Genomic DNA, 72,089 nt, shown 5'->3' with positions numbered 1-72,089 from the left:
TAAACCTCTCCACCTCTCTACTTCTCTCTCCTCCTTTAAGACGCTCCTTAAAACCTACCTCTTTGACCAAACTTTTGGTCACCTAGCCTAATATCTCCTTATGTGACTCGGTGTCAAATTTAGTTTGATAACACTCTTGTGACATGCCTTGGAATGTTTTACTACATTAAAGGTGCTGTATAAATGCAAGTTGTTGTTGTTGTTTTAAAGATTTGGCAATTATTATATTATTATGACATGATTGAAACTTTGGATGCATTTTCATATTAATACTTATAGGGTCCAATGCTTGAAATTCTTCTTATGTCTTATCTTTTCACCTCTCCCACTGTGACGGCCTATCCATTTCCTTTTTTTTTCACATTTACCCCATGCACCAAGCCCCCAGCAAACTCCTGTCAGAGAAATTCACTCTTTCGGCATTTTAGATTGTTTAAAGTGAGTACTTTAATTTCCACCTGCGTTCATTTATCCAAGTTATTTTCAGTTCATAAGGTTACCTATACATCTACATTCATCTCTCCCACTCAAAGGGTGGTGAGTGTCTGGAACGAGCTGCCAGAGGCAGTAGTAGAGGCGGGTACAATTTTGTCTTTTAAAAAGCATTTGGACAGTTACATGGGGAAGATGGGTATCGAGGGATATGGGCCAAGTGCAGGCAATTGGGACTAGCTTAGTGGTATAAACTGGGCGACATGGACATGTTGGGCCGAAGGGCCTGTTTCCATGTTGTAACTTCTATGATTCTATGATTCTATATCTGTCTCAGCTCCATCACCCACTATCTACAACATTTTACTAAGTTGTATTCTCTTTGACTACCAGTGCATCATAGAATCATTTATTTCACTGTGAATGACCAGGCAGAATTTCAGACTAATTGTTGCCAAATGTAAATATTTGGTTTGTACGACAACTAACACGTTTAAACATGTGTGGAATTGGAAAGTTCCCACGAGTAACATAAAAATCCCGAGCACATTTTCTATGGTTACCATCTTAAACCCCTCTCCCCTGCCTCCTCAACCCTCACCTCCAACAAGTGCGAGGAGCTCTTGTCGCTAAGATGGAGACCATCCGTTCAACTGCCTCTGGCTTCCCTCCCTTTCCCTAGCTCACCAAGCCTAATTTCCCCTACGGTTCCTCCCTGTCCCAGTCCTGAACTTGCATCTTTCTCTAGTTTCTCTCCTATCTCCCCTTATGCCCTCTCCAAGATTTACATGACCATGAGACCCACCTCATGCTCCTTTAACCTTATTCCCACCAAACTGCTGACCACCCAACTTCCCTTCCTGGCCCCCATGTTAGGTGATATTGTTAACGGTTCCCTCTCCTCAGGTACTGTCCCCTCCCCTTCAAATTTTCCGTCATCACTTCCTTCCTCAAAAAACCCACCCTTGACCCCTCCATCCTGCAAATTACCGCCCCATCTCCAACCCCCCTTTCCTCTCCAAAATCCTTGAATGCTTAGTCACCTCTCAAATCAGTGCCTATCTTTCCCACAACTCCATGTTTGAATCCCTTCAATCAGGTTTCCACCCCTGCCACAATACTGAAACAGCCCTTATTCAAGTCACAAATGATATCCTATGTGACTGTGACCGTGTTTAACTATCCCTCCTCATCCTTCTCGACCTGTCTGCAGCCTTTGACACAGTTGACTACACCATCCTCCACCAAAAACTCTCCTCCGTCGTCCAGCGGGATGGGACTGCACTCACCCGGTTCCATTCTTATCTATCCAGTCGGAGCTAGAGAATCATCTGCAATGGCTTCTCTTCCTGCTCCCGCACCGTTACCTCTGGATCTATCCTTGGCCCACTCCTATTTCTTATCTACATGCTGCCCCTCGGCATCATCATCTGAAAACACAACGTCAGGTTCCACATATAGGCTGACGACACCCAGCTCCACCTCACCACCACCTCCCTCACCCCCTCCACTGTCTCTGATTTGTCACATTGCTTGTCTAGTAATAGATGAGCAAAAATTTCCTCCAACCAAATATTGGGAAGACTGAAGCAAGTGTCTTCACTTCCCGCCACAAACTCCATTCCCTAGCCACCCCTCTCCCTGGCCGCTGTCTGAGGCTGATCCAGACCGTTTGCAACCTCGGCATTCTATTTGACCCTGAGATGAGCTTTCGACCACATATCCGCTCCATCACCAAGACCACCTACTTCCACCTCCGTAACATCGTCCGTCTCCGCCCCTGCCTCAGCTCATCTGCTGCTGAAAACCTGATCCATACCTTTGTAACCTCTAGACTTAACTATTCCAATGCTCTCCTGGCCGGCCTCCCATCTTCCACCCTCCATAAACGTGAGATCATCCAAAACTCTACTGCCCATTTCCTAATTCACACCAAGTCCCGTTCTCCCATCACCCCTGTGCTCGCTGACCTACATTGGCTCCCAGTCCAGCAATGCCTCAATTTCAAATGCCTACTAAAGAACAAAATAAGGGGTGCACCCAAAATAAAAACAGAACATTCTGGAAATTAAGCAGCAGATCAAGCAACACCAATAAAGAGAAGAGTCAAGTTAACATTTCAAGTTTACAGATGAAAGGTTTACATCTAAAATATCTTTTCTCTTTACAGATACTGACTGACCAATCTGGTGTGTATTTCGAGCATTTTCTGTTTTTATTTCAGTTGGTTCACTTTGTAAATATTCTTATATTCTTATACAAAGACATAGGCCAATTGTTGTATATTTATCCAGTTCAATTGTTGTATATTAGTTCAATTACTGTAGTCGCTTTGATCTTATAATGGAAATTCTATATACTGGGACATCAAAGGAACTTTCAGGATCTAGTCAGTAACAGTGTTATAACCCAAATAGTGATATTATGAAAATATTATATCAAGTGTATACTGTATATCAATATTTCTAGAACCAAACTGAGTTAGTTAAAGTTTTTTTTTAATCTCTCTCATTCACAATTTTTTACATTAGCATTCTGGAACAAACAAATGGGATGAGTGTATCCCAGTTCCTGACAATATGTCAAATGCAGTCTTTGCTTTTCAACATGGCCATCAAAGATCAAATGACTATCAAGTTAAAAAAAAGCATTGTAGCTTGTCCTCAAACAGCAATTAATGGTACATAGACTCTCACTCTTTGAAATCAGGTCAGTTCTTCCTTGAATGTGGCTATGAGACTAGCATTAGGATAAAAAAAATGAATAAAAACCTTAATCATAAAGTAAAGAATTGCAGCCCCTAAAATTGATTTCATTGTAGATTCTGAGTTTTCATATTCTTTAATTTTAACAATGTGCAGAAACACTGACTATTGCTTGAGAATTGTATTTTGTAGTTTAAAGCTATTTTTGTCTGCAAGCTAGAAGAATAATAGTTTGAATCCTCTGAGGTAATTGCAGACTTATTTGTCACCCAGCATGTGGGAACCCAATCCTTGTAGGAGAAAATAAGATGAATTGAGCCAAAATAAACATAGGAAAGTGTGGTTGACATTGATGGTAAAACTACTCAGTATCACAGCTAAAAAATATGTTGGAGCCATTACTTGGAATGAGAAGACTCACTGGCATTCTGTCATTAGTAATTTTTCATCCTCAATATGAATTCATTAATTCACACATTAAAGAAAAAATTAAACAAATGTTAAAGAAAATGTTGTTTTACTAAACTCAGAATTATACAGCACAGAAGGAGGCCATTCAGCCCATCGTACCTATGCCGGTTCTTTGAAAGAGCTCTACAATTAGTCCCACTCGCCTGCTCTTTTCCCATAGCCCTGCACATTTTTCCTTTTCAAGTATATATCCAATTCCCTTTTGAAAGTTACTATTGAATCTGCACCCTTTCAGTGCATTCCAGATCATAACAACTTGCTGAGCAAAAAAAAATTCTCCTCATCTCCCCTCTGGTTCTTTGGCCAATTATCTTAAACCTGTGTCCTTTGATTACGAACCCACCTGGCAGTGAAAACAGTTTCTTCTTATTTACTCTATCAAAACCCTTCATAATCTTGAACACCTCTATTAAATCTCCCCCTAACCTTCTCTGCTCTAAGGAAAACAATCCCAGCTTCTCTAATCTCTCCACATAACTGAAGTCCCCCATCCCTGTCAGTGGTGGTTTAGTCAAACATTCTGGAGGAATTTTAACTCCCGGGGGGGAAGCCGGCAGAATGTGCGGGCCATCTCCCCAGGGGCTGATGTGCATCTCAGCCGCCAAAGAAAATTGTGGTTGGGATCAGAGCTCTTGGATCTTAACTTCCATTCCGCCCGGTTTCCAACCAGAGGGAGTTTAAATTCCTTCTTTTTTCTTTAAGTTTACACACAGAGGAAAATATACTCCCAAGTCCTTACAGGCTAGAAAGTACTGTCAATGACATTTGTGGATTAGTGCCTAAATACTGCTATAACATTTGTGTTGCTGCTATCTTAACATAGTCATTAGCCTATTAATGTTTTCATTAAAAAAAACTGAGAAATTTCATATGAACACATTAAGTATTCGTCTGTTAATATTGACAGCAGTGATTTCTAGCCTTACAACTCAAATAGTCTAAAAGTAGAAAATCAATAGCAAATCAAGAAGGGAAACAAAGTAAGGAGGAGCCACATTTGTCACTACATAAACTGAGAATCATCAGATTTAATGGAGCGCAAATAGCACATGTAACTATAACACAATACACGGTAAACATGTAGACCACAATACTTTCCAGTCAGTGAAATACAGCAAACTGAAAGACAGTACAAATAGCTATCAGTCTGGAGAGAGGTACACCAATAATGTGAAAGATATTGGACTGCAAATGGATAACGGGGACATTCAATCACAAATTTTCAATTCCTCTCAATCTGCGCTCTGTGTATGCTTTTTCTAAAATACCCATTAGGAGACATTAGGTTGCCCCAGTGTCATCAACCCAACTAAAGGAAATCTAACAAGAGTGCCCCCTTTTTAAGAGGGGCAAAACTAATAAACACCCAAATTATACAAAAGACAAAGGAAACTCATCAAATTAAATAATAATATTATTTCCAGTGTCGACTATGCACTCCAGTCCCTGCGCTCTGTCTATGCAGGTTATTAATTACTCTCATTCCACAACTTAGCAAAGAAAGCAGAGATGGAGAATAAATATGATTTACCATGGACTTTTATAAGCGATGTAATGGTTACCTGCCAGTCAATTTGTATTGCTCGTATACATCAGTATTGTGAGATGCACTAGCACTGTCATGAACAGTTTGATGCTTTGATTCTGATTAGTGAAATTTAAGCAACATAAAGCAAGTCTAAATAAACACACCAGGATGTGAAAGTATGAGATATCCACTTAATCACACACATCTACTGCACTGCCCTATGTATTAAATTGCCATAAAATGGAGATCTTCAATTGATAATACTGAACACATGTCATAGGATAACAACTTAGTAAAAATCCAATTAAACTAATGGAACACAAATTCAAAAGCAAGGTGTAGACAATACTGCCAATAAGTTATTACATAGAATGTACAGCACTGAAACAGGCCATTCGACCCAACAGGTCCATGCCAATGTTTACGTTCACACAAGCCTCTTCCCACCCTTCTTCATCTAACCCCATCAACATATCTTTCTATCCCTTTCTCCCTCGTTTGCTTATCTAGCTTCCCTTTAAATGCATTTATGCTAGTCGCCTCAACTACTCCTTGTGCTAGTGAGTTCCACATTCTAACCACTCTCTGGGTAAAGAAGTTTCTCCTGAATTCCCTGTTGGATTTATTAGTGACTGTCTTATATTTATGACCCCTAGTTTTGGTCTCCCCCACAAGTGGAAACATCTTCTCTATGTCTACCCTATCAAACCCTTTCATAATCTTAAAGACCTCTATCAGGTCACCCCTCAGTTTTCTCTTTTCTAGAGAAAAGAGCCCCAGTCTGTTCAATCTTTCCCGATAGGTATAACCTCTCAGTTCTGGTATCATCCTAGTAAATCTTTTTTGCACCTTCTCAAGTGCCTTTATATCCTTTTTATAATATGGAGGTCAGAGCTGTTCACAATACTCCAAGTGTGGTTTACCTAAGGTTCTATACAAGTTTAACATAACTTCTCTGATTTTCAATTCTATCCCTCTAGAAATGAACCCCAGTGCTTGGTTTGCTTTTTTTAATGGCCTAATTAACCTGCGTCACTACTTTTTAGTGATTTGTGTATCTGTACCCCCCAGATCCCTCTGCTCCTCTACCCTATTTAGAATCTTATTTTCCAAGGAGTATGTGGCCTTTTTATTCTTCCCACCAAAATGTACCACCTCACACTTATCTATATTGAAATTCAATTGCCAATTACATGCCCATTCTGCAAGTTTATTAATGTCTTCTTGTATTTTGTCGCAGTCCTCCTCAGTATTGACTATACTCCCAATTTGGTGTCGTCTGCACATTTTGAAATTGTACTTCTGATTCCCGAGTCCAAATCGTTTGTGTAAATGGTGAGCAACAGTGATCCCAGCACCGATCCTTGTGGAATACCACTTCCCACCTTTTGCCAGTCTAAGTAACTACTTTTAACTCCTACTCTCTGTTTTGTAGCCAGCATGCTATCCATTCAGCTACTTGTCCCGACTCCACATGCTCTGACCTTAGTCATGAGTCTACTATGCGGTACCTTATCGATGGCCTTTTGAAAATCCAAATATATTACATCTACTACATTACCTTTGTCTACCCTTTCTGTTACTTCTTCAAAGAGAATTCAATAAGGTAGCTTAACCTTTCCTTTTGAAACTGTTTTGAATTATTCTTGTCTGTAGAGCTCCTGGATAATGATTCAAAGATTTTCTTTCCTGAAAAGAGAAGGAAGATGTACTTAGAAGAGTGAATTAGAACAGTGTGAAGAGATGGAAGTATCCGATAAGTAATGTGCACAATTGTGATTTACAATTGCATGTAATGTAAATGTTTTGATGGCCATAAAGGCATTGTTAACTACATTTTCAAAAGGCTAGTGGGCTTTTGTGCCTATTCCTGGCTATGTTGGCTGCTGTAGCTGACTGCAAAATTGGAGGCAAGTTATTTTTTGGAACTGGGAGTGAATTCTGCCCTGGGTCTTCTACACAAATTTTCCCCTGACATCATGGGTATGCTGCTCGGTCGGCCATTGAGGCTGGAGGACCAAGAGGTGGAAGAGTAGCAAGTAACAGTGGAGAGACTTACAGCTCCAGGGAGAAGAGTGCATAGGAGGGGAGGTCACAGGAGCCCTTAGTCTACACGAGCTTACAGGACAAGGACATCGTACCTCCTGTTAAGTGAGAAGCAGCCATGACCGGCGTCTCTGCTTCACCAGGAAGGCTGTTACAGAGGTATGTCACTAGCTGCAACAGCATCTGGAGCCCAGCACCAGGTCACACACTTCATTGCCTGTGGTCCTGAAGGTTACTGTGGCCCTGAATTTCTACATGGTAAGATCATTCCCAGTTGCAGCAAGTAACATAAGCAACTTTAGTCTATTTGTGGTGCATGCCTGCATCAAGCAGGTCACAGATGTGCTCTTCGCCAAAGCAAACAAGTTCATCAACTTCGCTTTGGAGGCAGCAAAGCAGGAAGAGCTCTGGGCTTCGCAAGGTTTGCAGTCTCCCCCCTGGTGCAGGGCAGAATTGATTGCATCCCACGTAGCTTTGTGTGCTACCCATAAAGAACTGGAGTATACATGAACAGGAAGGGCTTCCACTCACTGAATATGCAGCTGATGTGCAATGACAGGCAGTGCATCATGCAGGTCTGTGCCCAGTTTCCTGACCGTTGTCATGATGCCTTTATATTGCACCAGTCCTCAACCCCTCCACGTTCCACCCAGAATATTAGGTAACAGGCTGGCTGCTTCCCCTGAACATATGGCTCATGACACCTGTCAAGGACCCACAGACCCAGAGGAGTGATACAATCAGAGCCACGCCTCTACCAGAGCTCTGAGTGAGCACAATTTTTTTTCAGAAAGCATTTTGATTTGTAGGAAATAGCTAAAAAAACATTACCTGGTGATAGGACAGTTTTTCATAACAGATCAATGCTGGCATCGACATTGAAATTCCCATTATAGGTAAGCGTTGACATGTTAGAATTGGAAATCCCATTGGAAATATCTACATAGTACATTGCAGACTACAATAGTGCAATAGTGCCCATGCCATATGCAAGATTTTTAATTATATATGTATATATAACATATATATATGCGTGTGTGTATGTGTATTCAGCTTCTAATGTGCAGAGGTGTGCTCCTATAAGATCATAAAGTGTAATTGCTTTCTGAGGCTATTTTCAGGTCTTTGGGGAAGTCTCTCTTACATTAGAAATGTTTGGCTCTCTTTGTCTTTTTTTAATACTCCTTTTACTATGACTCAGAAATTTGTATGTGCGACATGCACGTAGGGGATGAGTTTCCAGGGGGGTTCGCCCGCTTGTTTGTCGTAACTTCGGAACCTTCGGAAAAACGACGTTATGATAGACAGGCGAGAGAAACCCACACAGAAATTCACCTCCCGGGGCGGGGTTAGGACTGTGCAATTGCATGGGGCCCGGAGCCAGTCAGGGGCATCGAGCAAATTCAGTACGGGTTTAAGGATTGAGGTAAATCAATCTCGACTTTGTCGAGGGCCCCCAAACCGAGCCTTCACACGGGGCCCCCTGCAGGGCAGACGCAGCCCCTGCTCCCACGATGCGGGCATTCTGGCCTTTCCTCTGAAAATATTGAGAATCCATAAATTGGGTTCTGTCAAGGTAAAATAATTAAATACAAGCAGTTATTATTCAAAGCTGGGTTAAAGGTTAAAGGTTAAAACATCGGAAACTATTGCCTAGTGTGTCATGATTTTCAGTCACAGATCAAAACAACCTCTCAGAAGGTTGGTTCAACACAGCAAATGCACACATGCGCTGTGTGTGTACTTTATTTCATAGCTCCTTCGCAATTGAACTGTAAGGACTGTAAATTGAACTGGCAAGAGCCAGCAGTAAATAGCTTGAAAGTGACAGCATGTATAAACAGATCTGAAATAATTACCAGTAGGCATAGTTCCAACTTCCTCTCTTCTGATTGTTTTTGTCATTTTCTTGTTAGAATTTCTGACTCATAAGTTTATTCATTTTATTTGGCCCCCAGTATGACTGAGAAATGTTAGTAACACAGATAGGATATTTGCTCTGGTCCACCCTTGAAAAAAATATGATGTGGAGATGCCGGTGATGGACTGGGGTTGACAAATGTAAAGAATCTTACAACACCAGGTTATAGTCCAACAATTTTATTTGAAAATCACACGCTTTCGGAGGCTTTCTCCTTCATCAGGTGAATGTCACATTCACCTGATGAAGGAGAAAGCCTCCGAAAGCTTGTGATTGTCAAATAAAATTGTTGGACTATAACCTGGTGTTGTAAGATTCTTTACATTTGAAAAAAGTAGTAAGAGGAAATTTTGGGCACCTGAAATAAAAGCAGAAAATGCTGGAAATATACACCAGATTGGTCAGTCAGTATCTGTAAAGAGAAAATATATTTTAGATGTAAACCTTTCATCAGAACCTGAAATGTGAACTCGACTCTTTTTATTGGTATTGCTTGATCTGCCGTTTATTTCCAGAATGTTCTGTCTTTATTTTGGATCCACCCTTATTATGTTCTTCAGTAGGCATTTGTGTTTGAAAAATAATGGCACTACATTACTAAAATAAATCAAGAAAGATGGGGCAAATTAGACTAATCATTAGTAGCACCAGTTTTTGTCATTTGCTAAAGAAGTAATATAATGTAAAATTGCATAAGTTGCTATTACTTTTCTTTCTTGCAGCTCACTTTGAGCATGTTGACTCATAACTACAAGGATTGCTAATAAATTATATTGGGCACAATGGGCTGAATTTTGCTGTAAAAATAATGGTGATGCTAACAGCGCCCACCGTTATTTATGTGCAAATCAAACAGTAACTTCTGGCGACCGCACATGTGCAGTTACACGCGGAAATCGGGAAGTTGCTGTTCAAGATGCGATGTTCCTCCAAAAGCTGCACGAAAACAGCATCTTACTGGCTGACTCACCATTCAAATAATGATCCTGCACTAACGTCACAGATACAGACTAAACTCGCCAAAAGAAGTTAAGGCTTGTCCATTCCAGTGTAAGTACCCTTTAAACAGTGTGGTAAGCCTTAATTACAACCAAACAACCTCTCTGGCACTGAAAATTAACTATTACAAATGTGGAGTCTCATTCCTTCAGATTTTAATTATTGTTGGACATTTAAAACAAAAGTAAAAAACATTTTTTTTCTATCTCTTTTATCTCTTTCTCGTAATTCAATCTTTCTTACTCTCTCTTTATTTCTCTATCTGTACCTGATTTGACATTGAATTCACTATTCTAATTTACACTTCCTGGTTAAGACTCTGCGCTGTTATTAATGATTTTTCAATCTTATTGATTAAGGAGATACAGAGCTGCTTGCCCTGTCCACACAGGTCCCAGATGCCCTGTAGAGGGTGCCACATCCTTTGACTGTTCCATTGACAGGAGCTTGCCATACAAAAGCTTCTAGAAAGTCTATGGGCAAGTGCAAGTCCAACGAACGGCTCACAGCAAAATCCGGCCCATTATATTTTGTAGATGTTCTGGCCTTCCCTCTGAAAATATTGAGAATCTATAAATTGGGTTCGATCAAAGAAAATAATTAAATACAAGCAGTTATTATTCAAAGCTGGGTTAAAGGTTAAAAAATACAACAATTCCTAATAAATGTTGTCTGCGTTTAATCAGACTTTGATAGGAATTACATAAATCTTTTTTTTAAATTTGCAAATAGTAAGTGTCCATCATATGATTCTTCTCATGTTACTTGTCATCTCGAAATATCATCAGATTAGTAATAGAAAAAGTAACGTATCACATTTTAAAAAACAATAGAAAACATAAAGGCTACTCTCATTGAATTTTATTTCATAATGTAGGAGGATTTATTCACTTCTTTATATCTGAATATGGAAAAGGCAAATTTAGTGTTGGGTTGCATTACCAGAGACAGCGGGCTGATTTTAACTCCCACCACCTGGTGTAAATGGGGCAGTAGTGGCCTGAAAATGGTGTCGGGTCATTTAACGCCCCATTTAAATGGCACGGATCGCTCATGGGCTTCCATGAGAAGTCCTGCACACCCAAACATTGGGAATGGACACTTATTAAATCACCATTCACCATCCCCTGGAAACTATGCCACAGCATAGGACCACTGCTTTTCTTGATATTTATTAATGACTTGGACTTGGGTGTATAGGGCACAATTTCAAAATTTGCAGATGACACAAAACTTGGAAGGGTAGTGAACAGTGAGGAGGACAGTGATAGACTTCAAGAGGATACAGACAGGCTGGTGGAATGGGCGGACACGCAACAGATGAAATTTTATGCAGAAAAGGCGAAGTGATACATTTCGGTAGGAAGAACGAGGAAAGGCAATATAAACTAAAGGGTACAATTCTAAAAGGGGTACAGAAACAGAGAGATCTGGGGGTATATGTGCCCAAACCATTGAAGGTGACAGGGCAGGCTGAGAAAGCGGTTAAAAAAGCATACGGGATCGTGGGCTTTATAAATAGAGGCATAGAGTACAAAAGTATGGAAGTCATGATGAACCTTTATAAAACACTGGTTTGACCACAACTGGAGTATTGTGTCCAGTTCTGGGCACTGCACTTTAGGAAAGATGTGAAGGCCTTAGAGAGGGTGCAGAAGAGATTTACTAGAATGATTCCAGGGATGAGCGACTTTAGTTACGTGGATAGACTGGAGAACGTGGGGTTGTTCTCCTTGGAACAGAGAAGCTTGAGAGGAGATTTGAGAGAGGTATTCAAAATCATGAAGGGTCTAGACAGAATAGATAGAGAGAAACTGTTCTCATTAGCAAAAGAGTCAAGAGTCAGAGGACATAGATTTAAGGTGATTGGCAAAAGAACCAAAGGTGACATGAGGAAAAACTTTTTTGCACAGCAAGTGGTTAGGATCTGGAATGCACTGCCCAAGGGGATGGTGGAGGCAGATTCAATCATGGCCTTCAAAAGGGAACTGGATAAGTACTTGAAAAGAAAATATTTGCAGGGCTACAGGGAAAGGACGGGGGAGTGGGACTAGCTGGATTGCTCTTGCATAGAACCGGCAGGGCTCAATGGGCCGAATGGCCTCCTTCCGTGCTGTAACCTTTCTATGATTCTATGAAAGCGACCACTGGAGGCTACTCACAAAATGGCCCAGGATATCCTACATTATTTTATTGGTGGGGCCAGGAAGAGCTGGAGTGCTTCCCCATGGCTCACAAAACACTTCGGGCCGCTGCTGGCCTGCACCTCCCCTCCCCTCCCTGGCTTCGATTATCAGCAGGCTCAGTGTGGGAGCCGGCCCATTTTCTGACCTTCTGCAAAATCAGGAATCATTTTATTGCACAAAGGGTAGTAGAAAGATGGAATTCTCTCCTCCAAAAGGCTGCAGATGCTGGGTCAATTGGAGCTTTCAAGACTGAGGTAGATAGATTTTTGTACGGTAAGGGCATCAAGTGATATGGAGCAAAGACAGGTAAATGGGGTTGAGGTGCACTTCAGCCATGATGTAATTGAATTCTGGAGCAGGCTCAAGGGTCTGAATAACCTACTCCTGGTCCTAATGTTCCTATGTTCCAAAACCGGTGAGCTGCATCAGAGCACCAGTATGGTGCTTGCAGCTCGCCGGTGGAATGTAAATGAGGTCCGAGCCTCAAAATGTCTCGGGTCTCTCGCCAGCAAGAATGGGCAGGTGCGCTCTGCCCACCCCATGCCCGTTCTCCACCTGTAGTTAAAATTAGCCCTACAAGGTTAGAGTTTCCAATGTTGGTACACTTTAGACTGGAACGGTTGTTGGCAGTTTTTTTGACAGACTCAAATGGAAGTGTACAGTTTGCATCCAAATTTCCAAGGTTGGCTCATTTGCATAGCTTCAGATTGGAATGAATCTGCAGGCAAGTGGCAGAGCAGTCCAGCACCTGCTCCTGTATTTAACTGCTTCCTGGGGTGGGGATGGTTCTGCTAAGCTGGCTGTTGATCACCTTGGCATGCCTTCTTTCAAGTACTACCACTGAAAGCAAGATACATTGGGCTTCATTTTAGCACCTGCTATCTGGTGTGTTCCTGGCGGGGTGGGCTCCGAAAATCGGGGAATCCCGGAGTGGGACCGGAGCCCGGCTCCAACCCGCCCACTTCCGGGTTCCCCACAGATGTGCTGACGTGCGCGCGCAGCCCCCGCATGTGGGACTCCCGCAGGCAATTAAAGCCGGCGGGGTTCCACTTAACAGTATTTACCTTGGTATTTCAGGTCATTAACTGACCTGATTAAGTGAATATGTGAGGAGGGGTGGGATTTTATTGACAACTGTGACTGTTTCCCATACTGGGGGAAACACTCCCTGTTGAAATGGACCTGTTGCAGCTGTCAGCCTGTGGCAGCTGCAAAGGTCCATTTGACAGGTGGGGGGGGGGGGGAGACCCTCACTCATTGCAGGAGGCCACTCTGTCACTTGGGACAAAGTTTGGCTTCCACCACCCTCCTCCTGACAAGAAAATTCACAAACTTGCACACTTACCCCGGGTCCGGAGATGTACCTACCATGCGGACCCCCTCAGATGTACATCTTCCGGATGGGGGCCGCTGTAGCTGCAGTCATGACCTCCTCGGAGGGCGAACAGCATCACCAGCCTCACCAGCCTCGCTGTCCACGCCGTCCACCTCTGGCACGTGGAGCTCCACAACAGAGTGCTGTGACACATCCACCTGCACAGCAGGAGGGAGGGCAACCACAGAGAGAGATGCATCGCAGAAGGCACTACCCTCGCCACAGGGTCCACAGACCGAGGCTCAGCTTCCTGGACCTCTCTGAGCAGCAGTGCACATGGAGGCTCAGAGTCACTCGACATGTAGTCGTGGATATCTGCAGCCTCCTTCATGCCGAGCTGCTCCCGGCTGGCCCGAGCACCATCTTCTTACCTGTCGCTCTCAAAGTCACCACTGCCCTCCACAACTTCTCCTCCACATCCTTCCAGGGTGCCACCGGGGATATCGCCGACGTCTCTCAGTCGGCTGCACAAAAGAGCCCTGCAAATACACCTACACCCACTCTGCAGTGACACAATGGGTGGCATCAGTTGTGGGTCTTCATAGTGATCCTCAGGAAAGGGCATTATTGCACAAACCAGACAAAATTCGCAAAGATGTGGCAGTAGTGGTGCCAATATAATATGTGATGTGAGTTGGTCAGAAATTAAATGTAAGTAAAAACCATGACAAACCCTCAAACACCCTTGTGCATCCCCTTCATGCTCACGACACGTTTGCCTTACGCTGCCTACTGCACATATGTGATGCATGCCCTGTGGCTGCAGCACAGGTAGTGGCAGGTTGAGTGAGGCTGACTGTGAAAGAGATGCACGAGAGGGTGAGTATGAGATAGAGCCATGAGATTGTATGAGGATTGGGTTGAGTGGTAGTGGCGGGATGAGTACTGGCGAAGTGAGTAAGTGCAGGTAAGATGAGGATGAGGTTTGAGTGGGTATGAGGGGTGATGTGACAGAGTAGTGTTGGCAGTGCAGACGGAGATGTGGGGTGGGGGCGGTGATGCGGCAGATGGAGTGTAGGGGAATGAGTAAGTGTACTCACTTTGGCTGACCTACTGAGGTCATTGGAGCGCCTCCTGCACTGTATGCAGGTGGGCGATATGTTGGTGATGCTGGTGACCTCCTCTGCCACCTCGAGCCAGGCCTTCCTGTCAGTGGAGGACTGCCCCTTTAAATAGAGCTCCTCCAGCTGACAGAGCTTACTGCGCATGCGCAGCCCGCCCGACGTGCAGATCAGCAGTGGGGAACCCGGAAGACCAGGTAAGTGGATCCAATTAGGCTGCGATTGCGGGGGAGGCAGACTAATTTCACCGGGCGCGTTACCCACGCGCCCAATAGCCCCCCCCCCCCGCCGCGAACCCGCAGCCCTGCTAACATCGAGCCCATTGTGGTTGGGGTCCTTCTGAAGAAACATCCAACATTACAATTATTCAGGCATCCATTTACCTTTGTGGTTCCAATAGGTCTTTTGTTCAAGCTTCCTTTGAGAAGAGAAACATGCCTTATTGTCTGATAAATGGGTTTGAAGCACTTCTGTCTGCAGGTATGAGGGTACCGGCAGGTGGACAAAGTGCACCTCTCATGCAGCCTAACCTGTCTGGCACCCCTCTGTAGGTCCTCCTTTTCTTCCCATCACTTCAGCTGGAGGGAATCCTACAGGGAAACCCATTGGTTAAGGTAATGGTTCCAAGAAAAAAAAATTGAACAATTGGTACGAAGGCTCATAAGAACCTGCAAGCCAGCAGAAAGACAAAAACAGCCAAATAAATAACTAAATATTGAAGATTAAAGGCAAAATTTACTGAAACTATTGGATTACCTAAGAGCAATGAATACACAAAAATTGGGTGGGATGGAGCACTCGACAGAGCCCCCTGATTTTCAATCTATTAATTTAAATGAATGAAAATCGGTCGGGCTCCCTTAAGATGAACACTCCACCCCACCTAATTTTCCTGCATTCATTATGCTCAGGGAATCTAATAGCCTCAAATGTAAGACCAGGAAAATCTACCGCTATATTTATTATTTGGCCCTATTATTTGGCTTATTTTGACCCTTTAAATGAACAACTGATTCCCTAGCAACCCTAGACACCAATCTCACATGGGCTTCCTGCATGTGACGACTTGCACACCCAAACATTGGGAATTGAAACTTATTAAATCACCGTTAACCATCGCCCTGAAACTATGCCATAGCACAAAGTGGGTGGAGTTTTGGCAGACAGAAGTCTTGCCTATTTTCTACTACTAGTCGCTGCCAGCATTGGAAAATCTGGGTTATGGATATACACCTTATGGGGTTATTGTTGGTGCCAAAGTACCAAAGCCCAGCATCTCTATCCTAGTGCTGCCGAGCTCCAGGACCATCAGAGCTACCAAAGTCCAGGAGCTCCCAAGAACTGCTAAGTTCTCTCTCTCTCTCTCCTTTCCTCAGTGCTCTTCAACACAAAGCACCTACCTCCAACCTGGTCCATCTTGCTTACTATCTTGCTATCTACTCTGGGTTGTAACAAAAGTAAAAGATAGGTGTAATTTAACCAGACTGTGCTCCCTGTACGTCGGAATATAGGAACAGGAGTAGGCCATTCACCCTCAAGCCTATAGGGAACCTCGCTTTCTGGGAACTCATATCAAAAATTTGGGCACAGAATAATGGACAAGATCATAGAATTGCATGCTAAAACATCAGTCAATACTAAGAATATCATAATAAAAATAGAATTGATTTATTCAATCGTTGCAAATTAGTGGCCCTGATAATATTTGTGTGCTACTTGGCATAACATGCTTGTGATAAAATAATATATCCTCTGACTCACTGTGACCTAATGTTCTAAATGAGTGGGAACTGTAAAAAAATCAATGCCAAGATTTTATGCTGAGTTATCTATAAAGAGAATTGAGATATTAAGATAGCTATTTGCTTAATACGGAACATTTCAAATTAATACGGACAATAATGTACAGAAAGATGAAGAATCACGGTTCAATTTTTTTAATTTAACAATTTAGACAACTATTTCTCCACATTATTCTTAGTGATTTCAATATCCCTGGGTCAGATACCACAGGAAAGGTTATAGACAATACTAAACTATCATGATACTTCCTTGCTCCCCAACAAAAGGAGATCTCATTACAGCACCTCCTAATGATGTTTCTATTCCTGTAATCTTCTGTACTTTTGGACCAGACGATGGAATTGATCGCAATTGGATACTTGAAACATAGGATTGTACAGGATTGAAAGAATCATTGCAGCCTATCTGGCCAGGTGATAGTTCTGTACTGTGAGTTCATGCTTTCTGCAAATTAGACAGCTGAAACATCCTTCTCCTTTATATATTTAATCCCATTGGTACTGTAGCTGTTGTACTATGGTAAAACAGGGAGCAGGGTACAGGGAGGTAGCCCTGGCACAGGTTTGATGGGCCAAATGGAATCCTGATTTGTTGAAATTTCTGATTCTACACAAAATTCAGTCGAAGTTCCCAATATCAGAGCATTTACATCATGTTATTTTACCGAGATTTTTAAGTAGGTAATTATCTCTGGAAGATTTAGCGGGGTAGATTTTAACTAGGCATGGACCAGGTGGAACGCCCACCCGTTCCTGCCAACAGAATGCCCGGTCCATTTCAAGGGTCGGACTTCACTCCCATGCTGCTGGTGAGTTGCATGCCCCAAACGGGCATCCTGCTGCAGTTCATCGGCTTTGGGCTGGCGCAATTTCAGACCGCTCGGAGGCTGAGACAGTTTGAAGGCAGGCAGGTCAGTGGGTGGGTAAACCGATCGGGGAGAGAGGAAGGCTGGGGCGGCAATGGCCCACAGTATTCTTGTGGAGCCTGGAAAAGCACTCCTACACCTCCTGGCCCCACAAAAATAATTCTGCAATTACCTTTTGGGGCCTTTACTGCTTCACCAGTATGACTGGATGGAGTGTGCATGAATCACGGTCTGCCCAGTTGACCCTTGAAATTGCATCAGGATCCTATGTACATCATAGGATCTCGATTTACGTGTAGTAATGAGGTTCCTGCCTGATTCAGGCAGGAGCCTCGGCTGCCCAGCAGAAAGCCCCTGGAAATGTGGCAGTGGGCAGGAACCCAGCCAAAATGGAGTAGTAAGTGCAGCACAGCTATTTTAGGGCTGAGTTAAAATCGGCCCTTGTATAACTTTTTATTGAAATTACCAACATACGAATTAAGAGCAGGAGTAGGCCATTCGGCCCCTCGAGCCTGCTCTGCCATTTGATAAGATCATGGCTGATCTGATTGTGATCTCAACCCTACTTTCCCGTTTACCTACTATAACCTTTGACTCCCTTGTTAATCAGGAATCTGTCTAACTCAGCCTTAAAAATATTCAATGACCCTGCCTCCACCGCTCTCCGGGGAAGGGAGTTCCACAGACTTACGACCCTCTGAGAGAAAAAAATTCTCCTCATCTCCATCTTAAATGGGAGACCCCTTATTTTTAAACTGTGGCCCCTAATTCTAGTCTCTCCCACAAGGGGAAACGTCCCCTCAGCATCTACCCCTTCTAGTCCCCTCTGGATCTTATATGTTTCAATAAGATCACATTGCTTTGAGAAATGTTGTGTTCATAATGTCGACTATTATTTTACTGTAGGACCTGAGTAAAATGATTGTTGTATGAACACAAACTGGGATTTTGTCAGTTTGCGATGGAGGCGTAAGGAGAGTCTCTTTCATGCTACACCACCAATCCCCTGTTTATACAACACTTCAGCCTGGGATTTCTGCCTTCGCAAAAGTACGGAACAGAACTGATCCGATTGCTTCTGCATGCCTCGCCATTTGTTCTGTGTAGCAAAACTAAACAGGTGCCACATGTACCTTGTTAAGATGAAAATCCTGTAGAGTACTGACAGCATGATATGACAAACTTCCCATCTTAGCATTTGCCCTTTGACGATGTGTTAGCAAATGTTTACTTTGCGTGTATTTTTTTTGTTACATGCATGTAGGACACTGAAGACGTTTGAGATGTTTTCCTGTGGGGAGTGCTACATAAATGCATGTTATTGTTGCTGGAGCGAAGTATAAAAATAGACTGTTTCTTGCGAGCATTTGTACTAACCTAAAGAATTAGAATAAGCAATGAATAAGTGTCACAACGCATTGCGCAGATTAAATGACTCAACATCAACATGATTTGAAATCAACCGAATCTTGAAAGGCAGATCGTTCGATGGCCTACCAAGTGTGCATTTCAGAAAGTACAATCAGAATAACCTCTCTGGCAATCTGAGACAGGCAATCTTCAAGTGTGGGTAGATGATGTTGTTATTGTATGCACCCAAACCAATTTCAGTTTCCTCCAATAAACATTCACTTGTGGGTTACAGACAAAATTATTTCAAGCTGGCCTTTTGGAAAAACAGATGCTACATTTTAAATAACTGCACTGCAAAACAATTCAAAAGGTTCAGTTCAACATAGATTGCTTTAAGAATTTACTTAGATTATTAATTTCATAAGACAGCAAATTTCTTAAAACAGCTTAGTAGGTGTAACATAAACTTTTCAGAGACATGGAGGGAGGTGGTAAAGAGAGTGATTGGTATGTACGCATTCCAATGGGCCCCGATTTTCATCCCTGTTTTCAGGCAGGAACGGAGCAGCGGCATGCTCAAAATTGGAATGCAAAACTTACTGCCCCGTACCCGCCATCATTCCATCCAGTGCCATTTTGATTGGGGCCTTCAGAAGGGAGTCAAGGCTCCCGTCAGAAACAAGCGCGACCTTATGCAAATCAGGCTCTTATGACGTCAATAGGACCCTGATCCAATTTTCAAATACTCACGGGTGGAGCAGTAATGAGCAGCTATAAGGATCTCTAACGCATGAATAGAAAGCAGCACCAGCTTCACAGTAACTGTGACTACTTCTGAATACAAAGGGAAAGGCATGTTAATGCTATAAGGGATCATGATGCTGCAGTATGCCACTGCAGGGGAAGGCAGCAGTTAATAGAAGGCAGGCCACAACTACTGGTGACGGACTTGCTACAATTAGAGGATGTCACCCCATTAGAGTGAAGGGCAATAGAACTCCAACAATGCAACTTGAGAGAGATGGTGAAGTGGGCCGACATGCCAACTGAGGATTTGTTGTCCTCTTTCCTTTCTTCCCTCCCAATCCTGGTTAATGTGCTTGAAAACGTCACCTTTCAGGAACTTCTCGTGCAGATGACGGTGATGTTGAGGCCTATGGTCACATGTCCACCTAACATTTAACTTGTCTTTATGTCTTCACAATAACGACATAGCAATCAGAGGCCAGACCCTCCACACAACTTGCAAAAAGCGCCTCAAAGCATTTGAGAGCTCTTTTAACTTTCTCTGTTTTATTTCTTTCATTCTTCCATAATCATTAAACCACCTCCAGCAGTGCTTGCCTATTCATTTTCCCTCATATAATTCATTGATCTTTTCAGCAATTTGCCCCCAGGACTCACATTTGGACCTTTGTTCTTAATCTAAGAGAGGTTAGTTTCCTACAAAGAATTTCCTTAAAAAGGAATTCTGTCGCACTGTCAGTGAAGCACCCTTTATGTTGTCACCCATTACCCTTCCTTTTTTCAAAAGTTTAGCATCCCATGTAGCACTGTCATAATTGATCAGAGCCCATGGCAATCATTTTCACTTTGCCACCTGGGATGCCACCTAGCGGAGTGGATTGCCCGCACATTTTAGAACCCTTCGAATTCCACCCTTATGTTCAACAATCGTTGGACAATCTGTTCTACCAGGTTACCGCTCAGGCAGCGAGATTCAAAATTACCCCCCTTATATCATGAAGCGCATAAACCATGGTGAATTGTATTACCACAAAACTGAGCTGAAGTCATAACATATAGTTTGTGTAAGGGTATAATTTATTGTGAAATCAAGTCCAATTTAGTCTCTACTATTCAATAACAAAATTGAACCTGACTTTTTAGTTATTTGTAACTGAGTCATTGGCAGGTATGTGTACCAAAGCCGGCAGGTATGACTGATGACATAATTGCAGGTGCGACCAGTTCAGCTCATGCGCCTGCTGATGTCTTCATCTTGTGCCACTTCAACAGCAATAACAACCACAAGAACAAATTGCAATTATATAGTGTATGTTGCAATTATTTAGTGTATAATGTAATGAACCACCCCAGGGAACTTCAAAAATCAATGTAAAGAAACAATGCCAAGCCAGGAAGGGAGATATTAGGAGGTGACCAAAAGTTAGATCGAAGTCATGAGTTTTAAGGTTTTTAAAGGCGGAAAGAGAGTTGGAGAGGCTGAAGTGTTTCGGCAGGGAGTTCCAGAAAGTAGGTCTGAGGTGGCTGAAGACTTTGGCACCAGTGGTGTGTCAGAGGAGTTGAGCCTTTGAGAGGGGATTCAGGGCTTTAGAGTTTGCAGAGATGAGGTGGGGTTTATAGGCAAGGATGAGGAATTTAAATGTAATGCTTTTGGAGATGAAGGCAGTTAATGTGGATCAGGGAGGATGGTGAGGAGGTTATAGGCGAACATAACTTAGTACAAGGTAATAAGTTCGGACAAAAGGTCACCGACCTGAAACGTTAACTCTGTTTCTCTCTCCACAGATGCTGCCTGACCTGCTGAGTACTTCCAGCATTTTCTGTTTTTATTAGGGCTCATGGGATTGGGGGTAATATATTAGCATGGATAATGGACAGAAAACAGAGAGTAGGAATAAATGGGTCATTTTTGGGTTGGCAGGTTGTAACTAATGGGATGCCATAAGGATCAGTACTTGGGCCTCAGCTGTTTACAATACATATCAATGACTTGGATGAGGAGACAGAGTGTAATGTATCCAAGTTTGCTAACGATACAAAGCTCGGTGGGAAAGTAAGCTGTGAGAAAGATGTAAAGAGGCTGCAAAGGGATATGAACAGGTAAGTGAGTGGGCAAGAAGGTGGCAGATGGAGTATAATGTGGGGAAATGTGAAATTATCCATTTTGGTAGGAAGAATAGAAAAGCAGAATATTTTTTATTGTGCCCGTCTGCCCCATGCAGGTAAGGTGTCCTCTACTGACCCAGCAAACAGTGGTGGGATCAATGATGGAAGGTACTGGCAGATGCGATCTCAAGAAATGTCAGGGCCCATGTGATTTGATGAGACTGACAAGAAGAAAATTAGACATGTTATTTGCATCAGATGCAGAATTTCATACTAAACAACTAATTAACTTGTATTGCCCTAAGAAACTAAAGTGAATCCAAGCGTCATTTACTGCCATAGTTAGTTTCTTGAAACATGATTGACGTTTACCGTACGTATTGCTGTAATTCCAAGGCAATTTACTGACAGTGAAACTGAAAGTAATTCTGATGAATGTTCTCGACATTCAGTATTGTAGAATTGTGTAGTATCATGGTACTTAAGGGCAAAGAGATTAGTTGCATAAATAAGAATTGTGAGCTCAAAATCGAAAGCCTGTTCTCTTTTGTATGCTTTACACTGCAGCTTCAGCCTTACAGCTTAAAATTATGCAGTAACCAATTAGATGAGAGGTCACCTCAAAGGCAAGACAGACGAGTTCAGCTACTCTCTAGAGATGAAAGCAATTTTTTATACAGGGGGATGATACAGATATTGTAGGTAGATAATCTAAGCTCCATTGTTCTGTAGGATATTTCAGCTGCTTAAGTAAACTGCTTTGAGTCAAGGAGGGTCCTTAAAGCAAAATATTACTGAGATTGTATCCCCTTTTTAATCTCCACCTCACATGTACTATGAATTTATTCCATATCGAAGCAGAGGGTGACAACATTCCAGTTGGATTTATGTTAATGAATTTAATCAGTAGGAAACACATTTCAAAAATAGAACCTTATTCTTCTGAGTCTTAACAAGACTGTGAATAATAGGTAATAATAAATTAAGACAATAAAATGACATTCGGTACAACTGTTAAACAGGCAAACAGTGACAATAACAATTACAAAAGAAAACTATTTACCTTAATTAATATTACCAAAATATTCAGTGAGAGCTTGTATTAACCCTTGGACTGCTGGCAGGCTCAGGAATTTTTCTGTCTTCCAGGCTTTGAAAATTATGCAGCTCAGACATGGCAACACTGAAAGTAGCAGTAATATTGTAGTATTGGTATTAATCCCAAACTGCTACAAATAAACACACTTTTAAATACAATGTTCAAACAAATAAACACTTTTATTCTCTTCCTCTCCCCATTTTATTTTCTTGCCTATTCCTTCTCCATCTTGCTTTTTATTTCAGCTTTACTCTGTATCTAAATAACATATACTGTTATATCCATTTTAACTTTCTTTAGGCTTGAAACAATAATGTTAATTTTACAAGTCCATACCATTGGTGGGCATAGCTCCCGATCGACAACACAATCTCGTAAAATGACCTCTAATTTATTTACTTTTCATATTTGCCTCTCTGCACCTACATCCATTTTAGAGGAAGGAGCCAGTTTGAAAAATATGTGTCACTTGATTGGCCAAGCTTGATTTCATTCTTCTGTATCACGTTAACAGGTTAAAAGGGAATCATACCCTATTAAAACCAAATCAATACCTGTAGACCATTCCTAGGTAGAACTTCTAACAAGCGTTCTCAGGGTAGTAGAAAATCTCAACTTTCACTAATATATCTGGAACTGTATCTCCACTTTCTGATTGATCCCTACAAATATATCTCCACCCATTGTACCATGACTGCTTCCAGATCAAAAGACGACACAAAGGGGTAGAACTTAATCCTCATTGTGCCCATTTCAGGGGTTACTATGTCTCGTAGGCTTACCCAGTAATGAGTAAACCGTCCCCACAACATGCAGAGATGCACAACTGTCACTTAGCTCCAAGACGATGCATTTTCCCACTGCAGCAGAGCATTACCCTCTCCACAACAAGCATGGTTGGAACATCTGTGGAATATATATCAGTCAGAAAGGATGATGGGCAGACTCTAGGGCCCAAATTTTAAATGGGTGGGTTGGGTGGGTTGGGGGCGGTAAACATTTTAAAATCTAAAACCCGCCCCCAACCCGCCTCCAACCCACACACTTCCGGTTTTAATGGAGGCGGGATGAGGGGTGGGCGACCAACCCACTCTTAGGAGGCGGGCTGGTCAATAAAAGCTTTCAAGGAGGCTACGGGCCTCCATTTTTACAACTTTTTTGTTTTTAACTCCTGGGGACCGGGAATCCTGGGCCTTCTACTTCACGCCAGGTGAGAGGAGGTGAGAAGGCCCGATGCGGCAGGTAATTGCCTTTATTGCACTGCTTGTGGGCCAGGAGGAGCAGGAGTGCTTCCCCCAGTCTCAACAAGTCTGCCTGTAGCGACCGCCCCCCCACAATCTCTGGCCGCCCCCCTCATGATCTACGCTCCCCACCGTGATCTATGCCCTCCTGTGATCTCCGAACCCCCCCCACCGTGATCTATGCCCCCCCCCCACAATCTCCAACCCCACGGTCTCCAACCCCCTCATGACCTTCGTTCCCCGTGATCTCCGACCCCCAGATGACCCCAATTACTCCCGACCTGACCCTCTGATGACCCACGACCGTCGATTACTCCTGACCCCCCCCCCCCCCGGTGACTTCCGATCCCGATGACCCCCAATGAACCCTCGACCCCCAATGACTCCGGACCTGAATCCCCCCAATAACCCTCAACCCTGACCCCCGATGACCCCGACCCCCATGATCACCTCCAACCCTGACCCCTCTCGATGACTCCCTACCCCCCCGAAGACCCCCCATAATCCCGATGACTCCGGACCCTGACCCCCCAATGATCCCCGACCCCATCCTCCCGGTGACTCCCAACCCCGACCCCCCCATGACTCTCGATGACTGCTGACCTCACCCCCGATGACCCCTGACCCATTCAGCAACCCCTGACCCCAATCCCCAATCACCCCTACTGACTCCGGACCCTAACTCCCGACCCCGATTGACCCTTGACCCCAACACCCTGATGACCCCTGACCCCGACTTCCCATGACCCCATAGCTGCCGACCCCCTCCCCGCTGACCCCCGACCCCCGATGACTCCTGATCCCAACCCCGATGACCACTGACAACTCCCGACTCCGGCCCAGTCCAATGACCCCTGACCTCGATCCCCCCCATGATTGACCCCCCCTCCCCCCAACTAAGACTTACCTTCCCGCATCCACTTCCTTCCTCTTCTTCTATCCGACTGAGGCCAGCCTGTCAATCAGGCTGGCTTGTCGGGCGGAAAGCCTACAGAAAAAAATAAAAGACGTCCTTACATCAAAATCAGAAGGACGTCCGGGAAATCTGTACTTCCAGGTTTCTTGTCAGGAATTCCCCCTGCACCTCCCCCCCAAACCAGACAGTCTGGAACCCATTCCTGGAAACTCACACAGCCCAAACTCAATCACATAAATTTCATTTCCACATTCACCTGAGAAAGGAGGAAGCCTCCGAAAGCTTGTGAATTTCAAATAAAATTGCTGGACTATAACTTGGTGTTGTAAAATTGTTTACAACAAACAACAAACATAAACCTGGACCACCTATCAAGGGAGTCAAAGGTTGGTTGAAAACTCACACCACAGCCTTCCCATTCTCCTTTCCTTGACCCAATTTCTCACTGGCTAGTCCCACCATCATATTTGCAAGACCCTTGATGCCTTCTAACCCAAAAAAACCTGACAGAGTACCATTAAATCATTTTCGTTCCCCCTTTAAACAGTGCATTATTCCCCAATGTTGACTGTGTTAGAATTCCAATATGTTCCTCTATACCATGTGACAAAACTGTACAGTGACTTCATAGAATCATAGAGTCATTACAGCACAGAAGAAGGCCAATCGGCCCATCAAACCTGTGCCGGCTCTTTGTAAGGGTAATCCAGTCAGTCCCATTCGCCCGCTCTTTCCCCATAGCCCTGCAAATTTTTTCCCTTCAAATATTTATCCAATTCCTTTTTGGAAGCGAAGATTGAATCTGCATCCATCACCCTTTCAGGCAGTGCATTCCAGATCATAACTATTCGCTGCATAAAAGAGTTTTTCCTCATGTCGCCTTTGATCCTTCCACCTTTAAATCTGTGTCCTCTTTTTCTTGACCCATCCGCCAATGGAAACAGTTTCTCTTTATTTACTGGGGTCAATTTTAGGATGGCCGAGCGGGTGCGTTCGTGGCGGGGGGCTTCCTAAAATTGGGGAATCCCGGAGCGGGTCTGGAGCCCGGCTCCAACCTGGTCACTTCTGGGTTCCCCAATGACGTGAATCAGTGCGCGCGCAGCCCCCGCATGCGGGACTTCCACCGGCAATTAAAGCCGGCGAGATGACAGTTTAGATAGTTAGGGAGGTACTTGAGGTCGTTGACAGACCTCACTGGGAAGAGATTTTAGCCAGGATGTGATTTTGGACTCTCCTCAGCGTGTTTCCCATGCTGTGGGAAACACTCCCTGTTGTTGCAGACGTGTTTCAGTCAGCAGACATTGGGAGATGCAAAGGATTCCTTGACAGTTGGGGGGAATATCTCATTCATTGCAGCAGGGCACTCTGTCACCTCAGACAAAGTTTTGCCTGCCACACCGTTATCTCCACACTCAAAATTATTACATCGTACCCTAAACTCTGCTGTCCAAACACATTTACCTACTTTGCGGACCCCTGAGCACTCACACCGTCAGGATGGCGGGGGGGGGGGGGGTTTCCATAGTTGCATTCATCAGTCCATTGGAGGACAAGCAACATCACCAGCCTCACCAGGCACGCCGTCCACCTCCGCCACATGGAGCTACACAACACAGTGCTGCGCAACAGGCACCTGCACAAAGTAGTCGTGCAACTACACATACACCCACTGTAGGGTGACCCAATGGGTGGCATCAAGGGTGTTCATGGAGAACCTCATGAAAGGGCCTTATTGCACAAGCCAGTCAAGAATGGCCAAGATGTGGCAGTAGTGGTGACAATATAAATGTAATGTGAGTTGATCAGAAATCAAATATAAGTAAAAAACATGACAAACCCTCAAACACCCTTGTGCATCCCCTTCAGGCTCACGACACATTTGCCTTATACTTCCTACTACACATACGTGATGCATGCCCTGTGGCTGCAGCACAGGTAGTGGCAGGTTGGGTGAGGCTGACCGTGAAAGAGATGCATGAGAGGGTGAGAATGAAACAGAGCCATGAGACTGTATGAGGATTGGGTTGAGTGGTAGTGGTGGGATGAGTACTGGGGAGGTGAGAAAGTGCAGGTAAGATGAGGATAAGGATTCAGTGGGTGTGAGGAGTGATGTAATAGAGTAGAGTTGGCAGTGCAGAAGGAGATGTGGGGTGGGGGCGGTGATATGGCAGACGGAGTGTAGGGGAATGAGTAAGTGTACTCACTTCGGCTGACCTACTTAGGTCATTGAAGCGCCTCCTGCACTGTATGCAGGTGTGTGATATGTTGGTGGTGCTGATGATCTCCTCTGCCACCTCGAGCCAGGCCTTCGTGGTGGCAGAGGCAGGCCGCTTCCTCCTGTCCGCCGGGTGGAAGATCTCCCTCCTCCTCCTCCTCACCCCATCCAGTAGGACCAGGAGTGAGGCATCATTAAACCTGGGAGCAACCTTCCCCCTGGGCTGCTCCATGCTGTAATTTTGCCTATTTTCTGCAGCATCAGTCAGTGGAGGATTGCCCCTTTAAATAGGGCTCCTCTAGCTGACAGCCGATGATGCGGGTGCAGTCCGCCCGTTGCGCAGCTTTCCAGTGCGAAACCCGGAAGCCAAGGTAAGTGGCTTCAATTTACTTACGATCACGTGGGGAACCCACCGATTTTACTGGGTGGGTTACCCACGTGTCCAGTCGACCCCCCGCTGGCAACCCGCCTCCCTCCTAATATCGGGCCCACTTTATCTAAACCCATCATGATTTTGAACACCTCCTACAAATCTCCTCTCAACCTTCTCTGCTCTAAGGTGAACAACCCCAGCTTCTCCAGTCTATCCACGTAACTGAAGTCCCTCATCCCTGGAACCATTCTAGTAAATCGTTTCTGCACCCTCTCATCCTCTCACGCCTTCACATCCTTCCTAAATACTCCAGTTGTGACTGAACCAGTGTTTTATAAAGGTTTAGCATAACTTCCTTGCTTTTGTACTCTATGCCTCTATTTATAAAGCCCAGGATCCCGTATGCTTTTTTAATCGCTTTCTCAACCTGCCCTGCCATCTTCAACAATTTGTGCACATATACCCCCAGGTCTCTTTGTTCCTGCACCCCCTTTACAATTGTACCATTTAGTTTATATTGCCTTTCCTCATTCTTCCTGCCAAAATGTGTCCCTTCGCACTTCTCCGCATTAAATTTCATCTGCCATGTGTCCACCCATTCCACCAGCCTGACTCTGTCCTCTTGAAGTCTATTACTATCCACCACACTGTTTACCACACTTCCAAGTTTTGTGTCATCTGCAAATTTTGAAATTGTGCCCTGTACACCCAAGTCCAAGTCATTAATATATATCAAAAAAGCAGTGGTCCTAGTACCGATCCCTGGGTTACACCACTGTATACCTTACTCCAGTCCGAAAAACAACTGTTCACCACTACTCTCTGTTTCCTGTCACTTATCCAATTTCATATTATAATACAATGAAATATAGGTATTTATATTTTTTGTAAAGGAAAAGAACTAAGGTGCAAAAGTCTTAATATTCCGCTATTACTGAGTTAAGTGACTCCAAAGAAAGTTCTAGCACAGGTAGCACAAATCTACTGGCACCCTAGAAATGTCACATCAAGGAAGACAGATGGTCAAAGGTGAATAATTAATAGAGGATAAAAGATTAGATATGTATTCTGGAGTGTTGCTTGATTTACCTTTACCTTGGGGAAACAAAGGAAAACGTTACCAAATCTTTGCTCAGCAAGATTGAATAAAAGTTGGTGATGAAGCAGATTTTACGTGGTCCATGGAAACAATAGATTTGATGGCCTGAATGGTCTTTTTTGTTCTTTGCCTTCTTGTGTTCTTCATCGTGTAACTCTAGAATGATGGCATGGTTCTACTACCAAATGCTATAGCTGGAATATTTGGACCATTTCCTCTTCAAGGGTAGATTTTCTGAATTTTCACTCCTGGCATGGAACATTGTATGCCAGGAAAGCATATTTTGACTTTGGGAGTGCTAGTCAGATGGCCCCATAGGTTTATCCAATAATTAACATTAATGCACCCACTGTGCACAAAACTCCTCACCAAATTCACAAACTCTACCCCTTTAATGCCAATCATAAAATAGAACTTTGGGTGGTAAAGGAACGTTTGATGATATGATTGCTACTCAGTATCCAATGTAGTTTAATCGAGCAGTAAATGATTAGCATTAGTAAGCAAAACACATCAATTTAAGAACTTATTAAGAGGTGGATTACATTGACTGATACTTTAAGATTTTTACACTACAGCTACAATATACTACTCAAGCATAATTATTCCTACCTACAGTCTAGATCCAATAGATGAATTTCATTTTTTTCATTTTTTTGTGATAACAATAGAATACGTAATATGAAATGAGTGTTTGAACCTCAGTGGTGCATTCTGATTCATCACAAAGCAATGCAAATGATGTTAACCAATAACTGCCTGGAAAATTAATGTGCCATGAAGTTAATGCAGGGTTGTGACATTGGTGCCCTCCAGTACTGACCCTGCTGCAGTTTCTGGAATCAGTAAAGGGGGTAAACTACTTTGCATCCAACCGGAAAATTCGGCTCTGCTCGACATTGGAAGGGATGTCCAGGCCTTCCCCCAGGCCTCATTCAGCACCCCCTCGGCCACTTGTGTAAGGGGGCTGATCAAGATTTTGAAAAAGTTTCTAGCATTTGGTTGCTTCCCTGGCCTGGAGACCGCTGGTGAGTTCCCTTTGCACCATTTTAGAGATCAGTATTCTTCATTATCTATCAGCCTTCACTCTTATACCAGATTTCGACTGAGCCATGGAAGCGGGAACTCCCAGCTTAGGGAATCCCTGCACCTGGCTCCTAACCCTGGGCAACCCCTTGATGTTATTGGCCTCGCAGGGGGCCAAGAGGCTCTGCCCCTTTCAAGGCCGGCTGGAAAATTTTAGAAACTGCAGAGATCTGACCTGCCTTTTACCACTGGGATCCTGCTGGAGTTACAATGGGAGTCCGACGGTCCCCGGGGAAATTTGAGGTTGATATTTTTATGTGGTTCGGTATGTGTGACAAATCTAATAATTTTTTAAAAAATCATATGTTTGTACTCATCAAGGAAAATGTTGTAGGGAATAGGTCATTTTTATACTCTTGTCATCAAGTGTCAGCACCAAGCAATTCTGGGGTCAAGGATTGCGCGGCCAAATAAGGAGTAAAGTTCCCTCTCTTCTACCCCAGCAATATGTCTTAAACCCAAGCTCAGAAGAATACCCATCTCTGTATCATATAAATTTCCCATCACCTACACCAGCCATTGTAATGGCATCTCTAAGCCAAATTGCCAATTTATTGTCAATTTGTGATGTGGAGGCCAAAATGCACAAAGAAACGAACCAAACTCACTTTTTCTATGACCTTTATAGCTAATAGACAGCAAAGAGTTCATCCGTCAGACTGACTGGATTTGAAATGAGGTCCCATTGCATTATTCAGCCCCTCAAGGCTCAGAAGATGAAATGGTGCCAAATGTAATAGAAAATATCAAAAACTGTAAGGGATGCAGACTATTCTGCAGGATTATTTTCTGTATATGAAACAACCTGCATAGGGATGAAAAAGACATTGGTTACAGAAGAGCTGTGAATTTTTGGCCCCAATTACTGGGATTTCAAATTACTGTATAGGCAATTAAAGTGTGGTTAGTTTTTTTGCATTACTTTTTGTATTAAGTTGCATATAAAATATTAACAATAAACAACATGGACTTTGTAAAATTCTGTGAAATTCAACAATAGCTCATTGCAAAGTTCTAATAATAAATACTAAACAAAAGGTAAAGCTGATTTTTTTTTGTAAAATTATATTCGTATTATAAATTCTATAAATAGAGTAAGAATTTTCAAAGTTTTGGGGGGATTTGTCACTTGAGAGAACCGCCACAGTGTCTTACCTTGAATGAGGTGGCAGATCATACAAAATGTTCTCCCAACAATCCTACCAGCCTGCCTTTCAGAAAGCTTGATAAAGCTCTAGTTTAGCACTGTTGACTACTACCAGAGCTGTGAGGAGGAGGTTTTCTCTTCCGAAACAATCTGTTCTATTAATTGCACCATAAAACATTGCATTATGTGATGCAGTATTGTCATCTCATTGTGTATCTGGATGAGATCAAATGGCAGTTTCACAGAATGTCCTGTAGCATCAGAGCAAAACCTTCCTCTTGCATACTGTAAACAAATGGTGGATATGATGAAAGGCCAGCACCTATTCACTATTGCTAATGTATAACCAGGCCTCTTTAACGACTTCCCTAGTTTGTATGGCAAAACCTAGCAATGGCCTTGAGGAGGAACCCACCAAGTGTTTGCTTTCTTGCTACTTAATGTACATGTAGTATTTAAAATGGAATTGGATAAGCATTTGAAAAAGAATATCAAAGTACATGGAAAAAAGTAGAGAAATGAATTTAGATTATATTAAGAGAGAGTGGTAATGGGGAATGTGGGCCCCTTAAAGATGGATGCAGGTGAGATTATAATGGATAATAAGGAAATGGCAGACTTATAAATCAATACTTTGTATCCATTTTCACAGTGGAGGAAGAGGACAAAATACCAGCGGTACAAGTGTACCTAAAATCTAAGTCAACGGGAGGAACTTAGTGGATTTAATATAAGTAAGAAAATGTTAATGGAGAAAATAACAGGATTTAAGATAGACAAATCTCCAGGACCTGATGGTTTCCACCCTAGAGGAATAAAGGAAATGTGAGGAAATTGCAGATGCATTAGTCACAATTTTCCAAAACTCTCTAGATTCAGAAATTATGCTATGGGACTGGAAAATTGCAAATGTCACTCCACTATTTAAGAAGGGTGGGAGAGAGTAACCAGGTAACTACAGACCTATCAGTTTAACATCGATTGTGGGGAAGAGGGCTCGATATTAAAGCAGAGAAGGATCTGAGTGGGGGATGGGGGACAATAGTAGGCGACAAATGTGCAACATCATGGAACGTGTGGGAATGTCCAATTTCAACAGGGATGCCTCATTATCATTTTACTTCCGCATTTTGTATCTCCACTGCACGTGAGCAGACATGATACAGACCCACATGACGCAATTTCACCTCGACTAAAGGGTCGCTTCAAGGTGCAACGGTGGATGAGGTTTGGAGATCTGTGGATTGTGTTCAGTTCAGTAGAAGTTGAGAAATGGAATCAAGTAGGGCCCAGGCTGTGCCCAGATTCAATGACACTTCCCTAGACATACTGCTGGGTGCACTAAGGGCGAGGAAGGAGGTCCTCTTTTCTAGCAATGGGAAAAAAAATCCTGCTGCCGCAACAAAGAAGGCATGATTGGAGGTGATTCAAGAGCTGTGCGGCAGGAGTGTGATCATGAGGACTTGGAACCAGTGCAGGAAGCATTTTGATGACCTAACCAAGTCAGGAAAGGTGAGCACCTACATCCTGTAGTGCACACCCCGCGCCCCCCCACCCTCTCACTCTGTCTTGTCAAGTGTACTCCATTCACATCACTCCTCACACCAGTTTCGGCAGCACCCATCGTTCCCTTTCTATGCATTTCCTCACCTCCTCCTTCCTCCATCCACCACTGCAACTCACCCCAATCCTTATGTAATGTGATACCACCTCAGTCAGCTTGCCCAATTCTCAGCACACATCCTCAAATGCATGCCTTTGCCACTCATGATGCATCGGCCTGATAGTCACCCTCGCCGAATGCATTGCATCAATCAGATGACAATGGGGAAATGGCGGCCATGTTGAACGATTACTTTGCGTCAGTATTTACAGTAGAAAAAGAGGATAGCATGCTGGAAATCCCAAGAAAACTAATATTGAATTGGGGACAGGGACTCGATAAAATTAACAGCAGTAAAGCAACAGTAATGAAAAAAAAATAGCAATAAAGAGTGACAAATCCCCAGGGCCAGATGGTTTCCATCCCATGGTATTAAAAGGAAGTAGGTGAGCACGTTGCAGATGCCCTAACTATAATCTTTCAATGTTCTCTAGATTCAGGAACTGTCCCTCTAGATTGGAAAATTGCACATGTCACTCCACTTTTTAAGAAAGGAGAGGGAAACCAAAGAATTATAGACCAGTTAGCCTAACATCTGTTGTGGGGAAAATGCTGGAGTCTATAATTAAGGATAGTGTGACTGAACACCTCGAGAATTTTCAGTTAATCAGAGAGAGCCAGCATGAATTTGTGAAAGGTAGGTCGTGCCTGACAAAACTGATTGAATTTTTTGAAGAGGTGACTATAGTGGACAGGGGAATGTCAATGGATGTTATTTATATGGACTTCCAGAAGGCATTTGATAAGGTCCCACATAAGAGATTGTTAGCTAAGATAGAAGCCCATGGAATCGAGGGAAAAGTACAGACTTGGTTTGGAAGTTGGCTGAGTGAAAGGCGACAGAGAGTAGGGATAATGGGTAGGTACTCACATTGGCAGGATGTGACTAGTGGAGTCCCGTAGGGATCTGTCTTGGGGCCTCAATTATTCACAATATTTATTAACGACTTAGATGAAGGCATAGAAAGTCTCATATCTAAGTTTGCCGATGACACAAAGATTGGTGGCAGTGTAAGCAGTGAAAACATAAAATTACAAAGCGATATTGATAGATTAGGTGAATGGGCAAAACTGTGGCAAATGGAATTCAATGTAGACAAATGTGAGGTCATCCACTTTGGATCAAAAAAGGATAGAACAGGGTACTTTCTAAATGGTAAAAAGTTAAAAACAGTGGATGTCCAAAGGGACTTGAGGGTTCAGGTACATAGATCATTGAAGTGTCATGAACAGGTGCAGAAAATAATCAATAAGGCTAATGGAATGCTGGCCTTTATATCGAGAGGACTAGAGTGCAAGGGGGCAGAAGTTATGCTGCAGTTATACAAAACCCTGGTTAGACCGCACCTGGAGTACTGTGAGCAGTTCTGGGCACTGCACCTTCGGAAGGACATAATGGCCTTGGAGGGAGTGCAGCGTAGGTTTACTAGAATGATACCCAGACTTCAAGGGTTAAGTTACGAGGAGAGATTACATAAATTGGGGTTGTATTCTCTGGAGTTTCGAAGTTTAAGGGGTGATCTGATCGAAGTTTATAAGATATTAAGGGGAACAGATAGGGTGGATAGAGAGAAACTATTTCCGCTGGTTGGGGATTCTAGGAGTAGGGGGCACAGTCTAAAAATTAGAGCTAGACCTTTCAGGAGTGAGATTAGAAAACATTTCTACACACAAAGGGTAGTAGAAGTTTGGAACTCTCTTCCGCAACGGCAATTGATACTAGCTCAATTGCTAAATTTAAATGTGAGATACATAGCTTTTTGGCAACCAAAGGTATTAAGGGAAATGGGCCAAAGGCGGGTATATGGAGTTAGATCACAGATCAGCCATGATCTTATCAAATGGCGGAGCAGGCACAAGGGGCTGAATGGCCTACTCCCGTTCCTATGTTCCTATATTCCTATGTTCCTAGATGCACACATGCCTTTAAGCTACTCATAGGTCTATTATGCCCCCTTGCAGGAGAAGAGAGCGCAGAATACAATGGAGAGGGAGAAGACCAGAGGCGGAGCCCACAGATCATGGAGCTCACAAATGCTGAACAGGAGACTTTGGACATAAGCGAGATATCAGCGTCCCTGACCATCGGAGATGGAAAGACTGGGACTTCATCAATATAGGGTGACAGAATTAATCCCTCCCGCCCACAACTCCTACAAGACTAAGTCACCTTGACTTGAGTTCAGCACCGAGTGAAACATGATCACCTTAATCATGCAGTGTTGCAACACTTTTACATTCCCATGACTAAATCAAATCTGTCTCTTATCTCCTCCAGGGCTATCATGCTAAGAACAGCAGCCCATGCCCAGATATGACAAGGATTCCTCAGAGGAGCTCATTCCTTCTGAGGTTGCAGCGTCACAGGACACATGCCAAATAGGCACCTGCGCAGATATGAGCATTTTTGGATCCTGTTAGACAGTTAGATGGGTTCTCATCTGGTAAATCACAGTTCACAAGTGAGCACGAGCAGAGAGTGGTGGTAGGGGCAGCTGTGGAGAGTCTACTTTGGAGGCGCACTCCTCTCCAAGCTCTGCTCAGCTGGAAATAGATGCTGAACTCTGAGGGTCAGCAACAAATGTGCGAGGTACTGACAGTTGTGCCAGACACACTGTCCACAATAGCACAGAGGATGGAGGAGTCCAGCTCAAGCATTTGTGGATTGATGTCACAGGCCATTGCGAGGATGTCTTCCATGGATAGACTGGCCTTCTCCATGGAATTTCACTTGCAACACTCTAATCAATCCCCGCAGGCCTTCACCACGGCCATGCAAACTATGAATTCCAACATTTCTGCTTCCTTAAACAGGATGACAGCTGTGGCTTTACAAGGCGTCACTGATCTGCTCCAAGCTACTCCCTTGCAGAGAGGTAGGCGTGATGTGCCCCTGGCCCAGGAGAGGGATGATGGCAAAAGGGGACATGGAAGTGTGAACACCACTCAAAGCGCTCCCAGGTCTCACCCATTGCCCCCCCTCTCAACCAGTGCCCAACATGCTGCCTCCTCTCCCGATGGCCAAGTCTGCCCCTGCACAGGTGCAGGTGGAGCAGTATTTGGCGGGGCCTTCACAGGCTCCAACACCCAGAGGTCATCGGCCATGAGCATCTAAGTAGTCACAGCTGGGATCAGAGCAGCCTGCGTCTACCTCTGCGGAAGCCACACTGGTTGCACCACGTGGGAATAGTAGGGAAAGGAAAAGAAAAGCTTTGTAGTTCACTGAGGGTATGTACATGTGTGTTTATGAAAATGTTGTGTTAGTAAGTTTCAGTTATTTATTTATTCACATAAGATTTATTTATTTGCACCACATTCCCGTGTTCACCATTCTTGCCTGGCGAGTGTTAACTTGGGTTTTCAGTTGCTTGATGATGAATGTGAGGACATGAATTGATTGAGACCAATTAGTGGATGGTTGTTGGTGGATGGTTGTTTATAAGACTGCTTTGTGTCAGTGGGGGTGGGAGGGTGGGGAGGGCCGGGGGATGTGATTGTTATTTTGGTCCAGTGTGAGTGACTAACTGAACCTTCGAGCTATTAGGGCACCCCTGGCATCCCGAGCAGCAATGTGAACGCCTGGTCTGGCATTAGATGCCCCATCATCATCTTCCTCCTTCTCATCCTCCTCCTGTCCATTGGAATCCTCATCAGATGAAGAGTGCTGAGCGGCTTGTTCCTCCTCCACCTCTAGTCCTCCCTGCTGCACTATGTTGTGCAGAATGCAGCACAACTCGATTATCCTAGACCCTCGCTGGTGAGTACTGAAAGGCACCTCCAGACCTGTCCAGGCACCTGAAGCGCATCTTGAGCATGCCGATGGCTTGCTCAATGGCACATCTGGTTGTCATATGGCTGCCATGGTAGCGCTCTAGGGGTTCATTGATGGGGTTCCTCAGAGGTGTCATCAGCCAGGATTGAAGGGGGTATCCTTTGTCGCCTAACAGCCACCCCTTAAGCGTGGATTCAGGTATGAACAGGTCAGGGATGTTGGACTGCCGAAGTATGAAAGCATCATGGCAGCTCCCATGGAATCCGGTGCAGACCTGCACATGAACCTTTTCTTGTGGTTGCACACCAGCTGAACACTGATGGAATGAAATTGCTTATGGTTGCCGAATATTCCCGGTTGATCTGGTGGTGCTCGGATTGCCACGTGTGTGATCGATAGCACCATCTACCTGTGGGAAGCCAGCCACAGATGTGAATCTGAGTGCCCGCTCATTCTGTATATTGTTATCACAGGGGAAGTTTACATAACTCCCAGCCCTGGTAAACAATCCATCAGTCACCTGCCTTAAGCAGTCCTTCGATATGTCTCCGATAGAGCCCTGGGAAGGAACCGGAGGGAAAAAAATTGAGAGCAGTGTTGACTTTCACAGTCAGTGGTAATGTGTGACCACCAGGTCCAGAAGAGAGCAGGCTTTCTTCTAAGAGGATGCAGATGTCTGCGACCATCTGATGTGACAATCTGAGCCTTCGGAAGCACTGCTGTTCTGAGAGGTCAAGGAAGCTGAGCCTCTGATTGTACACCTTTAGGTGGGTAGTACCTTCTGTGAACTCGACCTCTCTGTCACTCCCCTCTCTGCTGTCCACCTGCAGCTCCGTCCATAGCACGACCTTGCTGCTGCTGATGCTGATTGTCTTTCTCATGTGAAGTCCAATCAAAAGCAGCCATGGCGCCACCCATCATGATGTTCTTTGTGTGGACACTTCCAAACTCTACAAATACGTCATTCATAACAAGTACTCTCACCAAACCGTCTCCCAGAGGGAACTGAGAAAGCAGCTGTGAGCACTGAGCCTTTATTCATATCAGGACCCCCGACCTTTAACCATCCCCATGACGAACCATTCAATCTCGCCTCTATTTTACTGCCGAGTTTCCTGAACCCTGGGAAACCTGTGCAGAAGACATCAATTTCAAATCGCTGCCAAAATCTCCAGAAAGGACCCTCATTTAAATATTATAATGACAGAGGAGAGGCAGGTTATTCAGACACACCCAAAGCCAACATGGTTAAATCGAAATTAGGCAAGTTTGGGGCGGGTTTGAGTTGGGTTTCACATTTTCAACAATTTATTCCCCCAACCCTCTCCTGCCCGTCATTGGGGAGGAGAGGGTGGGTTTAAATTGACTGAGCGCTGCCACATCTGAATATCGGGGTGTCCTACTATTCACAGAACTACTTGTCAATATGTTTGGAATTTTCTTTACAGCCACAAACAGGAATGGCCCTTTAAACTGCTACAGGCACTAATGGGCAAACTAACGATGAGAGCATTACTGATGCTCAGGGCTCGCCCACACTATGTAAATGAAGCTGACCCTGCAAATAGAGATGGAGTTAGTGGTCGAGTGTGTGCTATTATTGTAGCATCTGACTTGGGCCTAAGCATTTTGGGTCTGTTATGTCCTGTTAAAGCATAATTGACCATAATTGTATATCTCTTCTTACTGTGGAATAAAGTAGCTTAATGATTCAAACAAAGCTTCGCCTCACCTAGCTGATGTCAGTCAACCTGAGAAGGTATCGACTAGGACTGTAATTTGTAACAGTTTGTTTCTATGGTTTTTGTTGTCTTATATTTATCTGCAACCCATATTAAAAAGAATCATTTAATTAGAAATGTCAAACTTGCCATATTAAACTGTTATATTTTACAACTATATCCCTGTTGACAAACAGGAACATGAGGTTACAAATGATTATTTCCGCTACACTAGTTTAAAGCTCAAGAGGTTTACGATGTTGTCATTTCTCAATAAAGTGAGAGATGAGGATGAATCTGTTGGTGTATGTTGCAATGCAAGACTGTAGTGACAGGATAAGCAAAAAGCCTGGGAGTGTCAAGCCCATCAAACTCGAATCTGGCCTTAGTCAATAAAAGTGCTATTCCGTCCTGCTGCTCAATTGCAATATGAAAACTTGGCTGAGTGCCAACTTCAATTTCTTTTTACGTGTTTTCAGCTCCAACTTTAATCCAGCCTGCCTGTGGGGTTAATATAGTGGCCGGGTGGAAGCCATTGCGTTTCCGCAGCGTTCCCGCTCCCCCACCATTTTAACTGCCGACTTTATCATCCTCAACCCCTCTGTCCTTGCAAGCTACTATCCCATCTCCAACCTCCCTTTCCTCCCCAAGTTTCTTGAACATGTTGTCACCCAAATCTGTGGCCATCTTTCCTGCTACTCCAGGTTTGAATCTCACCAATCAGCTGTCTGTCCCCGCTACAGCACCAAAATGGCCCTGACCAAAGTCGCAAATAGCATCCTCTGTGACTGCGCCCATATAGTATTGTCCCTCCTCATCCTCAGTGACTGCGCCCATATAGTATTGTCCCTCCTCATCCTCAGTGACTGCGCCCATATAGTATTGTCCCTCCTCATCCTCAGTGACTGCGCCCATATAGTATTGTCCCTCCTCATCCTCAATGACTGCGCCCATTTGGTATTGTCCTTCCTCATCCTCAGTGACTGCGCCCATTTGGTATTGTCCCTCCTCATCCTCAGTGACTGCGCCCATATATTATCCCTCCTTATCCTCTATGACTGCACCCATATAGTATTATCCCTCCTCATCCTCCTTGACCTCTCTGCAGCCTTTTACATGGTCGACAACACCACCCTTCTCCAAAGCTTTTCCTCTGTTATCCAGCTCAGTGGGACTGCTCTCGCTTGCTTCCACTCTTACATATCTGATTGTAGCCAGAGCATCTATAACAATGGCTTCTTTTCCTGTCCCCGCACCGTAACCTCTAGAGACCCCTAAGGATCTATCCTCCCCTTCTTAGTCTACATGCTGCCCCTTGGCAACATCATTCATAAACATTAGGTCAGCTTCCACATGTACACTGAAACATCCACTTCCAATTGCTCACCACCTCTCTCGACCACTCCATTGCTTTTTTGTTGTCAGACTCCTTGTCTGATATTCAGTTGTGGATGAGCCACAATTTCCTCCAATTAAACATTGAGAATACTGAAGCCATTATCTTTGGCCCCTGCCACAAACTCTTTACCTTTGCCATCAAAGCCATCCCACTCCCCAACCATTGTCTCAGGCTGAACCAAACTGTTTGAAATCTTAGTGTCCTAATCGTTCCTGAGCTGAGTTTCTGACCCCATATACTCTCCATCACAAAGGCTGCTTACTTCCACATCTGTAACTGCACCAGCCTCCACATCTGCCTCAGCCCAGCTATAGCTGAAGCTCTCCTCCATGCCTTTGTCACCTCCAGACTTGACTATTCCAATGTTCTCCTGTCTGGCCTCCCATCCTCCATAAATTTCAGCTCACCCGAAACTCTGCTATCTCTATCCTATTCTGCACCAGATCTCACTCACCTACAATTCCTGTCCTTGCATACCTACATTGCCTGCCAGTCCCCTAATGCCTGCCATTTAAAATTATCCTAGTGTTCAAATTCCTTCATGACCTCACCCCTACCTATTCCTATAACCTTCTCCAACCCTCCAGCCACCCTCCTGAACTTTTCAGTCTTCTGACTCTGGTCTTTTGTTCTCCCCCACCCCACCATTCGCCCCAACATTGGCATCCATGACTCCAGCTATCTAGGCCCCACACTCTGGATTTCCTCCCTAAACCCCTCCCACCTCCCTCTCCTCCTTTAAAATCATCCTTACAACACACTTCTTTGACCAAACTTTTGTCCATCTATCCTAATATCTCCTTCTTTGGTTTGGCGTCCGTCTTTGTCTGATTATGCCTTTGTGAAGTGTCTTGGGACATTTTGCCACATTAAAAGGCTGTATATACATGCAAGTTGATGTATTTGTTATGCAAATGAAATATGCCTCCATTCACACAGACAGTAAAGAGATGAAAATGGTGTCCAACATTTTCTGTTTCTAGTTCAGGTATCCAGCATTTGCTGTTTTTCTTTTTTTTTTCACCCAAACCAAGGAAATCTTTGATCAAATTACACTCCAATTTGTTAGATGGTGATTTCATCTTGAAAAAATGTTCCTCTTCCTTTGGATAATTTAGCATTTGCCCATTAGTTGTACTTTACCACTTTAATAACCAAAGATGAGCAACTCAGCAACAATAAAAATGAATAGCAGATTACAGCACTTTGAAGCTGAAAGATGAAAATCCAGTCACTGAGGACAAATTGCAACTCAAACCAGGTTTTCATGACACAAACTTAAGTTTTCCTATGTCTCATATGAGACATAGGAAAACTTAAGATTTATTTTTTGAATGGAAAGGGGATGAATTTCCGCATGACTTCTCGCAATCATCCACCGTAACTTTGGCAAAAGATCCACTGAAATCTTATGGAAAAGTTACAGTGGGCATTTGGGAGAACCCCCACGGATATTCACCCCAAAAATTCCAATCAACAGCTGAAATCCATTGAAGGGGTTGGTTTATTCCTGCAAAGAAATTTAACAGTCCTTCACGTTGATAGTACGGCAAGGATGCAATTATTCCTAATGTACTGAGAGTGCATTAACCAATTTAACTAACTACACTTTCTGTGAAATTGAATGTGTTACAACTAATGGACAACAAAAGAAGCAATTCAAAGAAACTTCCAATAATTCCACTGTCCTATCCCTGAATCATCCAAATAGTTACTTAATCAGTATAATAAGAGCATAGTGAGAAGGTGGAACTAGAGAAGAGGCTGGGAACCAGTCTGGAATGATACAGTCCTGGATATATCTCAGAATAAGCAACAGTACCATTTTTCCTAGAGTTGGGCAGCACCAGGTTGGCACCCAGGCTTGTCTAAAATTCCAACCCTCATTGAAATAAATGGAACCAGTCTTGGACATAGGTAACTTTTTTCCATTACTGAGACTACTGAAGAAATGATGAAGGGAAGTCGACCAGAAATGGAGGAGCAATCTGAACAGAGAGTACTTTTCTATGCCATTTCCCCTTTAAGTGTATAATTTCTTATAAGAAGGTATGCATCTCAGAGAGATCTGAAGGAAGAAGTACTCACCTGCAGTAGTCCATAGATGATTTCCTTTCAATGTGCCTCACTGTAGTCCCATTGTATGCACAAGAAAAACATTAGCCCCTTATTCAGAGGCTACAGACATTTCAAACAAGTGCACAAGGATATAAGTACACTGCAAAATGTCCTGCATTATTGTGGAGCCTGGCAATTGCAGAAAATCTGCTTTCTCATTGATACGAGGCACACTGACACCCCAGCAGTCCTGGTTCATACCGTGGCAGGATATTACCATTCAGACTTCCAGATTAGGCGGAGAGTCATCTTGAGCGGCTTGTCAGTGGCAGTATAGTTCTTTTTTCCACTCTATCTTTAGGGGAACCTATGAAGCTCTTCACACAGAATAAATTACTAATATATGAAATGATAAAGGGATACAATCATATGTAAAATTTAGGTAGGTATTGCAACTGAATTTGATCTCTATTATAAATGTTCCATCGGTGTCTGATTACTTACACACTGGTGTGATGTACATGTAAAAATCAACACCTAACTGTTTCACATAATAAAGTGTTTAGCTTTTCTTCAGGCCATCACTAAAAGCTTCAATAGTGAATATATTAGTTTACTTCCGAATTGCTAAAGCAGTAGTAGACTCCTCTGAATGGGATTGCTGACTTTGGTATTTCAAACATGCAGTACACCATGCAGATTACACTTGTAACCTTTTGTGATATTGCAAACTCGTATGGTAGACTAACAGGCTGTTTGCAGATAAGCCTAACTGAAATTTAGGGTGCTATTCATAGTTGGCTTGTCAGAAATGCAGAATGTGATCTAGGGCTCCTTCATCCAGATGTATGGAAACCAGAAACAATTGCATGCAACCATGCAAAATAGTTTATTTCAAATCAGTGATGATTGTGGATCTTTGTTTAGCCTCCTTAATAAGCTGATACCACACTTCTTAATGCAGCAGAGGATAGATGTGAGTCTGAGCTCCTGAGCAATGGCAAATGGCCAGTGTGAACAGAATACCAGAGCAACAGCCAGTGGCAATATGGCTCTTGTTGTCAGCTGTAGCACATTAACAGCACTCTTGCCTCTGAGCCTAGAAGGTTGTGGGTTCAAGTCCCACTCCAGAGACTTGAGCACAAAATCTAAGCTAATACTCCAGTGCAATACTGAGGGAGTGCTGCATTGTCAGAGGTGCCATCTTTCAAATGAGACATTAAACTGAGGCCCTGTCTGCCCTCTTAGGAGGACGTAAAAGATCCCATGGCACTATTTTGAAGAAGAGCAGTGGAGTTCTCCCTGGAGTCCTGGCCAATATTTATCCCTAAACAGCTTTGCGACATCCTGAGGTTGTGAAAGGCACTATATAAAAACAAATATTGATTTTATTTGCATCTTAAGAGACAATGAGAATGTCTCTGATCTATCATGCCGCACATTTAGTACCACCAACTACTAAACTCTAGTAGAAATGATTACATATAATAAAATCAAATCATTTCTAGGAACAAACAGACAAATTATCAACTACGCAACATTATCCAGAAGTCAACGTTACAATCTTTCATCTCTTTCAAATATTTGATCACAGATGATCAATGTAGAATAAATGAGATATGTGTTGAAGCAGGGATATTGACACATGTAGAAATTCAGTTTTGGCATATGCTGTTTCTACATTCATGTAATAAAAACCTACTCTGTTTCTTCAAAGGCACTATAGGTTAGGATATATAATATGCACACACACCACAGTAAATAACATCTAGCATCCTTAATAACCCAGCAAAAGTCCTCAGTTTCTTACTGCTACTGCTCAGTTTTAGGGAAGGGCATTTACTGACATGGCAATTTAAGTAAAGCAGTTATTGCCTCGTGTATGGAAACCAAGCCTGCATAATTCCCTTGAAGTACCTGGAAGAAATAGGTAGCAAAGAAGTTAATGGTTGATGTCATCTTCATGAAATCACCTGTGAAGCTGTAGCAATTACAGATTTATAGAGATCAGTCAGAATTTGGCTGCATTTCAGAATTAATATTAAGAATTTATTTCTAATTGTGACAATGGTCTATTTCCTTTATATTTTTAACACAATAGCTTTTCATATAATGTTTTGGATACCATATTCCATTGGGCGGGTATTACTTCTTGTTTTCCTGTGGTTGTTGCTGCTGCTAAAATGTTCAAGACAGCTCCAATCAAAGCTGAAAGGCTATGATTTAGAAAGCAGTTATATTGTGGTCTGCTCTTGATGCTAGAGTTTGTGATAGAAAATAATGACAGCTTAATTATTGCTTTAATTGCCACTTGAAAAGTTTGGTGGCAAATATTACAACTAGACATTAACAACAACAGGAAAATTAAACTGGTGACAACAAATAAATTCTTCATGTTAATTCTGTGGAATTCTGCATGTTCTTAGAAAATCTAGACCCACAGTCAACGTCCTTTCAATTGCTTTCTAATGAATAACTTAAAAAACCTAGTGCCTTGATCATCGTTAATGTATATATTAAAGTAAGAGATATCCTGAAAAAAATCACAGCCTTTCCCAAATGTGATAGTAATTGGTGTGAGGCTGTCAGTATGTCACTTTTATTTAGTGTAGAATGGACTCAAGACTGCAGGACCTTGAGTTATTTTAGAAGCCCTTCATTTTGCAAGTCAAATTGTATTGTCAAAGCCAAAAGTATTCTTATTGACCAAAGTAATTTATAATGTTTTATTAAAGTCATTAAAAAAACAGATAAAACTTAATTTCAGTAAAATGTTGCAAGAACGGAATAACCACTGGACATAATACAATATAATAGTGATATAGGTAGTTTTGAAAGCTGTGAGATTGCAGTGAAAATGTGTGGAGATATGGCTCATAATAACATCCTGTCATCTCCCAAATGACTGGTTTCTGGCCTAATTATAATGTAGATGATCAGTCTTGTCAGTTGATACACACATTTCTTTAATCAGACAAGTGTAACCCATCAATTAATCTACAGATTAAAGATGGCAGGTCCTTTATTCCATGTCCTGTGAAGACAAAGCATCATATGAAAAGCTATTGTGGTAAAAATAGAAAGGAAGTCGACCATTGCTATAATTACAATAATCCTTTATTTAAAACCAATTGACCTAGAAATTGATTGGCCCCTGGCAGCTCACAAGCGAAGACCATTTGAATTTTAGTCTGCTGCGCAGCCAGCAGTGGCCCTCACGTAGATCTTCCAAGAGAGGGGAACGATTGGGAGAATGGGTCAAGGGGGCGAACAGGAAGAAGGCAGCGCTCCTGCTCCTCCCGGTAAGTATTTTTTTAAACTTACCCTTTTAGTGGCAGCCTGCAATAGTCCCTTAAGTACTGTTGGTTAGGCCGCATGTAGACCTGGTTTTCCTGAACACATCCGGCCCGGCGTCAGCTGCGTTCAGGGCAGACTAATTCAATATGGGGGCGTCAAACAGGCGAAAGGCCTCTTATTTGCATATGCATAGGCCCTGGATGCCTCTTTTAATGCCCATACCAACAAGGCGAGTGGTGCACTTCTGGCTCAGAATGCACGTACACACACCACCCACCATATTGGGCACTTTGGCTCCACTTTTTATACCTATAAAATAAGGGCAACATTATTTAATTCCTAGGCATTGTATGGATCCTTTAAAGCAGTAAGCGCTTTTTTAACTTCACATTTTCCTAGGCATCGTTAGTCATTGCCTAAAATGGTAAAGTTGATTCACTTGAATTGAAAGGATTAATGCTAACAGACTGCAACTGACATTATCATCAATGTTTACATCATTTAAAATTTAGAAAAAGCTAAGAACCTGAATGCTGCAATCAATAATTTAAATTCATTATTTTTTCTCCAGACAACATGAAAGAAATGTCGTGAAAACTATATCCAACAAGTGTTACCCAACAGGTGCACAGTTCTGAATTGTGGTGTAAATCACACATTGTGACATCTTCCAAAAATAATCCTCTTAGATTTCCAACATTAAAATATTTAATAACAGCTGCACTTTATTTTGCAGTTTGTTTTGATGTTCATTTAGGTTTTCCTTTGTAAATGTTTACAGCATCAAGATACTCATGTAATGAACCAAACCAAGTGAGAAAGTAACAAACAGTTACTAATATTATTTGTCACTATTGAAGAATATCCTTTATTAGATAATGGCAGTACATTTGAAAAATAAAAGGGCCAATCCTAGCTAAGTGGCAACTATGCACAATGGGCTGTACAATATCCATAGCACCTACAAACAGAAGGACAAGATTGCATACTTTAAGGCATGTAGACTACCTAACAATACCATTCCAGCTTGATTGCCAAAGATTGCATGCCACAAAATGTCACCCATGCTAAACCCTAACACAAACTCACAGCTCTGTCATTGCAGCTCATGCTCACCCACACCCCAGCAGGTCACACATTCAAGAAGAACTGTACAAACAAAAGTCTTGGCACACTCACATCTTACTTGGGCTTCACATCCCAAAACATTGTGAAACAGCCTAACTGCGTGGTCACTTAGCAACACCCAGGGTAGCCTGCAGGTTGAGTACAACTGTCAATGTGTTTGTACTCATTTAACTTACAGCATCTTGAGATTACATTTTTGCTTGAATAATAACAAAGAAACAGACCCAAAGTGGAGAAAAGCTCAGAACTCACTGATTCCCTTGGAGAAGGCCATCCTGGATACCCTGTCATATCAGAGCAAGGATACCAACCACGGAACAGGCCATTTTGGATCTGGTAATGGGTAACGAAACAGGATTAATTAATGATCTCAAAGTAAAGGATCCCTTGGGAAGCAGTGATCATAACATGACAGAATTTCACATCCAGTTTGACAACGAGGATCTTGGGTCTGAAACTACTGTATTAAACTTAAATAAGGGCAATTATAAAGGAATGAAGGCGGAATTGGCTAAAGTGAATTGGGTAAACAGATTAGATGGTATGATGGTGGATAAGCAGTGGCAAACATTTAAAAAGATATTTTATGACTCGCAACAAAAATATATCCCTGTGAGGAGGAAAGACTCCACAAAAAGGGTGAACCAACCATGGCTAACTAAGGAAGTCAAGGATGGTATCAGGTTAAAAGAAAAAGCATACAACATGGCAAAGATTACTGGTAAGTCCAAAGATTGGGAAAACTTTAAAAACCAGCAAAGGATGACTAAAAGAATAATAAAGAGGGAGAAAATAAATTATGAGAGTAAACCAGCAAGAAATATAAAAATTGACAGTAAAAGCTTCAACACGTATATAAAAAGGAAGAGGGTAGCTAAAGTAAACATTGGTCCCTTAGAGGATGAGACTGGGGAAATAATAATGGAAAACAAGGAAATGGCAGAGGAATTGAACAGATATTTTTATCTGTCTTCACAGTAGAAGACACTAATAACATACCAATAATAATAGAAAATCAAGGGGCAAAGGGGAGGGAGGAACTAAAAACAATTACTATCACTTGAGAAAATGTACTAGGTAAACTAATGGGTCTAAAGGCTGACAAGTCCCCTGGACCTGATGGCTTGCATCTGAGGGTCTTAAAGGAAGTGGCTACAGAGATGGTGGATGCATTGGTTATAATCTTCTGGAATTCACTAGATTCTGGAAAGGTCCCAGCGGATTGGAAAACCCAAACGTAATGCCCCTATTCAAGAAGGGAGTGAGACAGAAAGCATGTAACTAAAGACCAGTTAGCCTAACATCTGTCATTGGGAAAATGCTAGATTCCATTATTAAGGAATTAGTAGCAGAACATTTGAAGACTCATAATACAATCAAGGAGAGTCAACATGGTTCTATGAAGGGGAAATCGTGTCTGACAAATTTATTAGAGTTCTTTGAGGAAGTAATGAGCAGGGTGGATAAAGGGGAACCAATGGATGCAGTATATTTGGATTTCCAAAAAGCATTCGATAAGGTGCCACATAAAAGATTACTGCACAAGATAAGAGCTCATGGTTTTGGAGGGTAATATACTGGTATGGATAGAGGATTGGCTAAATAACAGAAAACAAAGAGTCGGGATAAAAGGATCATTTTCAAAATGGCAATCTGTAACTAGTGGGGTGGCGCAGGGATCAGTGCTGGGGCCTCAACTATTTACAATATATATCAATGACTTGGATGAAGGAACTGAGGGCGCTAAATTGGACCATGTAGCGCCCGTTGTTTCGGTGCTACACAGCCCCTCCGACATCCAAGATGGCGTCTCGGATGCGCACGTATGTTTCCTGCGTGACGTGCACCAGATGCCATCTTGGTATAGGAGTTAGCGCATGCGCTAACCCCGAACGCTGGAAGCATGTGAAGTAGAGAGAAAATGGCTGCAATCAGTGTGCAACGCTGATTTAAAGTGATAGACACCATTTTCGACCTTAACGCTCAACTCAATGCATCGTCTTATCCCCGATCATCTAAATGTTTCTAACAGTGCCTGAAGGACCCCCCGCCGCCCCTATTTAAAGGGCCATGCAGGTGTTGCAGGTTAGTTGCTGGATTATTGCTTCTGGCTGCTGGAGGAGTAGGAAGTGTTTTTTGAAGCTCCCTATTCTTATTCAGAGTTCCTACACTACTCTTGAGAGTGCTTTGGCAGGTATTGCCTTACGGGTTGGGAAACTACAACCCTGGTGGAACAACATTCCTGGCAACCATGGGCGGTCTGCTAGGGCTCCCGATGGGCATTGAGTATGACGCCTAGCGGGTCAAGCTGTGAGGAGACGGAGGACGAGGAGGCGCAGGGCACTGAGCAGGAGGCCCTACCCAATGAGGGCCTTCAGGGATCAATTCTCTTACCTCAACATGACCGAGGAGGATTACATCCGATGCCTGAGGTTCACCAAGGAAGCCGTCACCGAGATCTGTCAACTGATGCGGCCACAACTGCAGCCTCAGAGCAGGGCGAGGACTGCATTGCCTGTGGCTGTGAAGGTCACCGTAGCGCTGAATTTCTAAGGCTCAGAGCATTTCAGGCCTCTGCTGGTGACATGTGCAACATCTCGCAGTATGCAGTGCACTGCTGCATAAGGAAAGTCACTGACGCACTTTACCACTTGAGGAACAGGTTCATTACCTTTCCTCTCAACAGAGACAATCAGAACGAGCGAGCACGGGGGTTTGCTCGCATTGCTGGCTTCTCCAGGGTGCAGGGTGCCATGGACTGCATTCATATTGCCCTGCGGCCCCGCACATCAACCCGGCTGTCTTCATCAACCGAAAGGGCTTCCACTCCATCAACGTGCAGCTGGTGTGCGACCACACGCATCGCATCTTGGAGGCCGATGCCCGCTACCCTGGGAGCAGTCACGATGCCTTCGTCATGCGGCAGTCCAACGTGCCAGCTATCATTCATCTGACTCGGCAAGTCAAAGGCTGGTTACTGGGCGACAAGGGCTATCCCCTCAGGATGTGGCTCATGACACTGGTCAGGAATCCACGCACACGTGCACAGCAGGCCTACAATGAGAGCCATGCTGCCACACGCAACATCGTGGAGCACACCATAGGTCTCCTCAAACAACGTTTCCGCTGCCTAGACCGGTCTGGAGGAGCCCTGCAGTACTCCCCTGGGTGGGTGGGCAGATTCATGGTGGTCTGCCGCATGCTGCACAACCTCACCATCATGAGGGACCAGCCTTTGCCACCAATGACTGCAGAAGATCCTGAGCCGGGGTGGAGGAGGAGGAGGCTGAGGAGGAGGAGGAGCAGGAGGAGGGGGTGGAGCCGGAAGAGGAAGAGGACGCAAGGGTGCAGCAGGAACCACACGCCTTGTCCGCAAGGGCTCTGCATGCTCACCTGATCCGTGCCCGGTATCAATAATATCAACTACATCCTCCAACTCACTAACTGTCCTACATTCCCCACCTTTCCCCTCCCACAAGACAATCAAATCGCCCTCCATCTGATTACACATTGGTGTCCCTCTCAGCTCATTGCAGGAATAAAAACCACCACCAAATGCAAAATCAAACTCTCATTTATGGATTAATAAATGAAAATATGCAAACATAACAGGACTATTCACCCTTGCACATTCCCTTAGTGCCTGTTGTCCGTGTGCCTTTACCTATCCTAGTGCTCCTACGAGGTGCTTCCCCAGTGGCTGGAGCATGGGTGGTGGAAGGCTGCTGGCTTTCAATGGAGGAACGTCCAGATGGCCTTGGAGGACGACCTCGAGCAGCTCTGGGCCTGGAGGGCCCGGATTCAGACTGCACCATCTCAACATGGGCTGCAGCAGTCTGGCCTGGCTGGCTGACAGGCAACAAAAGGGGCACTGGCGGAGTGGCAGGGGTGGGAGCAGGAATGTTGTCGTCCTGAGAGAGGGCAGCAGGTCTGGCTGCCATGGCGCCACTGCCACTCTCCCGGGGTGGCGCCTCAGCAATCTTGGTGATCGGCTGGAGAACGGATTGCTGGAGTGCTGTGATGCCCTGGAAGTCCCGTTCCACAGTGGTCCCCAGAGCCACAAAAGCAGCAGTCTGAGCTTCCAATGCAGCAGTCTGAGCTGCAAATGCAGCAGTCAAACCTTGGATGGCAGATGTTTGTGCTGCAATGGATGCTGTGACATCAGTCATCAGACGCTGCATCATGGTGGGTTCCATAGGAGCGCTGATGGAGGTGACCACCCGTTCCATGTTGGAAAGGATGGGCTGCAAGCTCTGCGCCAAGTTGGAGCTGGACTCCTCCATTCCCCTTCTCATTATACACAGGCTTTCTGGCAGGTTTTCCAGTGCCCCAAACATTTGGTGGTGTACGCCAATCAGCCGTCTTCCGTAGCCTGGCCCATCAAAGTCCTCATTTGACTTCTCTGCAGGAGAACTAGAGAGCGACCTCGCCCTCCGGCGAGTTGGCTCCTGTTGTATCCATTCCCCCCGCCCCGGCTCCTGCCCATTTGTGCTCGGTGTCTCACCACGTGCAGATCCCTCCTCTAACCTAACCTCTAAAGGGCGTGCAGTGTCAGTCTCTGTGTTGGTGGAAGCAAGTTTCAGATCGAGGGATGGTGTGGCTTCAGTGTCCTCCTCCTCCTCCTCCTCGGGTGCTGCCACGTGTTCTTGGGTATCTGCAATGACAAAAGGAAACAGGTTGAGTTGTGGAGTGGGGAGAAGAGCAAGTAAGAGGTGTGTGCTGACAGTGTGTGCAGCACATGAGTCAGAAAAGATTATGGGAGGAGGGAGATGTGGAAAAGGAGAAGGATCATTCGGAATGCAGAGACCCCCTTGACCGGGACCTCCAGCGCGGCAGGTTGTGACGGCTGCAGAGACAGCCCGCCCAATGATCCTGAGTACCATCTCCTCTAGGGGGTGAGGACGTGTAGACGTGCCCGTCCAGCCTCAGGTCCCTCCTGCTGGCGGGTGTTATACGCCACCTTCTCCTGCAAGACAGAGGACAGTGTGTCAGTGAGTGTCCTGCAAGGTGTGTGGGTGCTATGCCTGTCATGGTCGAATAGCTGCCACTTTGTGTGAGTTGAGTGGTGGTTGTGTGGCCTGCAAGTGTGGTACTGTGTGCGGGTGAGATGCAGCATTGCGTATGGATGGCAGTGTTTGTTGGTAGGTGGTTGGGTGACGGGAGGTGTCGTGCATGGAGTATTGGTGCAGTTGGTAGGATGTGACACTTGACACTTGCATTCACTCACCTTGACCACTCGTGTCAAATCATTAAATTTCTTGCGGCACTGCACCCATGTGGGTACAATGCTGCCCTCCTCTGGTCCACCCCTTCCATCAGGGCCTCCAGAGCATCATCTGAGAATCTTGGTGCCTGCTCTCTTGCTGGTGCAGCTACTCGTGATGCCATTCTCCCTTTTCCTCCTTGGCTGTGTATCTGCGATTAGAAATGTGCCTGCACCTTTAAGTAGTGCAGGCAGCTGATGACGTGCGCTGGCCATGCCCCATTTTCAACTTCCTCATTCTCCGTGCAGCCTCTCAGCAGCGAGGGCTGCACTTGCTGCACGGAGATTTCAGGGTAAATAGCAGGCAGAATGAAGTTCATGTGCTGCCTGCGGAGGGTCTATTCGGCGCGGGGTGGTAGCACACTACCACCGCTCAGAATGGACCCTGATCCAACTTTTCCCCCAGAGTGTCTTGTGGCCAAATTTGCTGATGATACTAAGATAGGTGGAAAAGCAAGTTGCAATGAGGACACAAAGTGTCTGCAAAGGGATATTGACAGGTTAAGTGAATGGGCAAAAATTTGGCAGATGGAATATAATGTGGGAAAATGTGAAGTCATCCACTTTGGGAGGAAAAATAAAAAAGTAAATATTATTTGAATGGAGAAATACTACAAAATGCTGCGGTACAGAGGGATCTGGGTGTCCTCGTACATGAAACACAAAAAGTCAACATACAGGTGCAGCAGGTAATCCGGAAGGCAAACGGAATATTGGCCTTTATTTCTAGGGGGATGGAGTATAAAAGCAGGGAAGTCATGCTACAACTGTACAGGGTGCTGGTGAGACCACATCTGGAGTACTGCGTACAGTTATGGTGCCCTTAATTAAGGAAGGACATACTTGCATTGGAGGCAGTTCAGAGAAGGTTCACTAGGTTGATTCCGGGTATGGAAGGGTTGTCTTATGAGGAAAGATTGAACAGGTTGGGTCTATACTCATTGGAGTTTAGAAGAATGAGAGGAGATCTTATTGAAACATACAAGATTCTGAGGGGACTCGATAGGGTAGATGCTGAGAGGGTGTTACCCCTCATGGGGGAATCTAAAACTAGGGGGCATAGACTCAGAATAAGGGGTTGCCTGTTTAAGATGGAAATGAGGAGGAATTTCTTCTCCCAGAGGGTCGTGAATCTTTGGAATTCTTTACCCCAAAAAGCTGTGGAGGCTAAGTCATTGAATACATTAAAGGCTGAGTTAGACAAATTTTTGATCAGCAAGGGAGGCAAAGGATATGGGGAAAGGGCGGGAAAGTGGAGTTGAGGTAAAAATCAGATCAGCCATGATCTCATTAAATGGCGGAGCAGGCTCGAGGGGCTGAATGGCCTACTCCTGCTCCTATCTCTTGTGGTCTTATGGAATAACAAAAAGTGAAGAAGCAGGATGTCCTGAGTTCAGGCCTAGTATCATCCTGTCCTTACATCCCACCACCTGGCATTTAAACAGTGAGTTTGAAGAAACATCGCAAATGAGGAGAAGAGGCAGAACAGGAAACGACTGGCCTTGGTGCCAGCCAAAGCATTCCTCAGCTGCATGGGTAGGGATTTCTTCCCATTGGGAGTGGTTAGATGAGCAAAAAGCCTTCTTGATGCCTTGTGAGAATGTGCAGAATGCCCTATAAGAGATGTAGAATCCATTGCAGTCCACCTCTGAGATTTCTGCAACTATGTGTGAGGGTTTCACACAACTGCAGTGCATCTTGGAGCATATGGCAACTCCACAGCCATTCACAGAAATCGCCTGAGGACAGAGATCTTAAGCTCAGGCACAGTTTCTCTCATGAACACAATGACTGTCACTATTGGAAACTTGGGTTTCAATTTACTGGAGTCTGCCATTATGGGATTGGACAAGCTTGTCAATCAGATTTACATGGATTTAAAGATGCATTTTAGGGATTGTGCAGCATTGTATCTATCGTACAGTAACACTACTTGTTTCTGGGACCAAGATTTAAAATCTAGATTAGATTAATAGGATGAAGATTTCACCTGATAAAGCAAAGTTACATTGGACAGTCTTAACCAAGCCTTAACAGCTGAATTTCCACAGAGATTCTCCTGGTTGTTTATGCCGTTTCTCTGGGGTTTTCATAGATCTTCCACTGAAGTTAAGGCAGATGATCGGGAGAACCCTTCTGGAAATTCAACTCCATAGTGTATAGCAAATCCACAGAATAAGGTTGCCTTTAATTTGATATTAATTGCTGCTGCACTGATAGCATCGCTCAGAGACATCAAAATGTCCTATGTTTGAATTAGAACTATCAGATTGCCACTGCAGAGAATGATCTTTTGAGGTTGATGTTAATTCACACCGTTGGGAAAGAGTGCATTGAATCGTACTCTGCATTAGGCCATGCGGCACAAAAATTCGGAATGATTAATGTTAACACTAATCTCCCCAGGAGCTCAGAACAGATTTTGTTTGTATCAAACCTCTCTACCTCTCTACCTCTCTCATCTTCTAAGACGCTCCTTACCTCTTTGACCAAACTTTTGGTGGCCTGTCCTAATATCTCCTTATGTGGCTCGGTGTCAAATTTTGTCTGCTTCAATCTCCTGTGAAGCGCCTTGGGACATTTCATTACGTTAAAAGCGCTATATAAATGCAAGTTGTTGTATGTATGAAGCCTCCAAACCCAAAGCAGGCTTGGGAGTAAATCACCCTGAGTTCCTTCGGTAGAGTGTGAATCAATCAGTGGAGGTGCATATTATGACGCCTCAACTATAAAGTTTAAAATAATGTTTTCTATTAAAATTGCATATATCTTAAGCTACAGATAATAAAGGATCTAGGGGTTCTTATTTAAGATTTGTTACATAATGTAATGAACCTCGGACAAGAAAAGCCCATCAGGCCAATATGCACTTAGCCCATTCTAAGTTGAACATCCCCATGTGCCTATTCTTCCTCCTTCCACTTCCTGGGAGAAGTGAAAAAAAAGCAGAGACCCATAGCTAATTCAGAAATACACTGTCAAAGATTCAACGCTGACTCTTCAAAGGCGACCAGGCAAGCCCCTGGAGGTCCCAAAGCCATTAGCTATTTCCCAGAATAATTTGTTTTACCTTCCTCTGCCACGATTACCTTGTTTTTCAAAAATGCATCCAATGTTTTCTTGAAGGATTGCAAAGAGTTGGTCTTACTGACACCTCAGGAATCTTATTCCACAGGTCAAGCATTCTCTAAGAAAAGTAATACTTTCGAACATCCATCCTCATTCCTTATTTTCTTAGTTTAAATTTATTCGCCAATAAGGCAACAGCCCTAAGAACAGCCTTTCAAACTTCAATGTAGAAACAACACAACCCAGTGAGTAAAAAACAAAGACAGTAAGACTTGCATTTATATAGTGCCTTTCACAACCTCAGAATGTCCCAATGCGCTTTACAACCAATGAGGCACTTGGAAGTGTACACACCGTTATAATGTAGGAAACGCGGCAGCCAATTTGTACACAGCAAGATCCCATAAATAGTAAAGAGATAATGACTAGTTAATCTGTTTGTTTTTTAAAGATGCTGGTTGAGAGATAAATATTAGCCAGGACACTGGGAGAACTCCCCTGCTCTTCTTCAAAATAGTGCCATGGGATCTTTTATGTCCACCTGAAAGGACAGACTGGGCCTCAGTTTAAATTCTCATCCCAAAGACAGCACCTCCAAGAGTGCTGCACTGCACTGAAGTGTCAGCCTAGATTACATAATCAAGTCACTGGAGTGGGACCTGAACCCAGAACCTTCTGACTCAGAGGCAAGAGTGCTACCATTAAGCCAAGGCTGGCACCTTGGTAAAGCTTGAGAAATCATGTTCCTGGGGGTGCATATTAAGAATTCAGGTATGGGGGTTAGCAGACCACAGGATTTTCCATCTATTAATTTTAATAGATATAAAATGTTATGGGGCCTATTACCCTATCTGCCTGAATTTCCACTCCTGGTGAGGCAAACTACCATGTCAAGAACATTAATTCACAAAATTACGCCTCTCAAATAAATTTGAGATGCCTAGGTTTCATGGGCTGGATTGCCAGGGCCCACATCCCATAGTTTGGGCAACTCTTGAATGCGATTATTGCCACAAAAAAAACCTACAAACAAATCTTGAGGAAAAACTCGAAGTGTACCATGTTAGGCACAATATATTTCCAAATGAAGAACATGCTGGAGTTTTAACACAAACTGTTGCTGTCTTTTCCAAGAATTGAACCTCTTCACTACTCATTCCACTTTAAAAGATAAAATGACCACAATTTTCAAATCAATTTTTATCATGTTTCTACAAAAATGATAATGAATATATATGGGAGTTAAAAGCAAGACTAGAATCAGTTAAAGGGTTTAGCTGACATCTTGCATCGCAAGAGTGAAATTTGAGCAGTTTATGAATGTCATGAGTACTCTGAGACTATTTATCTGTTGGTATTTATTTCTTTAATAATACATATAAGTTATGATTAATTTTACTTCTATTTTGTATGTGCTGACTTGTCATTATGCTGCTGAAGGACTGTAACATATGAAGCACCATTTTTCACTGGATGACACAGAATGATACAGGTGAACAAGTGTCATATCTTTTTCATAAATATTTTTTGCAGAAAGAGCAGCAGTCAGTGGCTTCAATATATTATTTTTTGTGCTTTGAATTTCATAAGGATATCAATAAGTCATACAAAAATGGCCCCTTCCAGAGATATATTAAAAATAGATTCACGTATAGCATTTTTATTGTGCTTTTCTCTGTAATTGTACAAAGGACATTTTCCAATTCATTTACTATTGCATGCTGTATTTATTTGATTGAAAACTAATTTAGGCTCACTCAACCTTGAAACAAAACCTTTCCTTCCAGATAGTTGATGTCATTCCCTTGACATCATTTTCAGGAAATCTGATCAAGACTGCACGGCCAAGGTTGTGGGAATATATTTTTATTAGAGTTTTAATACGAGGGGTGATGAGTATCAGTATAATGCAAGGTGCTTTACTTAAATCTATCATGTAATAGCTTCATTAGTCTTAAAATATTTGCAAATGCACTCTTAAAATACTTCTGAAAACATACATTATCCCTCCCTTGCTTTTCACTGTATCCTTCCTTATAAAGAATCAAAATGCAGTTTATAGAGGTTATAATGATTTTTTTTTAAATTGATAAATAAGTTTAGTCTGGCCATGTAATCAAAGCACATTTCATTCTATGACAGTACCGCAGACACACAGTCTGAAACCACTGCATTGGATAATGGCATTACATGACATTACACAAAGACATTCATCATGTTGTCCTGTTAGAGGATAGTTCTGTTCTTTAATGGAACATGTGATTATAAGCAATGAATCTCTTTTTCACAGGCAGCAGATAAGATAATGTGAACAGTTAATTACAGTAATATTGGATGTGAAAGAATCAGAAGTGCACATCTTGCTTTTCAATTTTGCATTCTGCACCATAGTCTCTGTCATCAATCAATCCTTATTGATTGATTGAAGGGAAGGGAAATGTTCCACCCTTGCTCATACACGCCTCCACTTTCCAACATTTTCAGCAGGTTTTCAGAGATAACTGACCCAGTTATTTACTAACTATATCATTTTCATCCAGAAAAAAAACAAATGAGGCTTACACAGAAGGGCAGTGGAACCAGATAAGATTAGGTTGTGGTAAAACCATCCTCCAGCTCCACAGAACCTTGGATTTCCTGGCATAGTGCATGATTAATTATTACACTCAGAATTTTAAACAATGAAATGATTACACCAGTGAATAAACTAGCCTGTCTCTTTTAAAAGCAAATTTATGTTTTTAGAAGCATAAATTACGCTCATAAGGAATTCACATAAAATAAATTATGAAACAGGTTCTACAAAGAAATAGTAACATTGATTTCTATTTCTTAAAGGTTAGTATCACATTTTATATGGCTGAATTAACTTACTTTTATATAGTATGGGGAGCACATAATCTATTATGTTATAAATCAGCAAGTATTTGAAAGAAAAAAAGTGTGGTTAAATTACTAGTCTTCAGTACTGTTCTTTGCCTTTGAAGAACCTAGTCCAAATCCAGCAGAAGGAAAAAGGTGTCAGAGAACTCCTCCACTCACATATGTTAAGTATGATGTGGAGATGCCGGTGATGGACTGGGGTTGACAATTGTAAACAATTTTACAACACCAAGTTATAGTCCAGCAATTTTATTTTAAATTCACAAGCTTTCGGAGATTTTCTCCTTAAGAGAACTGAGCAGCAGCCATGCTACTGACTCCTCAATGAGCAAACAGCACAGAACTGATTGAATTAAGCACCAAAAAATTCACTTTTGACAGCACAAAATTAATGGCTTGAAGAATTAAAATGTCATGCTAATGTAGCCAGCTTCTGAGGCTGGGATAAATGGTTGTTGCTGGTGACAATTCATTACGTTGTTATGAACCTGTGCGGCATTTGACTTGACCATGCTTAACCATGTAAAAATACTACTAGTGACCTTATAGTTCAGGCAATAGGGTACCCGTTTCTCAACTGGAAGGTCATGGTTAAACCTCAAGGCAACTGGATCTTTGAACTTGCCTTCCGCTGCCTTGCAGCCAATTATCCTATTTCTCAGCTGGGCCACTTCATTACTGTGGGGTAGTTCACTATGGTGGGCCATAGTGAAGGTGGGTGTAGTATAATTGGCTTGACATCAGGGAGCATCTCTTGTCAGTAATGGAATAGTCTGCAGTCCTATGAGCACCATTCCTAAATGAGCACAAGTTGTACAGTCACAAATGTAATAAAGGGAAATAAAAAGGGGATAATAAAAATAAAGATTGTTTCTGTGGTAAATTATACAAAAGGAGAGAAAAAAAACAAGACTATAAGTAGCATAAAGAGCATTTTAGATAGATATAATCAGATATGACCATAATTATACCTCACTGAATCATATCTCAGAATTTAGTGAGTGCACAACAGCACCAATTCTATTAGCATAATTACCACTTCAGCTGTTAACCCTCCATATGCTAAGCTGTATTATAACTAATGTGACTATATTGCAGCACCTAACAGGCTTTACTCAGGAATTGGAACAGTGAGGAAATTAATACCAAAGTGACTGCCAAGTGCTCGTATTAGCTTCAAATCCTGATTAAAACCTGCAGATTAAATATATGTACTAGCAGAAATAGGTGATATTAGACCGAACTTTAAATTAATTCTTAAATGGGATTAATAACTGCTGGCTAGCCAATTGAAAAATGTAAAGTGCATAATCTACCTATGCATGTTTTTTTTTATTCGTTCATGGGATGTGGGCGTCGCTGGCGAGGCCGGCATTTATTGCCCATCCCTAATTGTCCTCGAGAAGGTGGTGGTGAGCCGCCTTCTTGAACTGCTGCAGTCCTTGTGGTGAAGGTTCTCCCACAGTGCTGTTAGGTAGGGAGTTCCAGGATTTTGACCCAGCGACGATGAAGGAACGGCGATATATTTCCAAGTTGGGATGGTGTGTGACTTGGAGGGGAACGTGCAGGTGGTGGTGTTCCCATGTGCCTGCCTTGTCCTTCAGGTGATAGAGGTCGCGGGTTTGGGAGGTGCTGTCGAAGAAGCCTTGGCGAGTTGCTGCAGTGCATCCTGTAGATGGTACACACTGCAGCCACAGTGCGCCGGTGGTGAAGGGAGTGAATTTCTAGGGTGGTGGATGGGGTGCCAATCAAGCGGACTGCTTTGTCCTGGATGGTGTGGAGCATCTTGAGTGTTGTTGGAGCTGCATTCATCCAGGCAAGTGGAGAGTATTCCATCACACCCCTGACTTGCGCCTTGTCGATGGTGGAAAGGCTTTGGGGAGTCAGGGGGTGAGTCACTCACTGCAGAATACCCAGCCTCTGACCTGCTCTTGTAGCCACAGTATTTATGTGGCTGGTCCAGTTATGTTTCTGGTCAATGTTGATTGTGGGGGATTTGGCGATGGTAATGCCGCTGAATGTCAAGGGGAGGTGGTTAGACTCTCTCTTGTTAGAGATGGTCATTGCCTGGCACTTGTCTGGTGCGAATGTTACTTGCCACTTATCAGCCCAAGCCTGGATGTTGTCCAGGTCTTGCTGCATGTGGGCACAGACTGCTTCATTATCTGAGGGGTTGCAAACAGAACTGAACACTGTGCAATCATTAGCGAACATCCCCATTTCTGACCTTATGATGGAGGGAAAGTCATTGCTGAAGCAGCTGAAGATGGTTGGGCCTAGGACACTGCCCTGAGGAACTCCTGCAGCAATGTCCTGGGGCTGAGATGATTGGCCTCCAACAACCACTACCATCTTCCTTTATGCTAGGTATGACTCCATCCACTGGAGAGTTTTCCCCCTGATTCCCATTGACTTCAATTTTACTAGGGCTCCTTGGTGCCACACTCAGTCAAATGCTGCCTTGATGTCAAGGGCAGTCACTCTCACCTCACCGTATAACACTGAATAAATTTAATTTTGATTGTTTTTTCCAGCTGCCACTTCAAGCTAGGTCCAGAAATCTGGAACCTTAGTGTACTGTTTGACCTTGAGTTCAGCATCCTCCATAGTTAATCCATCATAGAATCATAGAATCATAGAAATTAATGGCACTAAAGGAGGCCAATCGGCCCATCGTGTCCGTGCCAGCTTAAGAAGAGCTATCCAGTCTAATCCCACTTTCCAGCTCTTGGTCCGTAGCCCTGTAGTTTTACAGCATTTTCATGTGCGCATCCAAGTACTTTTTAAATGCGATGAGGGTTTCTACCTCTACCATCCTTTCAGGCAGTGAGTTCCAGACCCCACCACTCTCTGGGTGAAAAAAATTCTCCTCAGTTGCCCTCTAATCCTTCTACCAATTACTTTAAATCATGCCCCCTGGTTATTGACCTCTCTGTTAAGGGAAATAGGTCCTCCCTATCCACTCTATCCAGGCCCTTCATAATTGAATGCACTTCAATTAAATCTCCCTTCATCCTCCTTTGTTACAAAGAAAACAACCTCAGCCTATCCAGTCTTTCCACATAGCTAAAATTCTCCAGTCCTGGCAACATCCTCGTAAACCTCCTCTGTACCCTCTCTAGTGTAATCACATCTTTCCTGTAATGTGATGACCAGAACTGTACGCAGTACTCAAGCTGTGTCCTAACCAATGTTTTATACAGTTCTACTATAACCTCCCTGCTCTTATATTCTATGCCTTGGCTAATAAAAGGAAAATATCCCATATGCCTTCTTAGCCACCTTATCTACCTGTCCTGTCACCTGTACCATGTGGAAATGCACTCCAACGTCCCTCTGTTCCTCTACACCTCTCAGTATCCTCCCATTTATTGTGTATTCCCTTGCCTTGTTTGCCCTCCCCAAATGCATTACTTCACACTTCTCTGGGCTGAATTCCATTTGCCACTTTTCTGCCCACCTGACCAGTCCATTGATATCTTCCTGCAGTCTACAGCTTTGCTCTTCACTATCAACCACATGGCCAATTTTTGTATCATCTGCAAACTTCTTAATCATGCCCCCTACATTTAAGTCTAAATCATTGATATATACCACAAAAAGCAAGGGACCTAGTTCTGAGCCCTGCGGAACCCCACTGGAAACAGCCTTCCAATTACAAAAACACCCATCGACCATTACCCTTTGCTTCCTGTCACTGAGCCAATTTTGGATCCAACTTGCCACTTTCTTTGGATTCCGTGGACATTTACTTTCCTGACCAGTCTGCCATGTAGACTACATCAAACGAGCTACCCTCATCGACCCTCCTTGTTGCCTCCTTAAAAAATTCAATCATTCTTCCTTCTTTTACCTCTATAACATTGCCCATCTCCACCTCTTCCCCTCTGCTGCCAAACCTTTATCCACGTCATAGAATCATAGGAATTTACAGCAGAGAAGGAGGCATTCGGCCCATTGTGTCTGTGCCAGCTGAAAAAGAGCTATCCAGCCTAATCCCACTTTCCAGCTCTTGGTCCGTAGCCTTGTAGGTTATGGCACTTCAAGTGCATATCCAAGTACTTTTTAAAGGCGATGAGGGTTTTTGTCTCTACCACCCTTTCAGGTAGTGAGTTCCAGATCCCCACCATCCTCTGGGTGAAAAAAATTCTCCTCAGCTCCCCTCTAATCTTTCTACCAATTACTTTAAATTTATGCCCCCTGGTTATTGACCACTCTGCTAAAGGAAATAGGTCCTTCCTATCCACTCTATCCAGGCCCCTCAATTTTGTACACATTTTGTATGTCATTATTACCTTGATGTCCGATTTCTCCAACAATTTCCCACTTGCTTCCAGCCTCCATAAACTACAACTTATCCAAAATGCCACAGCCTGCAGCCCCATCTGCATCGAGACCCACAACCTTATCACCCCTGTCCACCTTATTTAAGCAATAACCTCCAGACATTTTTCCCGGTACACGCCATTTTAATTTTCTGATATGGACCCACTTCTTGTCAAACCTTTCTTCTCTGCCCTCTCTATTCCACCATTGGTGCCCATGCCTTCAGCTGCTATGCCCTTGCCTTCTGGAAATTTCTCCCTCAGCACTTCCGCTCGTCATCACCCTCCCTACTTTTTAAGGCCTCTTTGAACATGTTTTTCTCTCCTTTTCCATTTTGCCTCCTCCTCTGCTTGGTGTCTGCATTTTGTCAGCTCCAGTAAAGGGCTTTGCGGCGTCTATCTGCACACATGTTCAACCTTCAGTGATTCATAGAATCATAGAATGGTTACAGCACAGAAGGAGGCCATTCCCGTGCCGGCACTGTGCAAGAGCAATCCAGCTAGTCCCACTCCCCTATATTCCAAACAGAAATACATAGCTGCAGTTGCTTTCTTTATTCGCTAACAAAATTCATCAGTGTAACATATGTGCTCTTGGCAGCAATATAAAGGTTAAAGAACTTGTAACTTTCTTTCCAGAGTTTCTCTGAAATTATGGCAATCATTAACCTTTCTCTATGCATTACTTTTATTGGCTTTCTCAGTTTTAGCATGAGATGAGAGCTTGGTTTCACTTCAAGCTATCAACATCAAACTTTTACTATACTTCAAGCTTTATAAAAGACAAAAGTAACCATGGAGATAAAAAGAAGTTTAAGTTCTACAGTTATTTTAAATTGACTTCAATGGAAAGTGAAATCGGGCGGGGTGTAAAACGAGCGGCCAATCCCATCCCATCAGTTTTCCGCCGAGCGGACCAGGTAACATTACTCCAAGAGATTTCTATTCCATTAAACAGGCAGTTCTTGCCTAATAGAGTTTGAGCTCCGTGAGTAACTCTCCCTGGGGGCGAAATTCAACTTCGGCGAGGACTCATACCTGGTGGTAACGGATCAGCCGCCCGTTATAAACCCCGCTCGATTTTCCTTTCCGTTGACTTGGGCGGGGTGTTTAACGGGTGGCTGATCTGCCAATGTCCATTTTGCACCTCCATTGAAGTTAGATTTCACCCCCTCTCTTCTTGGTCTCTTCTGGCTCTGCATCACGTCACGAAAGCAACCTGAAGACACTGAAGGCCTTGGTACTGATGTGGCAATTCGTTTCTCAGAGCAGCTATATAGGAATAACCAACAGTCACAAAATAACAATTATATTCACAACTTCTGAAATATTCAGGTGACTATTATATATTCGTATTGTGTTTTTAAATTGACGTACTGTCTCTCTTAAGACCCAGGCTGATATTCTTTTGGGAGTGTTGGGCTCTGATATTAATGCAAAGGCAGGTTCCGAGCGGGTAGGGGGGTATTGTGCCCTCAAAACCCGGAAGAAAATGTAACGGGTCAGAATACCGATTTCAACTTGATTGTCTCATTAAATTTTTCCTTCTGGGTTTCGCGTCTCCAAGCTGTGACAGCGGGTGTGATGTGCACCCGCATGACATGATCTCAACTTGACTATTTAAAGAGCCAATGCAAATATGAAATTTGGAGGAGCTAGGAGGTTTTGGAAGGAGATGGTGAGAGTTAGTGAATTCAGGCGAGCAAGGCCAGCACCCAGATTTAATGATGCTTCTCTTGACTTACTGAATGGTGCAGTCAGGAGCAGGAGGGAGATAATTTTCCCCAGCAATGGGAGGAAGGAACCTGCTGCTCTCACCAAGAAGGCGTGGTTGGAGGTGGCAAAGGAGGCGAGCACAGGAGCATGTGGATGCAGTGTAGGAAGCAGTTTAATGATCTAACCAGGTCAGGAAAGGTTGCTGATTCACCTACATCCTGTGGTGTACAATACACACCTCTCACTCTGTCTTGCCAAGCGTACTCCATCATATCACTCCTCACACCCACGTAAGTTTTAACAGCAACCATCCTTATTTCATCACCTCCCCATGTATCCATCCACCATTGCCACTCAACCCAACCCTTATGCAATGTGATGCATCTGTCTGATAGTCATCCTCACCCAATGCACTGCATCCATCGGGTTAATATGTGACCTTCAGTCACTCACAGGTGTGTCCATTCACCCTTGTAGAAGAGTGCACAAAATTCAAAGGGAGAAGGAGAGGACTGGAGGTGGCATGCCACAAATTGTGCAGCTCACAGATGTAGAGGAGGGGGCCTTGGAGATAAGTGGCACATCTGTGTCTCTATCAGAGATGGAGAGACTGAGAACTCGCAGATGCTTGGTGACAGAATTAAAAGTATCTCTGACACACTTGCTGACTTTATTTCATCAACGACTGAACTATGAGAAGCCTGAATATGGTTATTGCCAAGATTGCTACTTTGCCAGGACTAATTCAGATCCATTTCTTTTGTCTTCCAGGGCCTTCACACGTAGAGCAACTTTCTGAAGACATGCCTGACGATGATTCCTCGGAGGACCTCATTCCTTCTGAGAGTGCACCATCACAGGACGTACATCCATGCACCAACACAAATACTCACACTTCGGTGGGTCCAGTTGGACAGTTGAGTTTTCACTTGGTGATTCACAATTCACAAGTGAGCACGAGCAGACACTGGTGGCAGGCACAGCTGTGGAGAGTCAGTGTCAGAGGGCGCACTCCTCTCCAAGCTCTGCTCAGCTAGACACAGATGTTGAACCCCGGGGGCCATCATTGAGAATGAGAATGATAGAGGTGCAGCAGCACCTTTGCGAGGTACTGGCAGACATGCCACGCACATTCTCCACAATAGCAGAGAGGATGGAGGAGTCCAGCTTCAACAGTGGTGGATTGGTGTCGCAGGTAATTGCGAGAATATATGCTATGCAGAGCGGTCGCCTCCGTGGAGTTTCAAGCACGGCTCTCAAATGAGTCTATGCAGTCCATAACCATGGCTGTGCAGGAGATGTCTGTCGCCTTAAACAGAATCACAGATACCTTATAAGTGGCCTCACAACTGATCTGCACCAAGCTGCTCTCCAGCAGAGTGGTAGGAGTGACATGGCACTGGGCCAGGGGAGGGATGATGGCGAAAGAGGACTTGGAAGTGGGAACTCCACTCAAAGCACTCACACTTCTCACCCGCTCCCCCCGCCACCCCCCACCCCACTCAGCCAATACCCAACATGCTGCCTCCTTTCTCGAGAAGTGGTGGGAATGGGCCGGAGGATTTCATTTTTTATTCCAGTTAGTGAGTCACTAGCAGAACCGACGATCTATTAAGGCATCCCTGAAATCCTGAGCAGCTATGTACGCGGCTGGTCTGGCGATGGGTGCCCCATCTTCATATTGCTCATCATCCTCGACCTCCTCCTCTTCTTCTTCAATGTTCTCATCATCAGAAGATGATTGTTGAGTGCCTTGGTCATCCTCAACTTCTAATCCTCTCTGCTGCGCAATGTTGTGCAGGACGCAGCACAACACTTTGGGCTCGATGTTACGAGGGCTGCGGGTTAACGGCGGTGGGGGCTATTGGGTACGTGGGTAACGCGACCGGTGAAATCAGTCTGCCCCCCCGCGCGATCGCAGCCTAACTGGATCCACTTACCTGGTCTTCCGGGTTCCCCACGGCTGATCTGCGCGGCGGGCGGACTGCGCATGCGCAGTAAGCTCTGTCAGCTGGAGGAGCTCTATTTAAAGGGGCAGTCCTCCACTGACAGATGCTGCAAGAAATAGGAAAAATTACAGCATGGAGCAGCCCAGGGGGAAGGCTGCTCCCAGTTTAATGGTGCCTCACTCCAGGTATCATTAGATGGGGTGAGGAGGAGGGGGAGGACAGAGATCTTCCACCCGGTGGGCGGGAGGAAGCGGCCTGCCTCTGCCACCAGGAAGGCCTGGCTCAAGGTGGCAGAGGAGGTCACCTACACCACCAACGTGCAGTGCAGGAGGCGCTGCAATGACCTAAGTAGGTCAGCCAAAGTGAGTACACTTACTCCTTCCCCTACACTCCGTCTGCCACATCACCGCCCCCACCCCACATCTCCTTCTGCACTGCCAACACTACTCTGTCACATCACCCCTCATACCCACTCAAACCTCATCCTCATCTTACCTGCACTTACTCACCTCGCCAGTACTCATCCCGCCACTACCACTCAACCCAATCCTCATACAATCTCATGGCTCTATCTCATACTCACCCTCTCATGCATCTCTTTCACAGTCAGCCTCACTCAACCTGCCATTACCTGTGCTGCAGCCACAGGGCATGCATCACATATGTGTAAGGAATCTTACAACACCAGGTTATAGTCCAACAGTTTTATTTGAAAATCACAAGCTTTCGGAGCTTTCATCCTTCGTCAGGTGACGAAGGAGGTGAGCTCCGAAAGCTTGTGATTTTCAAATAAAACTGTTGGACTATAACCTGGTGTTGTAAGATTCCTTACATTTGTCCATCCCAGTCCATCACCGGCATCTCCACATCATCACATATGTGCAGTAGGAAGCGTAAGGCAAACGTGTTGTGAGCATGAAGGGGATGCAGAAGGGTGTTTGAGGGTTTGTCATGGTTTTTACTTCTATTTAATTTCTGACCAACTCACATCACATATTATATTGTCACCACTACTGCCACGTCTTTGCGAATCTTGTCTGGTTTGTGCAATAATGCCCGTTCCTGAGGATCACTATGAAGACCCACACCTGATGCCACCCATTGTGTCACTGCAGAGTGGGTGTAGGTGTATTTGCAGGCTTTTTTGTGCAGACGACTGAGAGACATTGGCGATGTCCCCGGTGGCACCCTGGAAGGATGCGGAGGAGAAGTTGTTGAGGGCAGTGGTGACGTTGACAGCGACAGGTAAGAAGATGGTGCTCGGGCCAGCCGGGAGCAGATCGGCATGAAGGAGGCTGCAGATGTCCACGACTACATGTCGAGTGACTCTGAGCCTCCATGTGCACTGCTGCTCGGAGAGGTCCAGGAAGCTGAGCCTCGGTCTGTGGACCCTGTGGCGAGGGTAGTGCCCTCTGCGAAGCATCTCTCTCTGCGGTTGCCCTCCCTCCTGCTGTGCAGGTGGATGTGTCACAGCACTGTGTTGTGGAGCTCCAAGTGTCAGAGGTGGACGGCTTGGCCGGCGAGGCTGGTGATGCTGTTCGCCCTCCGAGGAGGTCAAGGCTGCAGCTACGGCGGACCCCATCCAGAAGATGTACATCTGAGGGGGTCCGCAAGGTAGGTGCATGTCTCTGGACCCCGGGGTAAGTGTGCAAGTTGGTGAATTTGATTGTCAGGAGGAGGGTGGTGGAGACCAAGCTTTGTCCCAAGTGACAGAGTGGCCTCCTGCAATGAGTGAGGGTCTCCTCCCCCCACCTGTCAAATGGACCTTTGCAGCTGCCACAGGCTGACAGCTGCAACAGGTCCATTTCAACTGGGAGTGTTTCCCCCAGTATGGGAAACAGCCCCAGTTGTTTCCAAAATCCCACCCCTCCTGAAATATTCCCTTAATCAGGTCTGTTAATGACCTGAAATACCTAGGTAAATAGTCTCAAGTGGCATCCCGCTGGCTTTAATTGCCTGCGTGAGTCCCAAATGCGGGGGCTGCGCGCGCACGTCGGCGCGTCTGTGGGGAACCCGGAAGTGGACGGGTTGGAGCCGGGCTCCCGACCCGCTCTTGGATTCCCCGATTTTCAGAGCCCCCCCACCAGGAACGCACCCGATAGCAGGTGCTAAAATGGAGGCCTATGATTCTGAACACCCTCACTGGTGAGTACTGAAGGGCAACTCCAGACCTCTCTAGGCACCTGAAACAAATCTTCAACATGCCTAAGGCTTGCTCGATGCCACATCTGGTAGTCACATATCTCTCATTGTAGCGCTCTTGTGCCTCACGGGTGGGGTTCCTCACAGGTGTCATGAGCCAATTTTGAAGGGGGTATCCCTTGTATCCTAAGAGGTTTGGAATATTAGACTGCTGCAGTATAAAAGCATCATGAGAGCTCCCAGGGAATCTGGCGCACACCTGCATGAACCTCTTCTTGTGGTTGCACACCAGCTGTGCATTGATGGAATGCAATCCCTTGTGGTTGATAAAAATTCCTGGTTCATGTGGTGGTCCTCGGATTGTCACGTGGGTGCAATCGACACCCGGTACCTGTGGAAGCCAGCCACAGATGCGAATCTGACTGCCTGCTCAATCTGGCTATTGTCGTCACAGGAGAAGTTGACATAAGTTGAAGTCCTGGCAATCAATCCATCTGTTAGCTGCCTTATATATTTATGTGCAGCCGACTGAGAATCCCTCGAGATGTCTCCGGTGGTGCACTGGAACGAGCCAGAGGCAAAGAAGTTGAGGGCAGTGGTGACCTTCACAGCGGCGTGCGATGCGTGGCCACCAGGTCCAGCAGGGAGCAGCTCTTCTTGAAGGCAGCTGCAGATGTCTGCAACCACCTATGTCAATCTAAGCCTGCGCAAGCACTGCTCTTCAGATAGGTCAAGGAAACATAGCCTCTGTCTGTAGACCCTCTCATGTGGGTAGTGCCTCCTGTGACCTCAGAACCTGTGTTACTCTCCACTCTGCTGTTCTCCATTCTGCTGTTGTCCATATCTGTTTTACGCAGCTCTCTCTTGTGCACCTCTCTCTTGCGCACCGCTCCCTTTGCATCTGCAGATCCCACCACAGCACGACGTTGCTGCCAAAGATGGTGATTGTCTTCCTCCTCCAATGTCCTATCGAAAACATCCATGGCGTCCTTCATCCTGATGTTGTCCATTTGAAATCCTCCAAACTTCTGAAACACGTCTCTGATCATAAGAAGTCTCTGCAAAATGTTTGCCAGAGGGCGACATGGATATGTTGGGCCGAAGGGCCTGTTTCCATGTTGTAACTTCTATGATTCTATGATTCTATAACTGAGAAAGCAGCTGCAAGCACTGAGCTTGTATTTATATCAGGCAATCATAACTTTAAACAACCCCATGAAATGCCATTCAATCTTGACTCTGTTTCACTGACGAGTTTCCCGAGCCTCGGGACACCCGTGCTGGAGGCGTTAAATTCAAATCCCTGTTGAAATCTTTTCAAATGCGCCTCATTAGCAAGTGATAATGATCAACATGCGTGTGATAATCATTGACACGCATGTGATAATGATCGACACGCGTGTGATAATGATCGACACGCGTGTGATAATGATCAACACACGTGTGATAATGATCAACACGTGTCTGGCGAGCAGGTTACTCACACGCAGCCAAACATGCCTTCGTTAAAACATGAAGTGAATGTGTTGAAAGCGGGTTGGTAATTTAAAAATGTTAACCTTCCCACCCGCTCCCAACCCACCCATCTTTTGGGGTTAAAATTTTCCTCTTGAACTCTGCATTACATTGCTACGTCTCAACCTCACTTATACAACTCTGGAAGGGCTGCTGGCAATTTGCAACACAGCAGTGTTATTTAACAGGATATAATCCAAAACTGAACCATAAATAGTTGTGGCTATTGAGCCCCCACATGATTTTGATTAAGGATTAATTTCCTCTTAAAAGAGATGAGTGTTCCGCTTTTCATCAGGGTTTAGCTCAGCTTTTCATTAGAGTTCAGCTTTGATGACCCAATAATTGAGTTATTTGCAGAGTTGAACACTGATTTCAGTAACTGAAGATAATGTGTAAACCTCTATAGCTCTCATAACCGATCACGCCACCAAATACACATTCAGCAATTGATTGTCAAGTAACACATTGATTGTCAAGCAACAGACCATTAGGCGGCCAGAACAAGGGTACTAAGCACTATTCTGTCAGAATTTGCAAGCTCCCCCGCTAGATTAACAGAGCACCCATATCTCTCCCATCTCCCTAGTAAAGATGGATCGTACAGAACATTGCAAACAAAAAGGTCAATTTTAGCCAGATCCAAAAGAAAAAAAAAATCCCAGGGCTTCAGCTGTAAGTTTTGTTTTAAAGAAATTGTTATCATGTGTAACACTTCCTCCTCTATACAGAGCTGCACGGTCAAGACAGACAACCCAACATAAAAAAGATGAAAACATTTTAATGTTGCATTAGTGTGAGCTCCTTTGCAGTGCACAACAAGAAATCCCATGCAGTTAAAGGGGGCAGAATACTTGTTCATTGTGGGGGTAACATTTCGAACACAAACTGGTATATATTAGAAAGTCGTGGGTGCAATGCCCTCAGTTTGCCAATATGCACTGGCAGCGGGTAAGGTTTACCGCCGCTCAAAAAATTACCCTCATTTATTAACTGAAAATGTCTGAGTCTGCTTGGATTATAGAATCATCAAGATTGTAGCACAAAAGGAGGCCATTTGACCTATTCGGCAATTGCTACTTCTTCAACTGAATCTGTTTACTCCATTTTTATTTCCCTATCCTTTCCAATCTTATTTTCATTTCTTCCTTTTCAAATACTTATCCAATTCCCTTTTAAGTGATGTTACAGTCACTGCCATAATATCCACTTGTAGTAAAACAGTCCGTGCTCATATAACCCTCTGTGTGATAATCTTAAGTCTAAGCCCCTGATTCACCAAGCAGTGGAAACAATCTTTTGCTGTTAACCCTCTCAAAAACTTTCAGAATCTTGAAAACCTCAATTAAATTCGCCTTTAACCTTCTCTGTTCCAGTGAAAAAGCCCAATTTTTTCAAAACTTTCTTCATAACAGTAAACTCTTAGGCCAGGTATACTAAATCTTTGCTGTAACTTTTCCAAGGATCTATTATTCTTCCCATCCCAGAGTGCCCAAAACTACTCACAATATTCCAAAAGTAGCCAAACTAATGTCCTGTGCAAATTCAATATCACTTCCCTGCTTTTATATTCATTGCTTTTAAGTAAAAAAAACAGAATCGCATTTGCTGTTTTTATGGCCTTTTCTACCTTCACTCCCACATTTAAAGGTCTATATATTTGCAAACCTGGATATCTCCATTCTTCTGCTCAGTTAAGAATTTTACTATTTAGGTTGAACTTCTTTTCACTGTTCTTTTTCCTAACGTGTACTAATTAACATTTCCTTACACTGCTCTGCATCTACCGACTATCTGCTCACTCCATCAACCAGTCCACGTCTTCCTACAAACTCCGGCATTCCTAATTTGGGATCATCAGAAAAGTTCAATATCATTTCTTTTGTGCCGATGTCCAAATCATTTATTTAAATGAAAAACAATCGAAGACCCAACACAGCCTCCTGGGGCACAGTGCCCAGCAATGGGATCAGTGCTGGAACCACTGCTTTTCTTGATATTAATGACTTGGACTTGGGTGTACAGGGCACAATTTCAAAATTTGCGGATGACACAAAGCATGGAAGAGTAGCAAACAGTGAGGAGGATAGTGATAGACTTCAAGAGGATATAGACAGGCTGGTGGCATGGATGGATACATGGCAGATGAAATTTAACGCAGAAAAATGCGAAGTGATACATTTCGGTAGGAAGAACAAGGAGAGGCAATATAAACTAGAAGGTACAACTCTAAAAGGGCTACAGGAATAGAGAGATCTGGGGGTTTATGTGCACAAATCGTTGAAGGTGGCAGGGCAGGTTGAGAAAGCGGTTAAAAAAGCATATTGGATCCTAGGCTTTATAAATAGAGGCATAGAGTACAAAAGTATGGAAGTCATGATGAATCTTTATAAAACACTGGTTCGGCCACAACTGGAGTATTGTGTACAGTTCTGGACACCGCACTTTAGGAAAGATGTGAAGGCCTTAGAGAGGGTGCAGAAGAGATTTACTAGAATGATTCCAGGGATGAGGGACTTTAGTTACGTGGATAGACTGGAGAAGCTGGGGTTGTTCTCCTTGGAACAGAGACGGTTGCGCGGAGATTTGTTAGAGATACTCAAAATCATGAAGGATCTAGACAGAGTAGATAAAGAGAAACTGTTCCCATTGGTAGAAGGGTCAAGAACCAGAGGCCATAGATTTAAGGTGACTGGCAAAAGAACCAAAGGTGACATGAGGAAAAACTTTTTTTACACAGCGCGTGGTTAGGATCTGGAATGCACTGCCCGAGGGGGTGATGGAGGCAGATTCAATCATGGCCTAAAAAAGGGAACTGGATAACTGCTTGAAAGGAAAAAATTTGCAGGGCTACAGGGAAAGGGCATGGGAGTGGGACTAGCTGGAGTGCTCTTGCATAGAGATCCAGCGCAGCCTCGATGGGCCAAATGGCTTCCTTCCATGCTGTAACCTTTCTATGATTCTATGATTCTACCCATATCCTGCCAATTCAAAAAAAAAACAACGAAAAATCCTGTTCATTTTCTATCCGTAGCCGGTAACAGTTGTTTTAGGAACAACATTCAGCATTCAGTGTGTTTTTAAAAATATTAAAATATACTTTTTTATAACTGCCTTTTAAAAAATTTAAATGAAATGTTTCCCAAGCACCCACATTATTTTAAGTTCATCATCCTGTGCTTTGTAGTCATCCATATCCACAGACTGCATTCCCACCAAGCAAAAATAGTTGAGAGCAGGCCAGAGATTATTATGAACCAAACCTGGAATGACAACACATGGGTTTAAATCTGTGATTCTTAACATGACCGTGAACTATCAGGGTCAGGCATTAAATGGAGGCTGGATATTTCTCACCAGAAGAGACAAATTCTGTTACTTGCCCATCCCAAACATTCTAAGGAAAATATTAAGG

Source organism: Heptranchias perlo, chromosome 4 (assembly GCF_035084215.1).
Source record: "Heptranchias perlo isolate sHepPer1 chromosome 4, sHepPer1.hap1, whole genome shotgun sequence".
NCBI lineage: Eukaryota > Metazoa > Chordata > Chondrichthyes > Hexanchiformes > Hexanchidae > Heptranchias > Heptranchias perlo.
Note: the sequence above shows the minus strand (reverse complement) of the source record.